Source organism: Juglans regia, chromosome 7 (genome assembly GCF_001411555.2).
Source record: "Juglans regia cultivar Chandler chromosome 7, Walnut 2.0, whole genome shotgun sequence".
Taxonomy (NCBI): Eukaryota; Viridiplantae; Streptophyta; class Magnoliopsida; order Fagales; family Juglandaceae; genus Juglans; species Juglans regia.
In genome coordinates, this window is record NC_049907.1 from 25,336,190 (window position 1) to 25,408,278 (window position 72,089).

At 39.8% G+C, this 72,089-nt stretch overlaps 1 protein-coding gene and 1 non-coding gene across 2 annotated transcripts; one reads left to right on the forward strand and one right to left on the reverse strand.

Moving 5' to 3' along the window:
• The first annotated feature begins 18,946 nt into the window (after nt 1-18,946).
• LOC108999088 (30S ribosomal protein S1 homolog B) lies at nt 18,947-29,754 on the forward strand. The gene is made up of 10 exons (XM_018975890.2): nt 18,947-19,334; nt 19,469-19,628; nt 22,662-22,723; nt 24,011-24,170; nt 24,258-24,378; nt 25,430-25,511; nt 25,603-25,706; nt 29,105-29,183; nt 29,275-29,325; nt 29,409-29,754. Exons 1-10 carry the CDS (start codon nt 19,065-19,067, stop codon nt 29,490-29,492), a joined length of 1,173 nt encoding a protein of 390 aa, XP_018831435.1. The 5' UTR covers nt 18,947-19,064; the 3' UTR covers nt 29,493-29,754.
• A 37,828-nt stretch (nt 29,755-67,582) lies between these two features.
• Nucleotides 67,583-67,690, reverse strand: LOC118349161. Its single transcript, XR_004802151.1, has one exon. It is a non-coding gene; the product is annotated as a small nucleolar RNA R71 (small nucleolar RNA).
• Between the last annotated feature and the right edge of the window lie 4,399 nt (nt 67,691-72,089).

Genomic DNA, 72,089 nt, shown 5'->3' on the forward strand with positions numbered 1-72,089 from the left:
TGTTTACCTTAGAACCAACGGGTGCAAGAAGGAAAAAAAAATTTATTGGCTTACTTAGGAAGTTTACGAGACCAAGGAAAAGAAAGAAAAAAAATTAGTGGCTTGTCTTAGAAGCCTACGGGTGAAAAGGGATGGGAGGAACTTTTGCCCTAGTCAAAGCTTATCACATAAGCTTTGGAGATGAATGGTGGAGATCTATCCACCTCAAGGTTACTTTTCACCTACCAATCCAATGGTAGAGAATAATTGGGTCATTTCCTAAATAAATAAAATTAAAGGGCTTGAGGGAAAATATTTCAAAGTCTTAAAAATAATACTCTTGATTTATTTTAATAAATCATATTTTTAAAAGTAAAGCATACTGATCTTAAAATAACATAATTGAAAGTAATAAAAATCTTTTATCTCAAAATATTTAACTTAAAGAATAAATAAAATGATGTAAGGACTTACGTAGTAGGACTCGGCTATTACACTGAGGAATGGCAGATACCATGTCTACAAAAGATCAAGTGTTGCCTAGCTACAGGACCGGCAAAGGACCACCATGGGCTCCCACTGCTGCCATGCAGAAACACGAAAACCCCAGAACCAAAAACGCCTTGTGCAACTCGTAAATCGCCTCTCTGTAAAACTCGCAACTCTATTTCTTAATATAAACTGAATATGTTATACCTTATAAAATTATTATGTTATACCTTACATAGAAAATGAATGAATATGTTATGAACTTTAAATAATATTACTATCTCATAATCTTAATATAATCAAAGATTTACTAGATTATTTCTATTAGGGCTGCACATTGGCCCGTCCAAACACTTTTTTGGCCCGATCCGACTTGGCCCGCAAATATGGACAGGGAAAAATAACCCGACCCAACCTCAACCATTCGGATCGGGTAAAAATTATTGGTTTCTTTTTTTCTTTTATTTTTCACTACTTGAAAGTCCTTCTCTCTCTACCTCTGCATTAGAGACGCAGACCATGGCCAATAACTATAAAACTCGTTCAAAGAACAAAAACGATGTTAAAGACTTCGATCGTCTGGGACCCAAGAAAACCAAAATCTCTAATTTTCCTTGCTGTCTAATGAAGACGGAAACCGGATAAAAAAGTTCAATGCTTTAGGAGAAGAAAAATCAATGAAACCCATTATCAATTTAAGAGCTCAAAAGAACTCCAAATAAGAACATAGTGAGAAAGAACAAAAAAATTGAAGAAAGAAGAAGAATATATTTCTAGGTTTGTTTTTTATTCCCACATGGTTTTCCAAAGAAGATGCATACTTGTATAGATATAGATATTTTGTACCTTGAAAATCCGAAACATTATATTCTTAGAAACAAGACACAGATTGAAAGGAGACGAGACACAAATTGAAAGAAGAAGACGAGAGGTTCCAGAGGAGGAGCAATAGAAAAAACCCGCCAATTGAGAGGCTTTTTCTTTCGTTTTGTCCGAATGGGATTTCGAGGCTCGACCTCGTCTTAGTCCAGATCCGGTGATGGAGAACGGCGACATAGAACAAAGAGGGTGGCTACACTAGCTAGGGTTCGAGTGAAGTGCAACTGCGATGAAGGGAATTGTCCCGAATGGGCAATCTTAGAGTTGCAAGGTGCAATAGAAGCTCAACCTTCCTTCTAAGACGAGGCCAAAGGAACTCTACCTTTTCGGGTCATCGGTTTCGACGGAAATTGGGTGTTTAAACCCGATAGGAGATTTAGATCCGATGAACCCGTCTTTGATCGGGTGGGCTATATCGGGTATCTTGGACAAAGCGAGTCCCAGCACTTTATGCACAGGCCTAATTTCTATAGTATGATTTTAATTAATTAGAATGCCACAAATCGCTTTCTTAGAAAGTTAGAAACTGTGTTTAATGTTTCGTATAAATTTAGAAACACTTTCTTATTTCCATGGTATGGATTTAGTGTTTCGTATAAATAATAAACTGTGAAATGAAATTTTAGAAGTAAAGCTACGAGGTAAGTAATTTGCTTATCCACCAAACTTGTATGGACTTATCACTTCTCTTAATTTTTTATTAGGTTTATTTTAATTTGTATAAATCTATGACGTGTTTCAACTTTGTATAGATTTCAATTCTCATTTTGTTGTTCATTGAGGAGTGACAGATAGCCACTTTATCCACTTTGATTAAGGATAACTCAACTCATCTCAAACTAATCATTGATGAAACTTAGGTCTTGTTTGGACAATAAGTTGATCTCATTTCATTACATCTAATCATTACAATTTTTTCAAACTTTCAAATAAAATATAATAAAATATGCATTTTTTATTTTTTAACCAGGTGCTATGTGCAAAGGGCATACATGCCTTGTACATAGCTCCTCACTAGATATATATATATATATATATATTTATATAGTATGATTTTTAAATATGTCCATTAAATGTGTCCATTTATATATATATATATATATTTTTATCAATTAAAAAAATCAATATTAATGAATTTATATATATATATTTAATAATTAAAAAATGTTTAAAAATATTTTAAAAAAACACAAAAATTCTTTTTTTTTTTTATAGAAAGTTTGAACTTCATTGCAAAGAGGTACTAAAGACCTCAATTCTGAGTACAAGATAACTGATCAACATAAATAACATATTCAATAAAAGCAAGAATAGAGTGCCACCACAGCTGCATTTGTGAATTAGTCCATGCATGTCTAGCCAGATGATGAGCAGCAACATTAGAAAGTCCACCACCATGCTATATCTTGCAATTCCTAAAGCCCTGTATTAATCGTTTGATTTCAGCAATAACAGTCCTCATAACTATAAAAGAATCTGCTTCACAATTAACTTCCTCAACCAAATGCTTGCAATCACTTTCAGTCATAAGGTTTTGGATGCCAATGTTTAGACAAAATTGCAGTCCCCTCAAAACAGTAGTAGCTTCCACAATTTATGGTTCAAGAAACTCTTCTTCCCCTCTACTTAGAGCCATGATAACAGAACCATAAGAATCTTTAAGAATTGCATCAATACCAGTTTTAGTGTGGTCAAAGAATAAGGCTCTATCACAATTGAGTTTAAACCAATCAGTTGGAGGAGGAGACCATTTATAATTCATTTTTTTGGAATTAACAGGTTGCTGCAACCCAGAAACCTGCATAACCTTCTTTGAAAAAGCAAACTCTATTACTTGTAGAGGTGGTAAATTGATTTGCTCATGGATCATCTTGTTTCTTCTATGCCAGAAACCCCAATCATCAGAACAAAGTCAAATAAGTCATCTGATGATCCTTCTGAAAATACATGCATTGCAGTGGCCATGAAAGAAGTAAACTGATTCATATGTTGCAAGGTAGGAAACTTTCTCGACCAGTATTCATGCATGGAAGGATAGAAAAATAATGCATGAGCTAAGTTTTCCATACTATGGTCACAAAAATAGCAGGCCCCATCCACATCTACCCTTTTACTGATAAGATTAGCCTTAGTGGGAAGTATCTCTTTGCATGCTCTCCAAGCAAAAATTTTAGCTTTATGAGGGATTTTTAACTTGCATAAACCTTTCCTATGTGGGGGGCCCCCTATGAGAGAAGGGCACATGCCCAAAGAGACCAAACTACGTAGACCCCAGGCCCCTCAAGCGAAAATGCTAAGCAGGCTTGTGGCCCAAACAGGGAGGCCACATACCGAGCCCACGACCATAAGCCTATCTGAAGAGGCCATGGCAACAAGCTTAGTAACGTCAAGCTTGCTGTCTTGGGACTTGGTGACCTGTCGAGCCTTGCCATAAAGCACTGTACAGACTGCTGGACATAGGCGGCGAGGCACGTCCGATCATGGGCACGTAGACTTGAGCCACGTCGCATTCAATGCATGTCAGGGAACCTAGCAAGCAACGACATGCTACCAGAGGTGCGCGAGATGGCTAGACCATGACCTGACGCCCTAGCGCGACAGGATGGTGGCAGCAGGTCTGACCGAGCACGACCTAACAACCCAAAATCTCCCTCAGTAGTCTAAGCCACGGCCTGACACACTGTTACGGCAGGGGGGAGTGCTAGCAAGTCTAAGCAAGGTACGATTTGACATGCCACGATCTCGCTTGGTAGGTGAGACCAAACCAGGTATAAAAAATGGCCATCCCCCCACGGGAGGTCTCTCTAAACTTTCTACCAATTTTCTCCTAATTCTCGAAGCCTTCCCCATTTTCCAGAGTGTTCTTCACTAACTTTGGCATTGGAGCTACCTTGAAAGTCATTGGAGCCCATTCTTCTTCCTTGATTGCAAGTGGCGTAAGTTTGGCTATTGTGGCACTGCTCAGGCTACAAAACACGACCTCAATAGTGGCATTGTCTATGGGATACTTTCCATAAACATGTACTTCGCATGCCGGCAGCAACACGGTCCCAAACTACTTAGGGGGAAGAGGACCAGAACGAAAGCATGGAGGCAAGACTCGCAAGCCTGTAGGAGACGATAAGGAAGCTGATAGAGGAAACAGGGAGGAGGATTTGGTGGGAGGAGGAGAACCTAGCGGGACTGAGCATGTGGATTCACAGCGGGTCCCTGTGAACTCTACAGTGGAGGAGGAAAGATGCAAGATGCACCTCATCAGCACCGACTTACCATACAGCGTGGGAGTCATGGAAGTGCCTCTTCCACCCAAATTTTAAATTCCTCATATGGAGGTGTAGGACGGGACCGAAGACCTGTTGGAACACCTGGAGATGTTCAAGGCCCACATGACATTGCACAGTTTCCCGGGTGAAATCGCCTGTCGGGCCTTTCCTTTGATGTTGAAAGGGCCCGCTCGGGCCTGGTTCGGATCTCTGCCACCCAAGACTGTAGATAGTTTCAATGAGCTGGCTCGCCTCTTCATGACACAATTCATGGCGAGTCGGAATAGGAGACTCTCGGCTGCTTACCTCCTCAGGATTAAGCAGTGGGATGGAGAGAGCCTGAAGTTGTATCTCTCTCGGTTCAATCAAGAGCACATGACAACGGACGACCAAGATGAGAAAATTTCCTTGGCAGCTCTCCTGGGCGGGATCTGGCCTAGGAACCTGTTTATGGCTAAAATAGCACGGAGGACTCCGACCACGCTGAGGGAGTTCATGGACAGGGCAGACAGGTTCATCAATGCCGAAGACACCCTCGAAGCCTTGATGGCTCCATGAGGGACTGAGATGGAGCAGGCGGATCGGAAGGCGGCTGGGCAAAGGGGAAGTCGTGGCTACAAAGGAGCAAAAAGAGAAGCACCAGACACAGGGAGAAGGGGAGAAGCCTCGACCAGGCCGCGTGCTCACGTGAGTTTAGTGGTGGAAAGGGATCGCGAGCAAAGTTCGCGGAGAGAGCCGCCAATATTGCGAGTATCACATGACTGACCGGCACAACACTAGGGATTATTAGGCCTTAAAAATGAGAAAGGACGAAGATCAACAAAACAGGAGGTGAAAGTTAGAGGATCTGGAAGATCAGCTTAGGGGGGGCCGCCAGGGTCCTCGACGGGGTGCAAGCTCAGAACAGCAAGTTGCGAGGAACGAGGATCGGAGGAACCCCTAGGTAGAGGACTGGCCGATCGGAGAAATCTGCACAATCACCGGAGGATATGCAGGTGGGGGGGTCACGTAGTCAGCCCGGAGAGTGATTCTCACGCCCGGAAGGCCCGCTACAGAGAAGTGTTTACAACCGCGAGGATGCCCGTCAGGACACCATGGCATCCTGGGAACGCCATAATAACCTTTGGCAAGAAGGACGAAGAAGGCATCCTTACACAGCATGACAATGAGTTGGTGGTAACAATACAAGTTGCAAACTTTATGACCCGGAGGATCCTTATTGACAATGGCAGTTCGGCAGACATCCTGTTTTGGACGGCCTTTGTCAGGATGAGAATCAACCCAGACCAACTGCACCCCACCCCGATGCTGCTCAAAGGCTTCACAGGCAACATTGTCCAACCAATGGAGGCCATCACCCTATCCATCTTGGCAGGAAAGGCCCCCAGGAACGTTGCGACCATGGTTGACTTCTTGGTGGTCAAAGCCCCAACCGTGTACAATGTGATACTGGGACATCCCACTATGAACAACTTAAGGGTGGTGACGTCCACCTACCACCTCAAGATGAAGTTCCCCACCAACTTGGGAGTGAGCAAAGTTCGCGACTAGCAAGCATTAGCTTGGGAGTGTTATGCTCGAGAGCTGAGGCATGAGATCAAAGTCGTCACGACCATCAAAGAAGCTAGGGAGGTGCCAGGGCCAGACTCACCGTCTCCCCTGGCGGAATGGGATGAAGAAGTTCTCGACGAGCAAGCCCTTCGACAGGCAGAGCCCAACAAGCCCTTGGAACTGGTTTCGATAGACCAGCAGAGACTGGAGCACACGGTCCACATCGGGACTAAGTTGGATCCGGAGTTAAAGGAGGCATTAAAGTGCCTCCTCATCGAGCACAGATGTGTTTGCCTGGAGCACTGGCTCAGTGTCAACCCTAGATCCCAAAAAGTCAAGTAGAAGCGGCAGAGCTTTAGCGCCGAGAAGTATGCAGTGATAGATGAGGAAGTGGACCGTCTCTTGGCAACGAGGTTCATCTGTGAAGTTCACTACCCAGAATGGCTTTTGAACGTGGTCTTGGTGAAGAAGGCTAATGAAAAATAGCGGATGTGCATCGACTTCACTGACCTGAATAAAGCTTGCTAGAATGGGCTTTCCATTATCGCACATAGACCTATTTGTGGATTCAACAGTAGGACATCCCCTCCTCAGCTTCATGGATGCCTACTCGGGATATAATCAAGTCAAGATGAATCTGGAAGACAAAGAGAAGACCGCATTTGTCACAGATCGGGGGCTTTACTGCTACAGAGCAATGCCGTTTGCCCTTAAGAATGCCGGGGCCACCTACCAATGTCTTTTCACCCGTATGTTCAAGCAGCAGATCGGCCAGAATATGGAAGTGTAACATCCCGCTCCTTCTTTCTAACGTAAGCAAATTCGACTGTGAGTCTCGTTATGCATACCAAATCTCGATAGTGTATTTTTAAAGATATTAAGTTATTTCTAAAGTAAGCCTAGTGTTTTAAAGCCCTCGAATATTTTAAATACCCTCTAAATATTTATATGAGATATTTCCAATGTTATTAAACCAAGTTTGATTTTAAATAAGACAATTATAATATTTTTGAAGAGCTCCAAAAATATTATAATTATAAGAAATCATTTTATTAAAATAATTTCAGTTATTTAAAATATTATGAGATTTAAATTATGTTAAAAACTCTAATTAATTAGATGGTTTTATTCTCTTAAAGATATTAAACAAGACTTCATCATTTTATTAATGATGAAGAAATATTATTTTATAAACTAAAGTTTAGTTTAAATAATATTCTATCTTAATTTCTCTCAGTGCTTTTAAGTTAAATCGATGTTTAATCTCTTATCGTTAGATCGTCCTAAAGATCCCAAGATGAAGGGCCTGGATTAAATACCCAAGCCCTTTCTCTTTCTCCCTCACTTTCCCTTTTCCCTCTCTCTCTCTTCTCTCTCCCTCACGCGTATGCCGCCCCCTCCCCTGGCCGAATCTCTTTCAGCCCAGCCCGATGCCGTCGTGCGCTGCCCAACCTCACCGCCACCACCTGCGACTCCCTCTCACGCTGGCGAGCTCCCACCATCGAACCCAACTTCCATCTCGCAGCCACCCTCTCCCAAGCACGCACACAGCTCCTCACGCACGGCTTCACCGTGCACAGCTCCTAGCGCTACCGTCGTCAGCCAAGGCCGCCACCGAGCACCACCACGAGTCTTCCCTAGCCACCCTCTACCAAACCTAGCCACCGTAGCTCCTCCCTAGGCGACACGCACGAGTTCTCTATACCCATGGCCAAGCTCTGCCTCCCATGGCCACCACACCACCACCAGAAGCCTCCTCCCTCACTGGTGAGTAGTTGATGGGCGTAGAGCGTGATGAGTAGTGTCGGGAACTGTGGAACAGTGTCCCAAGGTAGTTAAGATGTGGCCAGTAGTCTGAGGTGACAAGTGTCACCGTGTAGCTGGCTTATGGCTAGGAGTATGTGTGAAGTGACATAACAAGTGTAAGAGTGGCATAGCGGAAGCATGACGAGGTAATGTCACGAAGTGACATGGTTAAACAAGAAGTCGTGCTTGTGATGGGTGAGGAGTTAGTGTAAGAATGATGCAGCGAAAACGTGACGAGATGTCACGATGTGACAGGAGTACGTGAGGGACCGTACTCATGATGAGTTAGGAGTTGGGGTAGAAATGACATAATCGGATGTCAGGTGACGTAAGGTGTAGTTATGAATGGAGTCTTGTCGTGTTAAGTGTTGGGATGAATTGTCAAAAGGGACAGATAGTATGAAGAGTCATGCTAGCCGGGGTAAGAGAAGGTTGGTATTGGAGTATGGGCTTGTTTACACAAGCAGGTGATCAATGTGTTATATGTTGGTCTTAGATGATAAAAGGGTAAGGTACATGTGTAATCTGGTTAGACACATGTGCCGGACAGATTTACCATGTGTAATGGGTAATCTGTCCTAAGTATAGTTACACGGTGCTTATGCCTCAGAGTTGGCTTAAAGCGGTGTGGCGTGTATGGATGGGAATGAGGATTTAGTGTGAGCTAAGATGCATGAAGGCAGTGACGGGTGTATTGTCTAAGATTGAGATGCGTGATTCTTTCGGTCAGAATCATGCATCGAAATGTGATCAATAAGAAGAATAAGATGAAGATCTTAGTGTCTTAATCTTAAGGTGAATCATGGGTTTACTTTAGTGGATAAGCACTCGAGGTAAGACCTTGAGTTTGGAAGAGGTAGTGACCGTAAGTAGATCCTGAAGGTTTTAGCATAGTAAGGGATACATAAGAGCATGGGATAGAAGGAGAGTGTTTCCAAGCGAAATGTAGTTCTATTTCTACTTTAAGTTGCTTATGCACTAGATAGAAAATGACGTCAAAGTTATGTGTATGTATGTAGGTTGCCATCTGACACGCACATGATTAGACTGCATGATATGGAAGTAGCATGGAGTCCAGGTAAGTATTATGTTCATACTCTTCTAGAGTTTCTAAACGACATGAAAATGAAGAAAAATAAATGTTTCTCTTTATGATGCTTTATTAAACGAAAGGAAACGATGTTTTACGAAAAGCATGCTAAGTATAAGTGTTCAAAGGTATACGTATGTGCGGCCCCTTCTTGGCAGCCCCTTTTTATGCAACCAAAGTATTAATTGTATACATGTGAATGGATAACTATACGCAATATCTATTGTATGTATTTTCACGAAATGAGATGTGAGGCTTACGCCTCGTGCTTTAAGCAATACTTTAAACGATGTGAAGAAAGTGTTTTAAAATGTCCCTATAAACTGATGCCTTATGGATGCCATGAAAGATGATGTTTAAGCCCATACTTTTAAATGACGTTTTTTTCATGAATGAACTATTAAATGAAAAGGACTGAAAAGGAAAGGACTGAAAAGAAATGAACGTTTCAATGCATGAAAATACGTAACGGCCATGACTGAATGAATGATGGTACCAAAGGGCTGGGCAAATTGCAATGCCGGGTAAGTAGTACTGGTAGTGCACCCAGTGCTACCCCTGACTGAAAAGGGATTCCCAACTCATGGCCACAGGCGGAATCCAAGTCTAAAGGAATATCGCTAAGCCCAGCACACGAGGAGTAATAGTGTGCAATGACCAATGGAAAGTGATAAGAAAGAATGTATCAATGCATGAACTCTTTAAGAAATGAAGGCACTGACGGGAGAAACGCTTTACGAAAAGAAAACTCATTTTTAAAGAAAAACCCCATCCAGTGATGTTTTCGAAAGGAATGCATGTCTCATGTATGTATAGTATGTATGGAGTGATGAATGCATGAATGAAAACTTATGTTAATATATTTTAACTGTATGAAGTTATGCTTTCAAGTCATCGACTCATTTTAGTTTTTATGTATGCCCCTCCCCCCACAGGAACTAATTGAAGACCATGCGTCAGGATGGACACGACCTAAGGGAAAGAGCACGGAAGTCTAGGCATGAGAGTTTTAATTGTATGAGAGGTCTTTTTATTTTAAGATTGATGTTTTTCACTGTAAACCTCTTTTATTCACAAAGCACATTTTATTTTACAACGTAGAGTCTTGCACCCTGAATATGGAAGTAAAAGTTTTAATTCGAACGGTAATTTCCATCGTCTTTTATAAAATCCTTTTATAAAAAGTCTTCACCGCAAGGACGAGCGTTACAGGAAGTGTAAGTGGACGACTTGGTAGTAAAGAGCAATAAGCCCGAGCTACATCTAGTAGACCTTTGAGAGGCCTTCTCCATCCTCCGCCAATACCAGATGAAGCTCAACCCGTTGAAGTTCGCATTCGGGATGGAGTCGGGAAAGTTCCTGGGGTTCATGGTCTCCGAAAGGGGGATCGAGGCAAACTTAGAAAAGGAGAAAGCAATGATGGGGATGCCCTCCCCCCACAACCTTCATGAGGTCCAAAGGCTGGCCGACTGGGTGGCAGCCTTGAACCGTTTCATCACCTGATCAACCAACCAGTGTCTCCCCTTCTTCCAAGTCCTGAGAAAGGCCCAAGGTTGGGATACAACCCGTGATGAAGCCTTCACTGGCCTCAAGAAGTACCTAAGTCGCCCCCCCCCCTCTACTGAGCCAAAAGAAACCAGGAGAGGATTTGATCGTGTACCTAGCCATGTCCCCGCACGAGGTGTCAGCAGTACTGGTACGGGAAATGGAGGAAGGACAACAGCCCGTCTACTCCACAAATCGATCCTTCTGCGAAGCCGAATCTAGGTATCCACGGACCGAGATGTTGGTGTTCACCCTAGTTGATGCCTCGAGGAGATTGAGGCCATCTTCCAAGCCCACTCGGTGAAGGTGCTCACCGACCTTCCCCCCAAGAAATTCTTGCAGAAGCTAGATACCTCGGGACGCCTTGCCGAGTGGGCAATCGTGCTCAGCGAGTTCGATATGGAGTACCTGCCCTGTGCCGCGATCGAAGGACAAGTGTTGGCAGACTTCGTCGTAGAGTTCACCAACTTCTTGGAGGAAGCCCCGATCGCATCCCAAAGAAAGCCCTGGTAGGTCTATGTAGACGACTCATCCTACCAGGCTAGCGAGGGTGTAGGGGTGCACATAGTGACCAAACGAGGGGAGGAGCACAATTATGTAGTCAAACTCACCTTCAAGGTAACCAACAATGAGGTTGAGTATGAAGCACTCTTGACCGGGATGTTGGTTGCTCAGCTGTTAGGAGCAAAAGTGATAGAAGTAAGAGCCGACTCCCAAGTGGTCGTCAACCAGGTACTAGGTCAGTTTGCCACGAAAGGAGAAAAGCTGAATAAGTACCTCCAAATCATTTGCAATAAGCGTGACCACTTCCGCTACTTTCGCCTCCAGCAAGTCTCAAAAGGAGAGAATCAAAAGGTAGACCGGCTGGCTAAGCTCGCGTCCAGGCAGAAAGAACTTCCCCTCCCAGAACACACCGTGGTCAGAATGGTTGATGCCCCGTCCATTGGAGGAGAAGTGTTTGTCACCACCCTGGCATCCCCCAAATGGGCAACGGATATCAGAGATTTCCTACAGGAGGGTAAACTACCAGACAACCCAGAAGAAATGCAGAAGATCAGGAACAGGGCGGCTCGGTTCACCCTGTTGGAAGGGATCCTGTACAAATGGGAAATACATACTGGTTGAAATCCACTGAGGAATTTACGGGAGCCACCTGGGAGGAAGAGCACTGGCTGCAAGGGTAACCTGACCAGGGTAGTACTGGCCCCGGTCCCTCAAAGATGTGGAGGATTTCGCAAAAAAATGTCAAAAGTGTCAAGAACCACACTACCCACCAGAGGAACTAACGTCGATCACGGCCCCTGGCCTTTAGCTCAGTGGGCCCTAGACCTCATCGGCCCATTCCCAGCTGCCTGGGGAGGGGCCAAGTTCATAGTTGTAGCAATTGATTACTTCACCAAGTGGATTGAAGCGGTGGCCCTGGCAAGCATTACCTCCCAAACTATCACAAAGTTCCTATGGAAGTCGGCAGTCTTCTGATTCAACATACCTCAGAGCTTCATATCGGACAACGGGAGACAATTTGACTGCGCGCATTACCGAGAGTGGTGCGCAGAGCTTGGAATCAAGGCAAAATACTCCTTGCCAGGACACTCGCAAGCCAATGGCCAAGCCGAGGCAACCAACAAGGCCTTCCTCTCCACCCTGAAGAAGAAACTTGGGACGCACAAAGAAGCGTGGGCAGAAGAACTCCCGAGCGTATTGTGGGCCTACCGAACAACTATTTGAACCCCCAGCAGAGAGACACCCTTCACCCTCACATAAGAGAGCAAGGTAGTGATCCCTGTAGAGGTCGGAATGCCCACCTTCCGTGTTCAGCACTTCAACCTGGACACTAATAACGAGAGGATAGCTGAGTAGTTGGACATGTTGGGAGAAAAAAGGGAAGAGGTGGCCATGCGAACGGCAAGTAACAAGCGAAAGGCGAAGCAATATTTCAACAAACGAGTCAAGCCACACTCCTTCAAAGTGGGCAACTTGGTGTTGCGACAAACCGGAGTAACCACCCAAGAAGAAGGAAAACTAGGACCACAATGGGAAGGCCCGTATGTGGTAATCGCAAGCAATCGACCCGACTCCTACCGCCTCAAGGACAGTGCTGGAAATGAGGTCCCCCACCCTTGGAACGCTGAACACCTAAAGAAGTACTACGTATAGGGGTGTACGGCAATACCTTGTATGAGCATTGTAAACTTGTTCAATGAATGAGAATGCTCAGATGTTTATCTCAAATTCCTTTTCATCTTAAGCTTGGAACCAATAAAACTGAGTCCCTAGACTCGCCTCGAAGTTGAGTCCCTAGACTCGCTACGGGGTAAGGCCAAATCTCTAGACTTGCCGACCCCCCATCCAGCAAAGCTGAGTCCTTAGACTCGTCGCGAGGTCCAGGCCGAGTGCCGTATCCCGAGCCCATAACAAGGCCTAACTCGCGACCAAATAAGTCAAGTCTCTAGACTCGTTGTAGGGTAAGGCCAAGTATCTTGACTTGCCGACCCCTCGTCCAACAAAGTCGAGTCCCTAGACACGCCTCGAAGTCGGGTCCCTAGACTCGCTGCGGGGTAAGGCCAAGTCTTTTGACTCGCGACCCCCCATCCAACAAAGCTGAGTCCCTAGACTCGCCGCTAGGTCTAGGCCTAGCGCTGTATCTCGAGCCCATAACAAGGCTAACTCACAACCAAAGAAGTCAGGTTCTTAGACTCGCTGCGGGGTAAGGCCAAGTCTCTTGACTCGCCGACCCCCCGTCCAACAAAGCCGAGTCCTTAAACTTGCCGCGAGGTCCAGATTGGGGACCGTATCTCGAGCTCTCGACAAGGCCTGACTTGCGACCAAAGAAGTCAGGTCCCTAGACTCGCTACGGGGTAAGACCAAGTCTCTAGACTTGCCGACCCCTTTTCCAACAAAGCCGAGTCCCTAGACTCACCTCGAAGTTGGATCCCTAGACTACTGCGGGGTAAGGCCAAGTCCCTTGACTCGTCGACCCCCCATCCAATGAAGCAAAGTCCTTAGACTCACCGCGAGGTTCATGCTGGGCTCTAGTTCCCGAGCCCTCATCAAGGCATTGTCGGGTCAACCCGCGAGATTCGTTGTAAAGTCAAAAGTAAAAAATGCATAAATAGGGCACAAATGGTCTCCATTTCATTTCATCAAAAGAATACAACTTTTGCATAAGAGGAAACAAAAGGGTGCTATACAGAGGTCCTACAAAGTAGAGAGAGAGAGAGAGAGATTACAAGGAGTAGAGCCCAAGCCCATCACTAGGGAGGAGGAGGCGGAGGAGAACCTTTGGGTTAGAGAGGATACCCTGGCTTCCCGATATTCTTAACGTAAGCTTGTGCTTCGGCGTTCGGGGGAAGGGAGGCCAAGTCCAAAGTGCGTAGGTCCAACCCAGGGTTCTGGAGTAGGTCTTCATGCATCCGTTCAAGACCTTTCCGGTAGCAGTAAGACCAAGTCGCATCCCGGACGGCGTTGGCGTTCGCTATCTTGGACCTGATCTCCCCACAATGCTGCGCGACTCCATCCAACTGAGACTTTAAGCCAGAAATCTCGATGTCACTGGCAAGGAGAACGAAGTTCCTCTGGATCCCCGTGTGAGAGAGCTCACCAATGCATTCATTTGCCCACCACAGTTGCTCCCTTAGAGGCTGGGCCTCCTAGGTAAGTTTGAAGTGCCCGGACAACAACTTCAAGCGTTGTCCAGCAATCGAGGCCCGACCCCACTCGGACTCCTTCAATTTCTCCCTGGCCGACTCCAGCTCTGCTTCTCAGGCAACTATATATTCTGCTCGGGCGTGACACAAGCCTCTTCAGTGCGTTGGTTTGTGGACTACCACCGGCGGATGTTCTCCTCGGCATCGCGCAATAGGTCTTTAAGGATCTTCTTCCTCTGGTTACGCTTCTTAGCAACCGTCTCTAAGAGTTGGTTTTGCTTCTTCATGAACACCACTACATTGATCAGCTCTTTACGCTTGGTCTTAAGGTCCTTGATCTTCTGGGCCGCCTACTTCATCTTGCAGTACTCAAAGCTACCCAACGTCCTGAGCTCTCGGTCGGCCTCCTCCAGCTCCCCTAGCTCCTCCCCAATCTTCGCGGCTAGCTGATCCATGACCTACGATAAATGGAACATTAAGAAACATCAAGGCAAAGGACCAAGAAAGATTCGACGAAGTAAACAGAGGGAAGGAAATCCTACTTGGGCAAAAAGGGGATGCAACATCTGCATTGTCCGCTTAGTGGCCGCAGCCTTGGCTTTATCCAGGCTCAAAGATGGTGCCCAGCTCCCATCTACCCCACCAGAAGAGGAGGGGCCGGCGACTGCCAGCTACCAGGAAAAGTTTGGGAGCAACCCCCAACACTCGGTGCATGGACCAGGGGCGACTGGGGATGAAGGCTCTGAATCGTCATCGTCACTTAACTCCATGACGAAGGGAGGATCCAGGGGACTCTTCGCATGATCGGCCCCGCTCAGTCCCTCGAAAGAAGGGGGAGCGACCCCGACGTGGGGAGAGGTGGACCCGGCGATCCCCTCTGGGTTCTCGACCTCAACAGAGGAGACGTCTCCATGCTCCCCCTGCTTCTCTTTCCCCTTCACCTTCTTGGCCTCCTTCTTCCTCTTCGACGTCTACTTGGAAGTAGAAGTTAGGATGCCCTCCTTATTCTCCTTCTCCTCCTCTTTCTTCCTGCTTGCTCGCGGCCCCGGAGGAACCCTTCTCTTCTTCCCAGTGCCCAGCTTTGGGACTCTGCTCCCCTTCCATGCGACTAGCTTCTGGGATTGGCTGGAGAACACCACAGGTTGCCACCTCCCACAAAGTATCTTCAAAAGTCACAAACGGCTCGAATGTGTATCTGGAGAACATCACGGCGAGCGAGGGGGGGGGCACAAAAGAGTTGAAGAAATGCGTCTAGAGCTTACACTCGTCTAGTTCTTCATCCGAGGGCAACAATGGGTCAGGGAAGGATCCAGCAGAAGCAAGTCGGGGGCACGTCTAAGAAGAAGAAGGCCCGACAGAGGAATGCGAACCACTTGGAAACATCGTGGTTCCCCAAAGGGATTGGAATGTCCGGGCGCACAGATTGCTACCGCCCCTGTCTGTGGGTGTCCTGGCCCTGGGGTGCATCGGCACGAGTTCCCGATTCCTAGGTACGACCACAGGAAGAAGAGGAACCCCGAGCCTTACCACTTGGCTTCTTCCGAGGCGAATTGTGATGCACCTTCGGTCGTTTCGCCCTGCCACCAGAGGAGCTCGAGGCATGCTTCAAGCCCCAGGGAGAGGGGATATCACCCAAGAAGTTTCTGCTGATCACATACGAGCGATCGAGCATGGACAAGAAATCACAGGTGTTCTCATCGAAGAGGGCTTGCTCTATCTGCGACTCATCAGAGTGGGCCCTCACCCAAGCTATCACCTTCTCTAGATGAGCCTCCTCCCTCCAGTTCAGTGTAAGTTCTAGACTCTCTGAGGAGGGGAGGAACCCCCAAAACGCCTGAAAGGGATACTCCTTGTGGGCAGCCTCCCCCTCAAGATACTCCTAGCCCAACCTCAACACAAAGAAAAATTTCTGAGACCACTCCTTAATGCTTGAGCGGCGCTACTCCCCGGCTGGCAATTGATGTGATACATCGAAAAGAACTCTCAAGCCGTCAAGTCGGGGTACTCATCAGCAGTCCCACTAACTGCCATTCGAAATATGACGCAACTGGATATTAGGAGCCACCATGCATTGGGATGGAGCTGCACTGGGGCCAGCTCGAGGTAATTAAGAACCTCACGGATAGGAAGGCAAAATGGGAGGCAAAGGCCATTGGCAAACATCAGTGAGAAGAAGGCAACCCGCGACGTCGTGCCATCGGGAATCTCAAGACAACGGAGGGGGGAATGTTTTACTTGGCACAAAACACCCTGAGGTCTGCACCAGAGATTGAGGAAACCCAGTGATTCCCCCCCGAAGTATGGAGCAACTGTGTCAGCCTTGGGTGCCATAGCGGTGGTAAGATGCGATAGGAAAGCAAGCAGCAGAGGAAGGAAGTAGTGCGTGGAGGGAAGAAGGAGATGGAGAGGAAGAGCAAAAGGCCTAGGGAAGGAAGATAAGGGGTGACGGCAAAAGGAGAAGTGGGGGGAAACGAAGCGATGACACTAGCGGACACCACGCGGAACCAACATCGGAGGCGACGACACGGATGGCAGTCGACGTTTTGGGCACGTGGGGGGCAAGGACCAATGTGCTCTAGGGACTTGGAGAGGAAGGTAGCTGGCACATCCAATCAACTGTGAAAAACGAGGAGACGCATTTATTGAACGGACTGGAAATGAGTGGGTGACCTCAAAGACTCAACTGACGGACAGCTCATTAAAGACAAAAGACAGAAGGGTACGGGGGCCAATGAGACACACTCATCAAGTGGGCGAGCGGTCTCAGAAACTCGAATCAACAAGAGCCGAACGGATGGCAGCATTACTAAGAAGTGCTTTGAATTCCCACCACATTTTTGTGATAGGAATTCGCAGGATACTGTGAGGGAGAGAAGGCCCAAGCCCAAAGAGACAGAACTACGTAGACCCCAGTCCTTTCAAGCGAAAATGCTAAGCAAGCTCGTGGCCTAGACGGGGAGTCCACAACCGTAAGCCTATCCAAAGAGGTCATGGCAACAAGTTCGGTAACGCCGAGCTTGCCATCTCGAGACTCGGTGACCTGTCAACCTTGACATAAAAGCACTATACAGACTGCTGGATACAAGCGGCAGGGCACGTCCGATTCTTGGGCACGCCAGACCCGAGACGGCTGCCAAAGGTGCGCGAGACGGCTGGACCATGACCTGACTCCCTAGTGCGACAAGATGGTGGAGCAGGTCTGACCGAGCAAGACCTGACACCCCACGATCTCCCTCAGTAGTCTGAGTCGCAACCTGACACATTGTTATGGCCGGGGGGAGTGCCAGCAGGTCTGACCAAGGTACGATCTGACATGCCACGATCTCCCTTGGTAGTCGAGACCAAGCCAGGTATAAATAACGGTCATCCCCCCACAGGAGGTCTCTCTGAACTTTCTACCAATTTTCTCCTAATTCTCTAAGCCTTCCCCATTTTCCAGGGTGTTCACTAACTTTGGCATCAGAGTTACCCCGGAAGTCACCGGAGCCCATTCTTCTTCCTTTATTACAGGTGGCATAAGTTTGGCTACTGTGGCACCGCTAGGGCTGCGAAACACGACCTCAACAATTCCAAAAACTCATTTATATTTATGTGCATGCTGCATATTTGAGAAGCACGTTTGGTGTATACCAAGCATTGTCCCATTAAAACCCAAATCAAATCAAATCAAATTCAGCAACCACAAACCGCCATGAATCCACCATTATTAATCAATGAATTGAGAGATTTCACCTCTACTTAGCTCTCAAGATCTAATTCATCCTTCCTTTCTGAAACCCTAACTAAGATAAATAGATAAAACAAAGCTATTAGGCTTAGCCATTTCCTCTGCTACTTCCAATTCCATTTCCTTTCTCTCCGCTTTCGCCTAATTTTTTACCCTTAATTGTGTTTCTGTGTACGGTTATGCTGAATACTTTCATTTCTCTCTCACTCTGTACATAAACATACCGTGACTGACAAGGTCTAGTCTGGATCTCTAAATACCTAAATCTAAGAGATAACACAACTCTGTCCACAACAGAATTAACATTAACCGGGTGAAAAAACCCCATACCCCAACGAAGCGGAGTAGGGTGCACCAACTCCACCATAAGCACCGCCTAAGCAGAGGGGGGACCACTCCATTCGAACTAAGGTCTGAAGGCACTATTTTTTGAATTTTTATTTTTCTAAAAAGTAAATACAGGACACGAAATAAAATATAATGGAAAATCACACCAACTCTAAATAAGTTTAAGGTTTTTTGCATATTTTCTCACTATAGGTTTTATCGTTTAAGGCTGTAAAGAAGTTGATTTTTTAAGGATATAAAGGTCCTTTACTTCAATGATATGTAATTACATAATCAATTTCTTTATAGGGGTCGGGTTCTTGAGGAATCGATACGAATTTCGGTATTCAATTTACGTTGTCGGGGTTATCTATATTTCTAATTTCTGTTTGATTTGGGTATGTGTACTTTTACCGATCAAAAAGAAAATTGTGTTCGATTTGGATATGTGCGGACCCCTTTCGCTGTTTGCCGTTAACAACAATATTTTAGGAAAATAGTGTTACCCACGGTTAGTTTTCCGCGCAATCTAGTATTGCAGTAGAAAACTGATTAGTAAATCAATAATACCGTGAATTTCGACCAGATTTATATAAGGTATTTTGTGGGTGGAGACATGACACTTGGAAAATTCAGACTCGTGAAATATCGCCTAATCCATTATCCCAACCCAATCCAATCCAGATGCAGCGTGCAGCTACTCAACCCCTCCAGAACCCCACCTCTGTTCCATTCTCTTTCTGCGGCTCGTCGCCAAAAGCATGTCAATATTCAGCGCTGCAACGCTAGGATCAGTCCCCTCCGGCCTTTACTTTCTCTCCAACATCTTCACCAGCGACGCCTCTTGTACTCTTTCTTCTCCCTTTCCTTCTCTCGCAAACCATTCCAATTTCTATAAACATTGCCACAAGTCTCCTTCCAGCAGAAGCTCCTTCCACGCCGCCAAAATCTTCGTCTCCGCCAATGCCAATGCCAATACCCAAGTTCTCGACGGCGAGTCCGCCTCACCCGATGCCGTTCGACAAGCTCGGGTGTGTCTATTCGCCTATAGCGCATTACTGCACGAGCTTTAAGCTTTGTCTTGTTTGATTGGTTTTATGTTCCATCGCAGTTGACTTCTTTTATTATTCATTCGATCTAATACTTAGTTTCTGCGAAGAAGTAGGTATCTGCTGATTGGAAGGAAGCAAGGTCTTACCATGAGAGTGGGTTCATCTACGAGGGTCGGATTGAAGGTTATAATGGCGGAGGTTTGCTGGTCCGTTTTTCTTCTCTTGTGGGGTTTCTGCCACTCTCACAATTGAGTCCATCTCACTCTTGTAAAGGTACAAACCTTCATTGTTTCAGGTCATACTTCCGTCTTGGGTGTTTTTTTCCTCTTCTTTTTGTTTGTCTTCCTTTTTTCTTCCCTTTATCCCTCTTACTCTTTTTTTCCTAGAATTTGATCTGAGGTGGGGATAGATTTGAGTGTGTTTCCATCTCCCTTATTATTAATATCTTAAGGTAAGAGAAAACTTTAGAATGCATGTACTTCAAATATTACTTGTACTGTGTACATGATTGAATCTTCCTCGATACTATTTTTTGGAACTCTCGCCTGTCTAATGGTCAGTAGTTACTTGGACCGGCTGGAACGACGACCCAACGTTAATTATGGCATTGATAAACTTTGACCAACACAGGATCAACAAATTTTAGTAAAATTTGAGTGGTGCTTGCGGAGGAGATGGAGAGGAAATGTGAAGATCTTATTCATATAGTGCTTTACATAATTTATAAAAGGCATATGAAACAGCTATGATCGTTCATTTCACTTCAACCATTTTCTTCTGATTTCTTGTTATTTATACTTTGTATCTTCTCGATCATTTTTAATGGTTTAGAGCATTGGCATTGGCTTCATCAAAAGCCAATGCATCTTCAAAATTTGAAGAAATGTAGATAAAATCATCTACATTGGCTTCATCAAAATGCAAAAGTTTGAACTTTGAGCTACAGTGATTTTAAGTACATCTTCAAATTTGAAGATGTATTATTCATCATCAAAAGTAATATTTTATTATAAAAACTAAAACCAACTTCTTTCCTGCATAAACGGTGTACAATAATATAATAGTTTGTTCTTTAAATAATAACCCAATTAAATTCGTATAAATACTATAGGGTTATAGCTACAGTAATTTTTATTTATAATATAATATTATTAGCTAAACAATCCAATGCTCCCATCTAATTCCAGGCCAGCAAAAAAGTTGCCGATGCTATCTCGGATGCCTTCCGTTTAATCTTTGATATTAATCATTGGGCTTTCTTTGGATAGTGTAATTGCAAACTATGAAAAAAAAAATTAAAAATATTATTATTAAAAAAATTATATTATATTATTATTTTGATGAATCTAATAGCTAATCCAATGTGGGATTTTGGATATGGAGGTTTTGGAATTATGGAAAACATGTATTTTTCATCAAATTTTGAAGATGGCTTTGAAGAAACCAATGCCAATGCTTAGCAGTAAAATACTTGTTTTCAGGCTTCTGGCATTGGTTTTTAATTTGAAATTATTTATGCCAAAGTTGAGCAGAGGACTTTCATCAACTCCTTACAGAAGTTTTAACCCAAACTTTGTCTGCACAAGTCTCTCTCGTCGAAAGCGTAACTGATGCCAGCTGCACAGGGTCTGGGTTTCATGGATAAACACTAAAACTACTTTGTCTGCCTCCACTTGATAATAATGCACAAAAAGTGTGTTTTGCTTGCATTTGTAGAAATCCAAACATCCTTTTATGTAAGCTGGGTTACTTGTTGGTCTAGCTGTACCAGTCTACTTAGAGATGGATGAAATTTCATGCTCGCTAACATCTGGACAATTAACTCAAATGTTTAATATTGGATTTTGCTTAGGCGTCGGTGTGCTGTCCTTTGACAACATTCTGCTTAAAATGTTTAAGGTTAACAGAAAGTATAGAGCAAAATTTAATTTCAAGTAAAACCTCCAAAAGATTTGTCTGTATGGCCTAGCATGTTGTGAAAAATGACATAATTATCTCAGGAGACATTCTTGTATTTGATTTTTCATGATGGAAATAATTTATATCATAGCAGATAAAAAATTAAAAAAAAAATAATGATGATGACTCGGGTTTTCATGGTTGAAATTTGAAAATGCAGCGATCTTTCTCTCTCTCTCTCTTTCCCTTTCCCTTTTCTTTTATTTTTTATTTTTTATGTAATCCACTCATCTTTGCATGTACTCTGTCATCGATTACATTCTGATCAGCTATTTAGCAAATAATTAGTAATCTTAAGAAGAGAAAAAAAAAGTTTGAAATTTGAACTCTGGAATGATAAATGCATTATAGTTGTGAATCTTCTCGTATATACTTGCTTCATCACTTTTTTTATTAGTAAGGAAGTTGTATTCAAAGCACAAAGGGGCACAACCGAAGTACACACTTGTATGTTTTTTGCATTTAACCTTTTCTTGTTCATGCTTTAGAACAACCCTCGTCGAAAATTAAATAAACTTTAACCAAGAAGCTACATATTATGAATCAGATGTAAAACAGGCAGCATTATCTGCAAACAATATCTATTAACTCAGGTTGAGACCCAGTCTACTAGTTAATTAATACATCTGAAACAAGGGACTACGAGTTAATAACTTGAAAAGAATAATCCCTCTAATTCACCGGGGAGCCCCTAAAGAGGGGCCTAGATGCCAAGGAGCTGCAAACATTCCCTCAATATGAACTTGAGCCATAGCTTAATCCCAACCCTACCAAGGGAAAAGTGGTACTAAGCTGGAGGGCCGGAATAATGGGAATGGGTTTCATTTCTTTAACATTTTGGCCACTCAAACTCTTGACCTCCCATCTACCAGACCACATATGAGTAAGCTTCTTACCACTCAAACTCCTTTATAACAACTACTTCAAAGAAGGCCAACAAAAAAAGGCCCCTTCCTAAGACACTTCAAAGGATGTTCACAGAACTTGTAAATTGTAAGTAGTCAACAATTCAGGCTTAGAGTTTTAAGCAGTCAAATCGTTCCAACCACTGCATGATATCTTAGCAAACCAGCTACCTTCTACAAGTCAAAAAATAAGAGAAGGAAATCCAACTTCGTCTTAACCTTAGGAGTCCCACCCCCCAAAAGAAAAATCCTATCTCCACCACTACTTATGCTTTAGTTTTCTTGTATATTCGTAAAGCTTCTCTCTTCCACATCTTCGCCCCCGTGGGGGCTATATAATTACTGTTGATTAGAGTAATTTTGTATTGCCAACTTACTTTTATGGAAAGTGAACTTCATATTGCTAGGATACTGAAAAAAGGATTGATGCCATTTTATGCAGAACCACACAAAAGTATCCATGAGATTGCTAAAGGTTTAAATGGTTCAGTCATTTCCACAAAGGTAATTACCTATAGTACTTGAACTGTGCTACACTTCAACATCTACCTCCTACATCAGTAAAATCCTATCTCTAAGTTTGTGTCAACTCCTTGAATAATATATAATGTCGTAGCATGTACTTCTGCTTCCTTAGGTTCCTATTGTGAGAACTGAGAAATCGATTTTGAGGATGAACATCATTTAACGGAAGCCAAAACTGACATTTCTGCCATAGAACTTTGTTGCAGCTGAAAATTCAAGTATATGAGCATTGAGGGATGTTTTAAGCTTTCCAGAATATTACCTCTGTAAACAGTGCTGCCTCCATGAACATTTGGGCGGTACAAGTTTCATGGGTTGAACCTCATTACTTGCTGCTCGAAATCCATTACCCAGCATTGATACTTTGTAACAGAGCAAGAATTTACACAATCACCACAGCACAGAAATCTGAGTGACAATAGCTTAAGATTTGAATGGGAGAGCTGAGTAATAGCCCTCTCGACCTGTAAATCCAACCTATCCACCTAAACCTCACATTTAGCATGCGCTGGAAACTGAATAGACTGAATCAGAAAAGCTGGGTCACTTTCATTGATCGGTGCCTTAGGTCAGACTCCACACAATTCCAACACATATCAATCAATCCATGGGTAGACTTGGCTTTCTACAGTAGGAGTATTCTTAAGTTTGAAGCCACAAAGCATGCCAAAGACTACATTGGCTGTCTCAAAAATATTAGGCATCTCTTTGTTGATCAAGATGTTCTGCTACCAGGTTGAGTTTCGAGGTTCAGTTGATTTCTGAATTTCAGAGGGTGTGTTCAAGAAGTAGAAGAGAGCACAGATTGTTTTCCATTTTCCATACTTTTTCCTTTACAAAATTTCCCTGATTGAATCTCTGCACTCTTAAGTTTCAGAATTCTTGTACTAATAAAAAAAAAAAAAAAAGTTTCAGAATTCTTTCGGGACCTTCCAAAATTTTCTTTCAATAAATTGTAGTGGAGCAACCGGATATACTCATCTTCTGCCCTCTCTGAGATATATATTGGCCAAGTCTTGGTAGAAAAGTTGCTTCTGTTGAATACTCTTCAAATATTTTCTACTAAAATAGAATCTAGAAATAGGGATATTACTCATGTCATATATGTTCTTGGGCTACTTATAATCTGGAAATGTGAGTTCCTTAAGACATTCTGTTTCCAACATTTTTTAATGATTGAAGAATAAATCTTTCTTCCTTCTTACATTACTGTAGTTCAAGAGTTGTTCTGAATATGCATACTACCTTAGTTTCTTGTTGTATTAGGTAATCCAAGCAGATGAGGAGAACAAGAAGTTGATAGTCTCTGAAAAGGAAGCTACCTGGTCAAAGTTTTCTGAACAAGTTAAAGCAGGGGATATTTTTGAAGCAAGAGTGGGTTCTGTCGAGCACTATGGTGCTTTTATCCATTTACGCTTCCCTGATGGTATGTTCTATTTTGATTCATGTGTTTTTTAGTTATCTATTATATTTTTATGGAAGTTTTAAATGGAATCTTAAAATTGTGATGCAGGTTTTTATCATCTCACAGGACTGGTGCATGTCTCAGAAGTTTCATGGGATTTGGTTCAGGATGTAAGAGACATCCTAACTGAAGGCGATGAAGTAAGGGTAAAAGTTACAAGTGTTGATAGGTTAGTTCATGGTACTTACTAGCTGATTTCCATTTTTTTAATGTTATCCGCCTGAAGGTGAAGTAGGAATGAAAGTTATAGCTGTTTTTTTTAAGCTTCTAATAATTTTAGGTCTGTTTGGTTGTGTTTTGTTTTTTGAAGGAATGTCAATGATATTCCTCTGTGAAACCTTTTTCTTTGGATGACTAGATTTGATAATTTTGTTGGAGCAATTATTTTCTAACGTTTTCTCATTTTCTTGCCTCAAAAATGGAAAGCTTCCTGCAGTTGAGCAGTTGCTAGCTATTTATCAGTTTGTTCTGGCATGACCCACAGTATTTGTTTGGCTCATTGTATTTACTGTGATGATTTGTTTTTGGTTTGCAGTATGATAATCAATTATACTTCTCTGGAAAAAATGTATTCCCACTTGGTCATACACAAATTGTATCAAGATCCCAAAATTCAATAGTATCCAATTATACCCCGGACACAAAAAATAACTTATTCCCTGGGCAGAGTTGTTAAGCATGAAGTGGGGGAGATTTTCAAGATCCTGAGCCAACGATTAATATCATCATTGAACATACTGGCTGTTTCTGGGAACTTTTTGGAAAATATTAAAATAAGAACCAAATCATACTCAATTTGATCAAATTTTGACTTGACAGTGGAAATTTAATGCATGTTTTTTGTTTTCTATGGAAAGAACTTCCTCTGTACGCATTGCAAAATTGGCTTGTCTGCACGGGTCCTTGCTAACAGAGTAGACATTCTTGTGCATTTTCTGGCTTGTGTCATGACTGATGAGCAGTCGTGTTTAGGAGGATAAATTGTTGGGCATTCTCTATTGAGGTTTTCTTGCCCTGATTCCTTAAGCAACTAAATTAATGAACTTGGAGAACCAATAAATCTCTTTTCATTTGATATCGGAATTGCAAGGCAGTGTTTACAACAAAAAGGGAAATGAGTTTTTACTTGTCATAAGCTTGCCTTCTTTCCCATACCATCATCTGCGTGAATATAAGTTTTAGCTGCAACCGTGCGGGATTTTCACAAATAATCTATTCAGGGAAAAGTCAAGGATTACTCTGTCAATCAAACAGTTGGAGGAAGATCCACTTCTAGAAACTTTGGACAAGGTTATACCTCAGGTTTGTTATGCCCTTTGATCATGTTTTTGATTGGACCCATATTCACTGAACAAAGCACATCTCCGTTGTTAACGAATGGTACATTTCACAGGATGCCTCTGCTGCCCCTGATTTGTTGAGCAATGGCAATATCAGTAATATTGAACCTCTTCCGGGGCTTGAAACAATATTTGAAGAGCTATTACGGGAAGACGGGTATGAATTCATCATCGCTTGACTAATGAGCTTTAAACACTGAAGGTTGTGTTGAATAGATGAATGAAAAATATAATTACCATGCGAGAGTGAGGCATGCTGTGAAGTGTGAAAATTCAGTTTTCCAAAGCTTTCATAGTTAGAGCTAAGGTCCAATATATGGAAGAAAGAGGTGTTTCCACGGTTACCAACATGAGGGTTTTGTTCATATGTTAATCTACACCTTGTCCTGTAAAACTGTTTATTTAGAGCACATATCTAAATTTCAGTAAAAGGAGAAGGAAATACTAATATTCTTTTTTTTATATATATAAGTAACAGATTATATTAATAAAAATAGGCATAGCCCAAGTACACATAGGGTATACAAGAGTTTACACCTAGTTAAGAGGAAGAAATAGAAAGATGAAAATCATGAAAATTTAGGCCATTGCAATCTACAACATTTGCCCACATGAACAAAGTTTTGACAAAGAACATTCGCCCATATCAATTCGGACACAGCTTCGAAGCAAAGCAAGAATTCCCTTAAAAAAACGAATATGATTTTGGTCTGCCCTAAAAAATATCGAAGTGTCATTTGCAAACAAACAAGTGAGAAATGTTAAGAGTGTCCCAATTGGTGTCACCAATCGAAATCCAGCCATAAAGCCATTGTAAACCATAGTAGACATCATTCTACTAAGCGCCTCCAAAACAATGACAAAGAGAAATGGGGACAATGGATCACCCTGTCTTAGACTGCGTGAACTAGTAAAGAAACCAGCTGGACTGCCATTCACCAAAACCGAGAACCTCACAGTCAAGATGCAATGCCTAATCCATGAGCACTATCTCTCCCCAAATCCACACCTTGCAAGTATAATAGGAAGTCCCAACATGATCATGAACCTTCTCCATATCCAGCTTGCATAAAACAACCAATTCTCCATATTTTAGAAAGGTGTTTTGGCGTCTCGAAATAATCCTCCCCAAGACATCCCCCAAGCGGTTTGCTAAAACCTTGGAGATAATCTCATACACCCCCATTCACAAGACTAATAGGCTGAAAATCTTTAACATTCAAAGCCCCAATCTTCTTGGGAATAAGCACAATAAAAGTGACATTGAGACTTTTCTCAAACTTACCAAATGAGAAAAATTCCTGGAAAACCTTCATCAAATCATCCTTCACCACCTCCCAGCAGGATTGGAAGAATCCCATAGAGAAATTTCCTAGACCAGGTGCTTTGTCTTTGACCATCTTTCTCACCACTTCATAAACCTCTGTCTCAGCAAAAGGCCTCTCCAGCTAGGCAACACTTCGCTACTCAATGGTCTCAAATTCTAGTCCATTGAGTTTTGGCCATCACACTACCTTCTTGGTAAGCGATTGTTCAAAAAAACCAGCAACATGCTTCTAAATCACTGGAAGCTCCATTGAAACAGCACCATCAATGTTTAACATCTCAATGGTGTTAGTCCTCCTATGTGAATTGGCCACTATGATAAAACAAAGGAAATACTAATATTCGAGGTGGATAAGATGCTTTATATTAAAGAGGATGCACTCTTGAGCACCATTATTTCGAAAAACCCAGAAAGCAGAGCTCAGCTCACTTTTTCACTTGTTGAGTCAAGAAAGATTTGGCGAAATATACTAGATTGTTTGTGACAAGAATATGTTGGCTGTAACTTGCTTAACCTTGTTGTCGAAGTGTATTTGTAAATGTAGTGACCTTCATGGAGGCTCAAGAAAAAATGAGCTCAAAAGACAAAAGGAACCTCTAAATATGGTTACATTCAATGCTTGGCTGAATTTGGCACCTTGGACTCTATTTGATACTTGATTAAGAGTCTTACCTTAGGATCTCTTTATTCTTTTTTGATAATTAATAAGAAATTTTATTACCAAGAATAGGCACAGCCCAAGTACACATAATTATTACAAAGGAAATACCAACTACACTCTAGGAAGCAGGAAAAAAAGACAAACAGATTCAGTACATTATCATCATTCCTTGCAAAGATCTTAGCCCACAACACAAAGTAGAAAAGAAAAAATTCTGAAGATCTTTAAAAGAATGCTCTGTCTTCAAAACATCTCTCATTCTTTTCCATCCAAAGACACCACATTAAACACAAAGGAATCATTCTCCATTTGGCAGCTACACATTTCCTTCCCTCAAAACTATGCCAACAAGCAAGAAGATCCACAACTTCCTTAGGCATCACCAAATATAAACCTGTCCGACCAAAAACATCATTCCACAAAGACTCTGCCACCTCACTATGTAGAAAGAGATGATTTACAAATTCACCATCATTCTTGCACATGACACACAAATCAGCTATACACAAACCATGTTTTCTAAGGTTATAGTGGTCAATACTTTTCTCAGAGCAACCACCCAACTGAAAAATGCCACCTTAGTAGGTACCTTCACTCTCCAAATGCTTTTCCAAGGGAATACACAACCAGAATGACAAGTAAGCACCTTATAAAAAGAACTAACTGAAAACCTGAAATTTCCAGCATGGTCCGACAGTAGACTGTCCTCTCTTCCCTGCATCACTTTTGACTTCCCAAAAAATCTGAAACAACATTCACTTCTCAATCATTTGCATCTCTAATAAAATCAACATTCCACAGAATATTATTATCCATACTTTGGATATAATATGCCACAGCAGCATTTTGATTCCTTGCAATCCTATAAAGAGAGGGAAAATCAGATTTGAGAGCTGATTCCCCCACCCCCCAGGGGCCGCCTTTCCTAATGAACTTCCATAAACTCACCCCATGTGCTCCTCTAACTTCTTTAGAACACCAATTCCCCCACTCACTCCCATATTTAACAACAACAACATTCTTCCATAAAGCATCTCTCTCTACATGATATCTCTTTATTCAAACTAGTCTACTATATATACTTTTTTAAGAGCTTTCGATAATTTTTGTTTTTTATGACTTGTTTTCATTTTAATATTCTTTTAAGTCAAGGGTATTTTGGTAATTGCGCTTATCTGGACATAGGCTGTAGCGGTGATCCCTTGGGATTGGTCTAAATGTGGTATTTGACCCGTGTGGCCTCTGTGTCTTAATACTGGCTTTAATAGTCATTGTTCGTAACTCATTTTCCCCATTGTCCAACTCCTACTTTATAGGAATAATAGATTATAGTATTTTGAGATGTGATACTCAGTAATTTATTCTTATTATTTAATTTCAGTATGAATTTAAATTTAAACAAGCAGACCTGGTTTAAACAATCTTAGACCTGGAGCCTATCATTTCAAATTCCAATTCTCTCTCTCTCTCTCTAGATCAAAACTTGCAAGCCTATTTAGAAGTTAAAAAACATGGGAATTTTTTGCTTTAGCAACTGATAAGTGTACTTGTTCTGCATGTAATTCAGTATAGATGACGTAAAAATCAGTAGGCAGGGGTTTGAAAAACGGGTGGTTTCACAAGATCTGCAGCTTTGGCTTTCAAATGTGAGTTCATTTTATTTGAATGAAATCAGCTAGTTTGTATACGTCTTCATTTTTATCTATGTATTCACTTTATCATACTTCATTGCCACAGGCACCACCTACCAACCAGAAGTTCACTCTCCTTGCTCGTGCTGGAAGGCAGGCAAGTTTTTTGTAGCCTCTCTCACTATCTCTCTCTCTCTCTCTCTCTCTCTCTCTAAATGCTGTTATCTTCTGTGGGTTCAGGTGCAAGAAATACATCTAACGACAGCCCTTGATCAAGAAGGTATAAAAAAGGCATTGCAGCGAGCATTAGAACGTGTGCCATGATCTTAGTCCATTTTTCCATATGAGAATATCCAATGATTGTGGCTCCTGTACAGAACGTTACAGTCAATTTAGAATCTGGCCATTGTAAGCTAACTGTATATTTCATATCTACAGGTCCACTTCCGTTACTTTTCAGTTAGATTTTATTATTTTGATTCCATGGTGCGAATGCAATATTGGTATTTCAATTTTTTCTCTTTTGGTGCTATTGCCACGTACTGCAATAAGCTTAATTCAACATCTCAGCTTATTAATCTTTTAATACATGTCTGTGATATACATTGTCGATGCCCGGACTTAATTCAGGCTATAGTTCATGTGTGGCTTTGAATATTATTGCCTGTACTTTCAATGCTTGATGTGTTAATTAAAGACATTATCTTTTTCCCCCTGTTATGATATCTTTTTCAATATAGGTGTCTTATTTATCAAAGTTTGCAAATAAAGTCATATGATATAATAAAAATTATTTGTTTTGTCAAAATAAAATGAGTTGCTTATTAATATAATTCAGTGATTAGTTTGAGTTCGATTCGTGTTGAGTGTTTGACCATCTATTCTACTATTCGTTTGTACGTGTTTAGACTCGTACATTTTGTGTTTCGTGCAACTATTTAACGTAGAGATCTTTTTCTTTTTTGTTTTCCCCTTATTCTGATTCCTAAAAGACGTTTTTGCGAAAAGAAGAAAAGAGCCAAAGAAATAAATATTGCATGAGAGCATGTCTTGGGAACTACGGGCAAAGACAGGTTTTTTTTTTTTTTTAAGAATTAATTATCCGAATTAAATTGTTGGAAATTTCAAAGATTGAACACAACATAGACAAATTAATGTACCTTAAGCAGCATTGGATCGATTTCATGTAGTATGTCACGTAGTAAAAATAAGGACAACTGCCAACAGTGTGGCAGAAATAGCATAATCACTCTAACGTCTCATTTAAATGTTGAGATGAGTTGAGTTCTTTATTAATAATAATGATTTAAGATGATGAAGTAAGTTTTGTAGAGTTCATCTAAGAGGAGTTTAGATGTATTTATGGAAAATTGAAAAAGGTCGTGGGTTCTGCGTGTAAAGAGATGTTGAGTTGAAAAAAGTTATGGATCTCACGTGTCAAGAGCTTTTGAGTTGATGAATTTAGTAATTTGAGAGTTGAGTGCTTAAATGTTAAACTCAATTTAAAATTAGACTGAACTATCTCAGTTCAATTTAAATTTCAAACAGGCCTAAATACCCGTAAGAACTATAATGAACCAAAATGAGAGATTTTCTTTTGACATTCTAATGCCTCGAGTACCTTTTGGGGGAGAGGATATATATATATATATATATATATATATATATATATATATGTGTGTGTGGGTGTGTAAGAAATGATAATTACAGTAAAAAAAAGTGAATAAATACGATACTCACATGAAAAAAAAATTAATTTTTTAATAGTAAATTTTATTATTTTTAAAACGATTGTATAATATTTATACAATTTACGACTGTATGTAATATTATTCTATATATATTCACGTATATACATATATGTGAATGTATAAAGCGCTCCCATTATCAAAAAATGAGCCTAATGAGGTAAGGCCAGCCGTTATTAAATTAATTTTCTAATTCCGTCCCCCGTGCATGGGTTGTGAGGTTTTTTAGGGTGGTGGCGCTGTTCCCTAGGCTGAAATATTGGGTATGTCCTGCAGTCCTGGTGCTCAACCGCTTGAGGTGAGGGCCATACTTGGGTTAGCATGCGTTGAACTAATTATGGCTTTTGTGCGCGCTCGATACAGCGCTACGTGATCCATGTTAAATATTTTAACAGGAAATAAAAAAAAATATATTAAGATCTTATCCAATATGAGTTAGAAAATATACCTCTCGATGGAGAATCTAACTTGATTATGCGGAAATAATCATCTCAACAATTTCACTTCTGAGTGTCTTTCAATAACTAGAAATACAATTATGTTATAGGTGAGAATTTTAAACCCTCTTAATATTTAAATAGACTTCTGACCATCATAAAATCTAGAGATAATTGTATCACACTATAACTCATTCATTAAGTGATATGATTTGAAATAATATAAACACATATAGATATAGGTGTGTGGGATATTAAGTTTTAATAAAACTCTTACCATCTCACACTTGGCCCCTATGCCCATTAATTATACTGTGTACGCTCATTTCATAAAACATTCATATCTCAAAATATATTATGAGTTATATAATATCAATGTCAAATCAACTACTAGCCCGAGTCATGGCGGTCCTATGTTGTATAACCAACAAAATTCCTTCCATGTACTACAATATTTGTAACTTATTTTAACAAGATCTTTAATTTGGCCAATTAAGACTGTCTAATACTTTAATACCTTAAGTTCCAATTCATGTCTATTTTAGACATTATCTTATTATCATTCATCCATATCATTCAATGTATATATAAAGTGAAAATACAAGACAACATAAACAACCATAATAGATATCTCTCAATGTCCAGTAAAAAAATACTCAACATATCAATGATCACTTTAACAAGTTCAAATCATAAGTATAGGCATAAGACAAACATGTTCTTTAAATTTTAGTATTTATATATTATATGAACATTATTTGTTTCTATATCTTCTCTTTGACACTTAGGTATTTAAAATTTTATTAAATACACATTATTTGGAGAAAATGCTATGAGAAATTCTTGCAATACATTCTTAACGCTTGGCTATAAAGTCAACAATTCTAATTCCTAAGATAAATTTCAACAATCATATACCATATATTGTGGACTCAAAGCAAGCCACAAATTTAGCCACTATTGCACATGAAGCAGTAAGAGATCCGCTTCATTCTTTTCTATAAAATAGTTTTACTAGATAACAAAATACACAACCATTACTGTATTTTCTATCATTAAAGCAATCACACAAAATCGAGTCTGAATATCCAATTGCCTTAAGATTATCAATTCTTCTAAGTGCAATAATATGGTCTTTAATTTTTTGAAAATAATATTACACTATTTTCACAACTTTTAAGTCAAACATCATTGGAATACTTTGGCAACAACCAAAAATGCCAACTGTAAAATTGATTTTCGGCTCTATACAAGTATGCAACATCAAATTCCTTATAACCATTATATACAAAATCTCTTTAATAACATAATCAATTCTAAGACATTGTAAGATATTGAGCATGTCACATTTTGTTTTCAAGATATCTATTGAGCAATCAATTATTCATGTAAAGTCTCTCAAAACCCTCTATGCAACTTTACTGAGATAATCCTAACAGTTTCGTCTATCTATTAAAATTCAATCTCAATCACAAAGGATGTTTCATTCATAAATTTCATTTTTAAAGTTCTTTCATAATATAACTTTAATGTCATACTACAAACCATAATTTATAATGGCCAAAATATCATATACATACCTGATCATTAATACAAATGTACTCCCACTAACCTTCGAGTACATATATCTACAATACATATTTTTCTTTAATCCAGAAGTATTGATGTTATTATCAATTTTCAAATATAATTTTCAAAAAATCTTTTTACTTTTTCTATGTAGCTCTTTTGTTTGTTTCTTGTAGACTTTAAATTTTCACTCTATAATTATTTTCACAACAATTTGATGTAATTCTAAATCGTAATGAGCTACTAATTTCATAATAATCCTAAACAAGCCATTTCAGGTTTATTAGAAAATATTTCTTTCTAATCGATGCTCATTTTTAAGTGAAATCATTGATTACAAGTCTGACTTTATATTGTTCAATATTGCTTTTAAAGTTAGGGTTTTGTCTCCAAGACCCATTTACATTTGATTTTATACATTTTTTAGATAATTAGATGAAATTACAGACTTTATGTTGATTCATAGATTTCAATCACTCTTTCAAGTTTCTTGCTTCCGTCTTTAATGGAATCACTTGTTTCTATAACTTGTGAAAACATATGTGAACCTTTATTTGTTTCTATGTCAAATCCAAATTTTAAAAATACACCACATAGCATAACTAAATAGCAAATCAAGAAGAATGCATGAGGTTACCTGTTCTGATGTCTCCATTATCTCCATGGCCAATTCTTCAGTGTGTTTCACTAATGAGGGTGGATGATCATTTTCTTGTTGTTTCGTGTTGTCATTGAAATGAACAGAAAAATGAACTACAAATCTTATTTTTAATACAAGAATGCACTTCCTCAACAATCACATATCTAATTTCTATGCTCCCATTGATCTTGTAAATTTTAAGGAATTTGACATTTCAATTATCTTAATATTGAGACTATGAATAAAAACAATACCATCCTATATCATTTGGATCTCCCCGAGTAATTAATAATGTGGTCATTAATTATTATATGATACAGTTTCCTTTCATTTAGATTGTAAATTCTTACTTTAAATTGATTATCCATACATGTATATGCCCTAAATCAAGTATCCTATTAGTTCACAACTCAAAACGAATCTTTGATACTACTTACTAGGAACATGGTCTAAATTATACACCATTATCATTAAGAGTTTTACTACACATTGTTTCAAGAAGTTAAGGAAATAGGCCAAGGTTATAGCCCAACTTTTAATATTTTCATGACACTACTGTAATCTAATTTGATAATTTTCACCTTTGTACTTAGCTACATTTCCTCCCCCATAAGAAGTACTTTAAGAATTACTAATGACTTGAGACTTCTCATGTAACAGATAAATATATGAGAATTACCCCAACACACATATGTTCCCTCCAATTTAAAATTATATTGATGAACTAGTTGTGTCATCAAAATTCTCCTTTCAGATTAAACTCTGACATATAAATTATTCCCTCCAACATTTATTTCAGTTCATAAACTAGGAGCATCATCAAAGTTCCGAATTTTGGAGTGAACTCTGATTCACAAATTGTTCCCTCTAGATCACTAATTATATCACGAATCATATTAACCAAAAACAAATAAGATTTATATATTTAGGCCAGAATCACATTCTCGGATTTTTGTACAAATCATTTTCCATGACATTAAAGAGTTAATTATTTTTCCTCCAAAATCAAGATTGATTTTGTACCTTCGGGCAACCAACCCCTCCCTTAATTTTATTATAAATTATTCACTTTATTTAAAATTAAAAATTATATATATGGCCAACCATAGAATAAAATTTATAAAAAAAAATTAAGCATTTTGTAACTAATAGCCATGCATAATTCAACTCCAAATATTCATATATTTATATGGTTTACCAATCAGTAAAATTCATAAAAAAAAATAATTAAGAATTTTATATCTAATAACCATAAGTCAAGTCCAAATAATTTATTTATATGGCTTACCATACAACAAAATTCATAAGAAACAATAATTAAGAATTTTATAACTAATATCCATGCATAATTCAAGTCTAAATAATTTTCAAATTTATTAAAAAATAAAGGAAATGCATTGAGAGAGAGAGAGAAATAATTAAATTTTTTTTTCGTGTTTTTTAAATAATATTATAAAATAATCTGATTGGATCTGGATCTGAACCGGATCCGTCAACCGGATCCGATCGGTCAACATAGTGCACAGCCCGATTCAGTAACCGAGTCAGCCTACGGTTCGGGTCACAATTCTGGTAGTTTTTTTTCTTGTTCGGGCTAGGACTAGCCCACTGTGTTGGCCCGCAACCTGCATCTCTTTTTTTCTTTTCTTTTTTCTATTCAGGTTGAGCTGGGCCTACTGTTCTGGCCCGCAGCCCGCACCATTTCCTTTTCTTCTAAATTAACCGTTGGGCGAGGCCGAAATTCAAGCTCACTATGCTCGGCCCGCGATCTTCTCTCCTTCCCTTTTGTTTCACTGTTTGTCTGGGTAAGCTTACGACCCATTGTTATTGGCCCAAAACATTAACTTTGTTTAAAAGCCTATCTGACTGGATGACCCGCTACTCGCCATATTTTCTCCTCAACTATTTCACGTTGACGCCGCTGTTGGATTTCCAGCATCTATACCGGCATAGTTGTGGTCATTGTCAGCGAGAAGATGCCGACAAGGCATCCGTTCACCTTATGTTCATTTTCTCTCTCTCTCTCTCTCTTTTTTATCATTTTCCCACACTGTCGTGGCTGGTGAACTTCTCTGTCCTTCGCATCACAAATTGCAGAGACACCAGTGAGGAGGTTTTCGGCCTCCACTTGATGCTAAAACCATCATCCCTCCCTTTTTTTTTTTAAAAAAAAAAATTAACAGAAATGACACTCCGTTGTTCTGGGCTTTTACAGCCCTGCTATGACGGCGCCGACACCTCCAAGAGCGCTTTGACGACAGCTTCCTTACACCACCTTCTGTAACAAGGCAAAGAAAGAAAAGAAAACAAAAGAGAAGAGAAAAAATTCACGCCATTGATGTGCAGAGAATACTCTGTGAAAAGTTGTACTATTGAATCATCAAGAAGAGCTCATATATACAGCATGTCGTGCATAGCCTAGCTGACACTTACTAAAAACTAACCAAATGCTAAGAAGATTCTAGTATCAACGACTTGTAGCTACATCAGCTTGAGAGCAACTTGTAGCTGACTCTTTAGAGACCATACGACCTGCAGCTTTAGTAGGCTGCAATACCCCCCCGCAAGGTGGAGAATGGAGGTTGACAATTCCCAGCTTGAGTAAATGAGATTGAAGAAGAGATGATGGTAGAGCCTTTGTCAGAAGATCAGCTCGTTGAAGATGAGTGGACACATAATCAGTAGCAATGGAGCCTTCAAGAATCTTGTCCCTAATGAGGTGGCAGTCTAACTCGATGTGCTTAGTTCTTTCATGGAACACGGGATTGGCTGCAATGTGGAGGGCACCCTGGTTGTCACAGTGTAATACAGCTGCTTGAGGATGAATCACATGGAGGTCAACAAGAAGAAACCGAATCCAAGTGAGTTCACAAGAGGTAGTAGCCATTGCTCTATACTCAGCTTCAGCTGAGGATCGAGATACAACATTTTGTTTCTTGGATTTCCAAGAAATCAAAGAGTGGCCTAAGAGCACACAATATCCAGTGACTGATCTACGGGTGTCTGGGCATGATGCCCAATCGGAATCGCAATAAGCTATTAACTGCAAATCAGAAGAAGCTGAGAGCAGCAGACCTTGGCCAGGTGCAGTTTTAATATACTTCAAAACCTTGTGTGCAGCAGCTAGATGACTTGTGGTTGGTTTTTCCATAAATTGACTTAGGGTCTGCACAGGATAGCTAAGGTCTGGACGAGTGATGGTTAAGTAAAGTAACCTGCCAATTAATCTTCGATACACAGAAGGATCAGCAAGTGGCAAACCATCATCTTTGCTAAATTTCAGATTTTGTTCCATAGGAACTTTGACAGGTTTTGAGCCTAAAACTCCTGAATCAGCAAGTATATCAAGTGCATATTTGCGCTGACAAATATGTATTCCTTTAGGGGATCTGGCTACTTCGATGCCTAAGAAGTATCTCAATATCCCGAGATCCTTAATCTGAAATTTGGCATGCAAACAGTCTTTGACAACAGTGATAGAATCCATGGAATCACTAGCCACTAAGATATCATCCACATACACTAATAAGGCTGTGAAACAAGTGCCATTTTTCATTATAAAAAGACTATAATCAGCCTTTGATTGAATGAAGCCAAAATCCAACAAACATGAAGTAAGTTTGGCATACCATTGCCGAGAGGCTTGTTTTAAGCCATATAAACTTTTCAAAAGTTTGCAAACTTGTTGAGGTCCTCCCTTTGTATAACCTGGTGGTTTGTTCATGTAAATATCCTCTTCTAAGTCCCCATGGAGGAAGGCATTATTTACATCAAATTGATGTAAATGCCAACCCCTAACAGCTGCAATAGAAAGGAGACATCTCACAGTAACCATTTTAGCAACTGGTGAGAATGTCTCATGATAATCGATCCCTTCTTGCTGAGTATACCCCTTTGCAACAAGCCTAGCTTTCAATCTTTCTATGCTACCATCTGAATTTTTCTTGATTTTGTAAACATATTTGCAATCTACTGCTTCTTTATCAAAAGGTAAGTCAACGAGAGTCCAAGTATTATTTTGTTCCAAGGCTGACAACTCAGTTTCCATTGCCTTACACCAACCAGGATCTTTAACAGTTTGGGAGTATGAGCTTGGTTCAAAATCAGTGGAAAGACTAGAGGAAAAAGCTTGTAAAGTGGGTAAAAAAGAGTGATAAGAGAGATAATTATGCAAGGGAAAAGAACAACTAGTGATAGAGGGAGATACCTGGACCATTGCTTGAGATTTTGGAGTGAATGCAACCTGTTGACAATGGAAATCTTGTAGATAATTAGGTGCTGTTCTAGTCCTACATGACCTGCGAAGAGGTGGTGACGATGGAATTGGATATGAAGAATTACTGTCATTAGATGAGCCATGAAGATCAAGGGATGGATCAGGTTCTGGTTCAATGCCAGAAGGTTGAAGGTCAGCAGGAATGAGTTCAGTATGTGATGGACAATTGGTATTGGTGGACTCTGGAAGAGAATATGACACTGGTTCAGAGGATGATACTGGTTCTGGAAAAGGTGAAATAAGATTGAAGTTAGGCTGAGATTGATTGACAGATTCGACAATAGTAAAGGAGCGGAAAGGAAAAATAGTTTCATGGAAAATGACATCCCTAGAGAGAAAAATAGTGAGTTTCAAGGTCTAACAACTTATAACCCTTTACCCCAAAGGCAAATGATATGAACCCGCAGGAACGAATCCCTTAAACCCACAATCAATTTGAAAACACTCCAAGAAAGCCAAAATCAAGTCAATGATGGAGAACCTAGACCCGATGAGAACTCGTTTCAAGAACCTAGATTATATTAAAATCTAGACCCATTGAAAAACCCGTCCCAAGAACCCAGATTACAACGGAGGAACGCCACAAAGGTTATGATTGACCTTTGATAAGTTCAACAGTTCAATTAAGAACAAAATGAGTAAAACTCAACTCACAATGAATAAATTCATCAAATTTCATAAACTTCATAATCTAATTAGAATGAGGCTACATAGAGTATTTAAAGCAAAACCTATTGAAACCCTAGCCAAAATAAACCCCCATCTTCCAAAAGTGCCCCTGGATGAATAGTGCCGCGGCTACAGTGCCGCGCTACAGTGACTTGGCTACAGTAACACTAACCCTAGTTCATTAAAATAATAACTTTCCCAACATGCCCTTACATAGGTATAAATCCAATTATTCTAAGCAAATAAAATAGGTCCTTGAAATTAATTAAATAAGTTGAAAGCCTTCAAGTGTCCAAAGCCTATAAGTTATGTTGTTGCCCTTTCCATAGCTTATGAAATGAATTAAAGCATAATCTTCTTCGTTTAAGCCCTTGAACTTGTATTTGGCCCATCTGGAACTTGCAACATATCTTTAAGACTAGACCCACCTTGGTTCCCATCATTCCCCCTGTCCTCAAAAGGATTCGACCTCGAATCTCCACCTGGATCAAAGGGAAAATGATCAGTAACATTGAAAATAGTAAAAACAAGATAGTTACCTGAAAGATCCATTAGACATGCATTTTCATTAATTTGTTCAAGAGTTTGGAAAAGACCATCCAAGCTACTCCTGTCATCAACAGGTAAAGGTGTTAAATCTAAATGAGTAAATGGATCAAGTCTATAAACAATTTCAAATGGTGAAAATTTAGTAGTAGCATGAACACTCCAATTATATGTAAACTCAATGAATGGTAAACAATACTCCCACAAATGTTCATGAAGCACATCTAAAGTCTTCCTCGAACCAAAATGACCACTCTAATATGCAAACTCAATGAATGGCAAATGATACTCCCGGAAACGTCCATGTAACAATTCAATGAATGGCAAATGATACTCTCACAAACGTTCAAGAAACAAACCTAAATCTTTCCTTACACCAAGGTCACCCAACAAAGCACCATGTCCATCACACACAAGCAACTTACGCATAAAACTAGTAGGCACATAAAATCTATTATCTCTAAACAAGTACCAATCTAGTTTATAGAACTTACCAAATGATGCTTTCTCACATGTTCCATACACACTAGCAAAGTCATCATCATTAGCATGCAATTCCTTCTCATATTCAAGTCTCAACAATTTTGCATCTAAAATGAAGATAAGAACATACCTTCTTGCTAAAGCCTCAACCACAAAATTTTCCATACCTTGTGTGTATTTGAATACATGAGGAAAAGTCTCAATACAATCCTCCCACTTAGCATGCATTCTAGTCAACAACTTACCTTGTCCCTTTAAGTGTGTCAAGGACTCATGTTCTTCCAAGAAAGGTCGGGTAGGGATACTCGCACCTAACACAAAATAAATGTAGTGCTCTATCTCCCTAATAGGTGGCAATCCACTAAACACACCGCTAGAAATCACGACCTTATATCCCTGCAACAAAGAAACAACAACACTAGGCAAAGAGTCGTTAAATTCATTAGTATAAAAGTTTGCCTTAGCATAAAAACTCACTTTTGCCTTTTTGTCTCTCTCTGCAATCTCTTTTTCTTTTTCCTCTTGTGCAACTCTTTTTTCTTGACTCTCAGCCACCTCTCTATTTTCTTTTTCACTCTTTCTTTCTCTTGATGTTTCGGCCTCATTCTTTTTTTTTTCCTCTCACTCTCTTTTTCTATTTCACGCTCTCTTTTTCTTCACTCTCCTCTTTTTTTGAGCTCTCGGCCTCACAATATTTTTGCAACTCATTCTCTTTTTTTCTTGAGGTTTCAGTCTCACCCAAATCATTTCCCTTAGGTGGTTCGTCGGTCTTCCCCCTTGTTACAACTTGATCATTTTTGTCCAACTTTGGTTTCCAAGGAGTACTAGAAACCGAAGTATACCTTGATGTACCCTTTCCTTTTAGCTGCCTCTCCACCTTCATAGCCATGTGCACCATATCCTCTACCTCCACATAATGTTGCAACTCAACTACATTGGCTATCTCCGTATTCAACCCACTCAAAAATCTTGGCATCGTGGCCTCCTGATCCTCCACTACATTAGCCCGAATCATAGCCACCTCCATCTCCTTATGGTAATCCTCTACACTCCTAGACCCTTGTGTAAGATTTTGTAGTTTTTGGTAGAGGTCTCTATAGTAGTGGCTAGGTACAAATCTCCGCCTCATGATAGCTTTCAACTCTCTCCATGTTTTTACAGGCCTCTCAAGATTCTTTCTCTTATTGGTCACTAATTGATCCCACCAAATAGTCGCATAATCAGTGAACTCAATTACAGCCAACTTCACCTTCTTCTCCTCAGAGTAATTATCACAATCAAACACCAGCTCTATTCTTTTCTCCCACTCTAAATAAACTTCAGGGTTGGTTCTACCTTGGAATGATGGTATTTTCATTTTGATGCTCCCAATGTTCTTATCTACTCTATCTCGACCCCCTGAGTTTGCCCTAAGGCCTCTTCCATGCCTAACTCCTCTATGTCCACCCAATCCAACTTCAAATGTTAAGCCTTCATCATCCTCACCAAACTCTCAATTCTTATACCCATTCTCAATTCAAGGCTCACGTCGCCTCCTATCTCTCTCACCTTGCAGATTTCTAATCACTGCTTCTTGATTATCCATACTATCCCTCACTTCACCCAACATCAAGTTCAACTGCTCAAACTGTTGTTGCATGGCTTGCAACACAATGGATGAGTTATATTCTCTCCCCCTTAGTGATGAGCTACTCCGATGAGACATTGTAATGTGCTGCACAAAAAGAAAGTTAGTGGAAAACCTCACACACTCCCTTACGTGTTTGCACTTGAATAATGGCACTCCATTCGTATTTCACTCTTAGTTGGCTTTTTCCCAATAATAGTCTCACACTCTCTTGCCTTTTACCTCGAGAGCTTTCCCACTTAAGTTCTTTCAGAACTAAATGAACTCAATCAAGACAAGGCAACCTTGTTTTATCCCAACTAGTAATTAGATCCAGGAAACAAAAACAAGAGAAACATGAAGGAATAAAAATGACACGAGAATCAATGAAGTTATACGAATGAAAGAGTAACAATAAGACAAGATACCAACTTGAGTGATGTATGCAGCAGCCCCTTTGATCATAAGGCTTAATCAACAAATTTCTTTCTTTTCTTTGTTGTAACTATGTTGCAACTTTGAATACACTACCTTCTCTTTTCTTCATCTTCTTCTTTTCGTTTTTTTTTTTTTTTTCGAATTTTCTTTTCTTTTCTTTTCTTTTCTCTAATTCATCCACAAACAGCAATATTCAGTTATGAAAACCAACCAATTGAATTCAAACACACAAGCATGGACAATGAAGTAGAAGAGAATCAATGGAACAACACTCCAAGCAATTGACAAACTTAGAGTGTAGGAAACCCTAGAATTTTGAAACCCTGGGTGATGCAAATTTCAGCCAAACCCAAAACCCTAAGAATTTGGCAGCCTACTTTTTGTTTCTATGTTTTTTTTTTTTACAACCCTAGAACAATGAAGCCCCAGAATTAAATTTAAGGATGCTAGAATTAAAAGATAGAATCAGACCTGATTGGAAACCTTGCTCTGAATACCAAATGATATGAACCCACGGGAACGAATCCCTTGAACCCACAATCAATTTGAAAACACTCCAAGAAAGCCAAAATCAAGTCAATGATGGAGAACCTAGACCCGATGAGAACTCGTTTCAAGAACCTAGATTATATTAAAATCTAGACCCATTGAAGAACCCGTCCCAAGAACCCAGATTACAACGGAGGAATGCCACAAAGGTTGTGATTGACCTTTGTTAAGTTTAACAGTTCAATTAAGAACAAGAGGAGTAAAACTCAACTCATAATAAATAAATTCATCAAATTTCATAAACTTCATAATCTAATTAGAATGAGGCTACATAGAGTATTTAAAGCAAAACCTATTGAAACCCTAGCCAAAATAAACCCCCATCTTCCAAAAGTGCCCCTGGATGAATAGTGCCGCGCTACAGTGCCGCGCTACAGTGACTTGGTTATAGTAACACTAACCCTAGTTCATTAAAATAATAACTTTCCCAACATGCCCTTACATAGGTATAAACCCAATTATTCTAAGCAAATAAAATAGGTCCTTGAAATTAATTAAATAAGTTGAAAACCTTCAAGTGTCCAAAGCCTATAAGTTATGTTGTTGCCCTTTCCATAGCTTATGAAATGAATCAAAGCATAATCTTCATCGTTTAAGCCCTTGAACTTGTATTTGGCCCATCTGGAACTTGCAACATATCTTTAAGACTAGGCCCACCTTGGTTCCCATCAGGTAACCCAGGAAAATACATTTCTTCCCTCTTGGATCAAACTTTTTTCGACCATGTGAAAGGGTTGATGCAAAACAGAGACATCCGAATACCTTAAGGTGGGAGTAGCTTGGTTTGACACAAAAAAGAGTTTCATGAGGAGTCTTATTTTTCAGCAAGGGAGTTGGTGTTCTATTTATGAGGTGCACTGCAGTCAAAATGCAGTCATTCCAATAACGCAAAGGGAGACCAGATTGGAAGAACAAAGCACGAGCTACATTCAAAAGGTGTTGATGTTTTCTCTCCACTATGCCATTTTGTTGAGGGGTCTCAACACAAGATCTTTGGTGAATAATTCCTTTTTTGTCGAAGAAATCAGTCATTTTAAATTCAAGACCATTATCACTTCGAAGTATTTTGACTTTGGTGTTAAATTGAGTCTCAATCATGTTGCAAAAGGATTCTATGCAATTTCTTGTTTCTGATTTTGCTTGAAGCAGGTAAATCCAAGTGGTTCTAGAGAAATCATCAACAATGGTCAAAAAATATTTTGATCCATCATAAGCCAAAGTGGAACAAGGGCCCCAAATATCACAATGGACCAATTCAAACAAAGTAGAGGATTTATGGGAACTGATAGGAAAAGGAAGCTTGTGTTGTTTTGGAAGAGGACAAATGCAGCAGGGAGAATTTTTATTCAAAATGATGTGATTCTTTACAATGGGGTCTTTGATCAAATTAAGCCTAGAATCTGAAATATGACCTAGGCGACAATGCCAAAGATCATTAAAATCATCACTGCTTTTGACAGACACAGAAACTGAGGGAAAAGAAGGTGACAGATGAGATATAGCATCAGAAAGTGCAGCAGGTGGAACAACAACAGGTAGGAGCTCATAGAGGTTGCATTTCACTTCAACCATCCCAATCGTGGTCCAAGTGGGAAGGTCCTGTATAAAACATGTGTTAGACAGAAAAAACAAGTAAGTGGTCAGATTCTCTGTGAGTCTTTTAACAGAAATGAGGTTAAATGAAAAAGAAGGTATGCACAGAACATTACTAAGAATAATGTTGTTTGTGAGCCTAACAGTACCTAAATGTGTGACAGGCATGCAAGTGCCATTGGGCAACTTGACATTGTATGATACTTTTGTGGCTTTATATGTGAAAATGAGGGGCTACAGATCATATGATCTGTAGCTCCTGAATCAATAATCCAAGGAATGTTGCTTGGATTAGAAGAATTAGAAAGAAAAGAAGTGCAGCAAAAAGACTCGATACCAGACACTTTGGAAGCTTTAGGTGCTGTTGAAGTGACTTTAAACACAGTTTGTGCCTAGTTTACTGAAGGAAGGGAGCTGGGATCCTTGTGTTGGAGCAAGGTAATAAGTTGCTGATATTGCTCCTTAGTAAAATTAAACTTGTCCTCGTGTACTTCCTCCTCGATGCATAAGCTGCTCTGATTTGCATAAGTGTTTGATCCCTTGCCTTTGAACAGTTTGTGACTAGGGGGATATCTGTGGAGTTTGTAGCATTTTTCAACATGTCCTGCCATATTACAGTGGGTGCATACGGGGGCTGGTGCATTTCCAGCTTTGAAGCAATTCTCCAAGGTATGCCCCTGAGCTCGACAATGAGTGCAGTAGGGCCTATCCTATCTTTGAGTCATGAGGTTCTTTGTGTTGTTTTTAAAGGAAGTTTTAGTAGCCAATGCTATAGAGTCAGGAGTTGGAGAAAAATTTGTGAGTTGGTGATGTTGTTCTTGTTGCTGAATTAGGGAGAAAACTTTGTTAACAGTGGGTAGTGGTTCAATGAGCATTATCTGATCCCTGGCATTAGCATATTGTCATTAAGGCCCATAAGAAATTGTATGACACGGTCTCTCTGGTGTCTATCATTCAGTATACTCAACTGACCACAAGTGCAAGCAGGAATAGGGTCATAAATGGCTATTTCATCCCAAAGAGTTTTGAGGTTACCGAAATAAGCACTCACTGAGTCTCTGTCTTGTCGAAGGCTGGCCAAGTTCCTCTTGAGCTGAAAGATGCGAGGACCATTCTATTGTGTAAATCGGTCCTTCAATTCTGTCCACACAGCTTGTGCATCATCAACGAATGCTATGCTGGATCTGATATCCATACTTATGGAGTTTTGAATCCAGGAAACCACCATGTCATTACATCTCTCCCATAGATCAAATAAAGGGTCATTTTCATCAGTAGGTTTAGAAATGTTCCCACTAATGAAGCCCAGTTTATTTTTTGCTCTAAGTGCTCGACGCATTGCTCGGGACCAAGTAGCGTAATTATCAGTGGTGATGAGGTCTGTAACAAGAACAAATGCTGTGCTATCTGCATTTTCGACTCGGTAAGGGTTATTTGGATCTGTGAGAATGAGGTAAGGGGAAATCTGTTGTTGGTTATTTTGAGGTTTTTCCTTTCGAGGTTCTTCTGCCATATTTGAGAAAATGAAAGAAGGATAAGAAGGTTATCAGATTCAACGAACCTGGTTCTCTGGTACCATGTAACAAGGCAAAGAAAGAAAACAAAACAAAAGAGAAGAGAAAAAATTCAATCCATTAATGTGCAGAGAATACTCTGTGAAAAATTGTACTATTGAATCATCAAGAAGAGCTCATATATACAGCATGTCGTGCATAGCCTAGCTGACACTTACTAAAAACTAACCAACTATACAGCTCACTAATAAAACAAAATAGCAAAACAGAATGCTAAGAAGATTCTAGTATCAATGACTTGTAGCTACATCAGCTTGAGAGCAACTTGTAGCTGACTCTTTAGAGACCATACGACCTACAGCTTTAGTAGGCTGCAATACCTTCCGCCTATCATCTTGGCAACGTTTCTCTCCCCCAAAATTTATCAACCCGAAACACAATCATATTGCCATGAACTCTCTTAGACTAGAAACAATAAATAAGAGTACAACCCTAAATATGGATGCAATTCATAGACTGGACTCATGCATACACCCAATTGAAAAAATCATTTGATGATTGATAGTGAAAAAGGAAAAAACAAATCATAATCCACGCTGCCTGAACAAACTAGCAAGAAATTTGGAAGTATATATACTGCATATGATGCATGAGAAATATAGCATATGTAATCAATGGGCCTTTTGGATAATCTAATAATCGGAGATATATACAATCCAAAAAAAAATTACGTTTGAACGAGGTACAAATTAGATGAATGTCATGAACATTGATTATCTATAACATGATATTTTTTTTTTTTGGTTTTTTTTAAAGTAGAACAAACTCCATTCATTCGTAATGAAACATTACAACTTTGACCTGAAACATACAGAATGTAAGCCAACTAATGCTTTTAAGGCTCCCCAATATACAAATTTTGTTGTGATTGACATGATCTAGTTTATTGTTGTAACTCTCTACATATAAATTATCTGAAAGACAACACTCTATCCTAAGATAGATTTAACAAACCCCACATACTCTACAGACAACATCCAAGAGACTATCATGTGTTTTTTTTTTAACCTAAAACAAATGAAATAACAGAAAACGGAAAAGATACATGGGAAAATAGAGAAATACAGCTTGAAAAGCTGTAAATCTGTACTTTCAATCTTAGAGAAAATAAAAAATGTAAACACCGAGGCTGTGGGGGTGCATGAGGGACACACGCCACTCTAGAAGTACGACAAAATGTTAGGTCTGAAGACACCAATGGTCCTGGTCCCAAAAAAGTCGCATGTGGTGGCGATAGAGCTCTCATTGCAATGGCGCGTGGATGTCATGCATGCACTTCGGGCCGCACCTGTGGCTCACTCGCCATTCCGTTCGTTGAGATTCTTCGTCCATCTAAAGGATAGACATATTGGGAATCTTTCAGTGGAGCGCGTGGTGGTCGTTGGCTCAGGAGAACAATAGATCTACATTTCGCCCGACTGTGAATGAAAAAATAAACAAAAGAAAAAAAAATTAAAAGAAAAACTAGAGAGAAGAGGGAGGAGCCAAAGCTCCAACCCCCCTCCTCTGGTCTGAGGTTTTTGATTGTGAAGACCGTAGAGAGAAAAGGGAGAGAGCTTTAGGATTTTTTTTCTCCCTATAACCTGATACTATGATATCACACGTTAATTAAATATTTTAACATAAAAGAATAAATATTAGGATATTTGATTTTTTATGATCTACGACATTAAATAATAACAGTTAGAAAATATCTTTCTTGTTAAAATTAGATAGAGAATCTTATCTGACTATGAGAGAATAATCACCCTACCAACTTCACCTCATTTGTAGTTTGGTTGAGCTGTCGTGAGGTAGTAGTACTGCAACAATCTTAAGTGAGGAGATTTACTGCCACGAATTAATGAATGTTTTTTGTCACAAAATCTTTCCCTTGTTAAATATTTCATTGACAATGACTTCCACAAAATGCTTTTAGTCTAGCTTGGAGCCATAAACTTCAATCCTATGTACGTACTTGGTTCCTTATAATCCAGGCAATCAAGTTGGCTTCATGAAATTTGGAACCAAGTTAATGCATGTATTGAATAATTGCATGGGCTTAATTAAAGTGTGGCATCAGTTATTTTGCTGCAATATTAAATTATAATTTGTAGTTGGTACGTAGTTGATCCAGCTTCCAGCTGGCTGGGATCTTCACGAGCTTCTTTTCTGATCTAATGGCATTAACTTACCAAAGAAAATACAGTAATTTTTAGGATGTTGCTGAGAGAACAAATTAGGGATCGAAGAAGAGCATGAAGATGAGTTTAAGATTTTGGACCGAGTCCAAGGAAGAGAGATGAAAAAAGGGAAAAAAAGAAATCGACGATCATATATCATAGAATTACCAACTCATGTGACACTTGAGAGGGCAAACTTCAAGAGTCTAGAAAAAAGTAGGACAAAATCAACGTACTGTTGTTCTGAATACCGTTCAACATGCATGAACGATATATTCATTTTGGATAATGATAAGCTTATTATCCTTCTACCATACTTTTAATACTCTATAGTGTTTTTAAATGTTTTATTTTTTTTATTATTTTTTTGAAGTATTTTTGAAACATCCTTTTGATAACGGATCAAACTTCATTGATAATAAAGATTACAGACATTTATCAAACTATATGGTTTGTGAAAGAAAGTCTGGAATACAATCCTCCCAAATCTCACAATCTTTAACATTCCATGCATTCCTAGCAAGTTTGTGAGCTGCCATATTACCCACCCTATATACATGAGTAAAAGGACAAGAAATAAAACAACTTCTAAGTCTTTTAACTTCTGCAAATAATGCACCCAGAGTTGAATCAAACATATTGTCTTTCTGTAAAGACTCAACAACTAATAGAGAATCAGATTCAACTATCAAGTTGGAGATACCCCTACTAGCACAGAATGAATGCCTTGGAACACAACCAATAACTCAATAGCTTCAGAATTTTTAACATTATACTCTACCTTACTAGCTACCATGATCAACTCTCATTTATCATCTCTAAAAAGAAACCCAACACCTGCTCTCTTTAGATAAGCAAACATGGCCCCATCAGTGTTTAGCTTAAGAACATCCATAGGTGGAAGCTTCCATTTGAGATGTTGCTTCAAATGAATTGGACATTGCCCTCTAATCTCTTTATATAATTCTTCATAGTATTCAGAACAAAACCAGCAACCTATTTCTGAACTTACCACAACCTTATCAAATTCCATCTTGTTCCTCCTATACCATAATCCCCAAGCTAGTGAAACAAAGAGAGACAACATGTCTTTATCCTTCTCCTGACTAATCTGCATTACAAGATCAAACACCTTACCATCTGCATATCTTTAATCATTAAGAAAAAATTAAAAATATATATAATTTTATTAATAGTCACTTTTATAATTATTAAGTAAACAAATTTAAAAAATAATAAATAAATGAAAAAAAATGTTGATTACTATCCCACCAAAATCATCGGTTAACAGAACTTTTTCATTTCCAGTGAGGAAGACGAATGAAGGTGAAAGACGGAGCTTTCGGCTTCAAAGGGACTACGTCGTCGGTTTCGTGGGTCGATTTCGATGGTGAAAGATGGAATGGGTGAATCAAATTAGGTTTGGAAATGGGGGGAAATGGGGGAATGAAGGGGAATTGGGGAGGGGGGGGGGGGGGCGAAGGAATCGAAGGAGGAAACAAGAATGGGAATGGGGGAAAGGGGGAAACCAAGGGGAATGGAAATCGAAGGAAATGACATTGTTTGCTTTTTGCCACGTGGGACGCGATGTCGTGATGGGGACGCAGGCCGATTGTCTATAGAGTTTTTTTATGTATATATACATTGAGGATCCTGGGCATCCAGCTTCCCTTCCCATTCCTGAATTTATAACTTTTTCAACATAAACATTATTGTGATTAAATAGTGATTAACAACAGTAAAAATCATTCTAACAACATTCCCAATCACTTTTTAATTTATGTATTTTAACTAATTAATGATTTTTGCAATATACTATGTGAGAGTTTATGATCTATTATTTTTATATATGATTTAAATATTCTTATTTTATATTCTTATTTATTTATTACAATAAGGTCTGGTTTGTTTTTACAAACCATCTCATCTAATCATTACAACTGTTAAAGATAATCCCTTTGTTATGGAAACTTCTGTTATGGAAACCTGCAGCAAATCATGCACATTATCCTCAAGTCAATGCAGCAAGAATACTCAAGAAGGAAACAAATAAATATCTTTGTATATCCCCTTTTGATTGCTTTAGAATATTCTATCATTACGTCTCTTGATTGTAATTCTTCCAATTCATAATATAAATAAAGTCTTCATCCTATAGAAAACGTATGCTGAGGAGGTCTCACTTGTGTGTTTTACTTCTGCACAAATCAAGGTGTCCAAACCTTGTCATGGCATCAAAGAATACCTAGGATTTGCATCCATCTCTCTTTTTTTTTTTCCTATGGAGTCTCAATCACCCTCCCCTTCTCCCCTGCCATTTACCACGAAGGTTCATATGTTAACTATCAAACTTAGCTCCACCAATTATTTGCTTTGGAAAAGCCAATTTTTACTTCTTCTTACCAGTCAAAATTTACTCAAGTATGTTGATGATTCTAATCCTTCCCCACCACCTACTATTTTAGATGACAATAATAAATCCATCCCAAACCCTTAGTATTCTACTTGGTAACAAACTAATCAACTCATTCTTAGCCTAACTTTTTCTTCACTTACAGAAGAAGCCATGACTGAAGTCCTAGGCTAAACATCTGCCTTTGAAACTTGGCAGACACTTGAAGCCTCTTTCTCTCATAAGTCCAAAACTCGAGAGATGCAATTAAAGGATGAATTCCAACTGATGAAGAAAGGCACTCGCAATGTTGGTGATTATTCCCACGCCTTCAAAAATCTGTGAGATCGACTTCATGCTATGGGTCGTCCTGTTGATGAAACTGATAAGGTGCACTAGTTTCTACGTGACTTAGGGGCTGAATTCTCTTCATTTTTCACCACTATGATGTCTCAAACACCACTGTCCCTATTGAACGATCTTGTGCCAAAAGCTCAGAGTCATGATTTATTTGTTAAATCTCTTGATTCCCAAGCAGGACACCTCACTGCATTCACTGCTAATCTTGGAGCTATGCAGTCCTCTCGTGGTGCTCGCCGTGGTCGTGGTGAGGGTCACTCTAGACGTTGTGAAGCCCACAAATTCCGCTTGGGATCGGACGGATATCTGAAGCGTTGGGACATGCAACACAAGTTTACATGCCCTCGTTCATGACATATAAGATGCAATGTTCTTAACATGCATCTAGCATTATGCAATATTCGCAGCGGATAATTTTTTTTTTTTTTTTTAGCAATACTATGCACCAAACTTATAATATCTCAAATACTTACAACATACTTCATACATAAAGACATACTAAACAACTGAGATCACAACACTAGTCCAAAATGGTTGTGAACAAAAGAGTGCTGGAGATTGAACTCCACAAAATACAAGTGGTAACCTAAGGCAACTACATCTAAGTCGCACAGTCGCTTAGTCGACCGTTTCCGGTTGGTCAATTTTCGGTTCTCCTTCAGATCCTGCAACAAGATCTACCATTCGGGGGGAATGGTAGTTGAGACTACCAAAGTGAGATTTGATTACAAATCTCAGCAAGTTAACAAGAAACTTCCACACAGGTTAATGATGCATGCATGGCAGTAAAAGCATGAATGCATATTCAAAGTCATAAGTAAGCATAACATAACTTGACTTATAGCATGACATAAATGACATAATTTGAACTGAAACTAAAACTTAGCTTAACGTGACATGGCATGTATGTGAACTTAAAACATAACATGGACAAGCAACATAGCATGATAGTGAACTTGAAACATAACATGGACTTGAAACATCTCAGCTTGAACGTGAACATACATAATTTGAACATGAACTTGAACATAACATGAACTTGAGCATGACATAACATAAATGTGAACTTGAAATATAACGTTAACGTGAACATGACATAACATGAACATGAACTTGAACATAACATGATATAGACATGAACTTGAAACATATTTTTGTCTCATGGGGTCACCATGATTGAGTAATCTTATCTCATGGGGTTACCATGATTGACATGACCTTGAAACTTGACATGAACGTAAACTTGAACATAACATAACGTGAAACATGACTTGAACATGAAATACATGAACTTGGAATATTTTTCAATAGACTTAATCATAAAGTGACCATATGGGTGCTACATGGGTCCCCTTGAGCCGTGTGTCCCTGTCGATTACCGCATTAAAACACAGGTGTCTATACCAGCTGTGAGTACGTTAATACGTACTACACAGTTGTTGTGGCCCCACATATTCTACATGTCACAATTGTTGTGTCTCACGTAGTGTATGCTCCACAATTGTTGTGGCTCCATACTTCATGCTCCATAGTTGTTGTGGTCCCATGAATCGTTCGTGCCACACTTGCTGTGGACACACGTAACATAATGTGTGGCTCCATCGGCATTAGTGTCTGGCACGCTCCGGCGACTAGCTAGTTAGGCCCCAATCGCAACCTGTTGACAGTACTTCGTCAATCACGAGAATTTCACATATATTTAGACACTCTAGCGTGAACAAATGAGTTCAACTAGGATGGGTCGTGATTGACATGAATAACTTAACTAGCATACATGACATTTTGTAACGTGACGTGACATGAATGTCACATAAAAGACAGAAGTCCTGACGTAGCGTAACGTGACATGAACGTAAGATGACAAACATGACATACTTTGAGACATTAATATAACAGAAAATATTTCATAACATGGTGTACATGTAACAGACAATATTTCGTGACATGGCATAACATGTAACAGACAATATTTCGTAACATAGCATAACATGTGACTGTGAGTATTATGTGACATGATATACATGTAACAAATGGTATACGTAATGCGACATACTTGCAACAAACAGTAACATGTGATAGAATATATTTTCTAACAGATAAGATTTTCATGACAGAATAATTCATATAATAAATAAACATGTGATGACATGGCATGGCATTGCATATATAGCAACATACGAACATAAACTGTAGTTCCCTTACCCATCACACATACACAGTAAACTGATAGTAAGTTAAGAGCTAACTTACCTCGATCGTCGCATTCTACGAGAATAAGCGTGAAACACGAAGAACTGTAAGAGGATATTCTAAAAGTTAGATATTTAATTACTAACAATTAGAAATGTGAAAAGAGACAATTTAGAGTAAAATTACCATTTTGCCCTCTATATGTGGAAAAATAACTATTTTATCCATAACTTAAAGATTTCACATCCTAACTCCAAAAATTACCAAAATTTACATTCCTCATGTAAATTTTGTTCTAGACTCACATAACAACTCAGAAAAATTTAAAACCAATCACAGTTATGGAAAACTCACAATGGCCGAAACATTCATAGACCATTTCTCTTGATTTTGATTGCAATTTCTTCCATCTTCAAAACCCATGATTAAGCCAAAATTTTGTAGCAAGGATCTTCCTATCCTATGTTTAAAAATACACTAAAAATATCCATTAAGAAAAACTAATCATCAACACCAAAATGTTTGTAAAAAGACCAAAACTTTTAAACAAAAAGTAAATCCTTAAATCACAAGTTTTGACCTTAATAAAAACATCTCCAAGAATTCAAAAAAAATCAAATATTACTTCTAACATATTCATAACATCATCCTAAGATCAACCATGCTTTAAATCTTCAAACAAAAACCACCAAAAATCATAAAACAACACTTGGAGTTTTTGGTTTTAAACTTAGTCCAAAACAGAAACTTCTCTCTCCACTAAATTTGATCAATCTCTTGATCCATAGCTTAAACACATGTGACCTTCAAACTAAAACATATCATGGTTTACAAATGTGTCCTAAAGAAGATCCAACCATCAAACATAAAATCACATGGCTAAAACTCAATAAAACATGGATCTAACCCAAAAACATCAATCTTAGGCCTAACCGAAATCCTCTTGGATAGAAAAATCATACCTTTAAAAATAATACTAAATATCTTCAAAATAACATCCTAACATGTATATAAGAGGCTTAGGATCATCATATAAAAATATCAAAGCCTTTGGAATAAGATCAAACTACGAAATATTCCAACTTTCACAAAACAAAAACTGTTTATCAACTTCCAGTTTTCAAGTTTCTAAATCTAAGGAAATCTATCAACAAAAGCTTTATTCATGTGACAAAACCTCAATGAAAATTCATAAACACATGCTAAAAACACTCCATAAAAGTTTCGGACCAAGATATGTCCATTAGCTTGGTCAAAAATTCCAAAACATATCGTACTCTCCAGTTTCATGCCTAAAATGACCTTTCTATGGTTAAAACTAATTTTGACCTATCAAATGAGCATGAAATGAGACTAATAAGGTATCCACGGAAACTAAACTCAAATAAGAACCACTTTTGTGAAGGAATCATTGTGCAAAAATACTTACAAAGGGTCTAAAATGGCCATGTAAAAAGACCCAAAAATCTGCCTGAGAGAACTCTTTTGGATTTTCTCTCTAAGAACGGGGTGAAGAAGTGATAAAATGGAATAAAATGTGCCTTGCACAACTTTAGACTCTTGGAGGGGGAAGTTTTGGGCTTGAATGACCCTTGATTGGAGTTGCCTATGTGACATAAAGTGGAAAATAGTGAGAGGAATGGACTGCCTGCAGTAGCTGTGAGAGATGGAGTGGATTTCTCCTTCACATCAAGGCACTATTGGGTGCAGCCAATCTCAGTAGATGGTCTTCCATGTGGGGGAGGAAACTTCTCCAAGAAGCTTTGCCAAGATGGCCAATTTCGTGGGCCTTGGTGGGCCCCAACAAAGTGGGCCTCAATTTGGGGTTTAAAGGGGGTTTGGTTAGGGTTTGAGATGCTATCAAGCCCAAAACCAATTTTTATTGGCCCAATCAAATTTCCAAGATTTAAAAGGTTGAATAATTATGTCATAACAAGGATTTGATTAATTAATAGCATGTGGAAGTGATTTAATCAAGTGATTAAACACAATGTTAAAAATCGGGTTAGAAAGGGTTTGAAGGCCAACTTTAGGGTTTGGGGAAACCGTTTAGGGTTTCGGTTTCAATCAAGATTTTGGGGTTTCAATTAGATTTCCACCATTTAGGGTTTCACTAGAATTGAAACGTTCTTTGGTCTGGCACAATTTGGTTGATCAGATGAAACAAAGCTTTGCTTAGGTGGCATGATCTCACACCTTGACTTCCTTCACAATCTATCTAATGGTTCCCCATGGTGCCAAGTATCTAATACTATTCACTATGTATGGCTAAGATCTTGCCAAGTGTCCAAATAAAACTCCTCCAACCTAATTTGGACATTTCACACTGTGATTTTGAAAACACTATACTGAGTGTGCTTATTGAGATTACTATTCACTCCAAACAAATACATAATAAACTTAGTACTAAAAAATTCTAAATATTCATATTAAGCTATAGTAAAAATCGTTTACCGAAATTCAACCCCGAAGTGCTCCTAAAAATAATTTCACAATTTCCAACAGACGTTTCGCCCGGAATTATGAAAATAGGCTATTGTGCCATAAAATTCTAAATAATCTACTGAGTCTAATAGCGTAGACCATAACGCATTCTGACACTTCTAACTACCTCAAATAATTAAACTCATAAATCTAGCACCATAGTGAGTGATAACACTTATTATGATGACAGACTAAAACCTAAGCGATTGGTCAATTCGTAAAAACTTATGGGGTTTTCACGAGATTTCTAAAGTCAATAGAAATTCCACCAATAAATTCCTAGCGGACTATTACAGACGTGGTCGTGGATTTCAGTCCACCAACTCCCACAGCAACTCGGCCTTAACACTCTACATCTCGTCCATTCATAGACTACTAATGTAGTTGAAGCCTTATCCTCTTGTTCACTGCAAGATTCTCCAAATTCTTATTGGTATACTGACCGTGGTGCTTCTTCTTATATGACCAATGATGCAAATCAGTTATCCAGTGTTTCTCCTTACTCATGCTCAAATTAAGTGGTAGTTGGCAATGGTGCTTCTCTTCCTATAACACATACGGGTTCCCTCTCTCATAACTCTCCCACTGGCTCTCTTATTTTCAAAGATGTTCTTGTTGTTCCCTCTCTCACCAAAAACTTAATTTCCATTAGCAAGTTAACTTCTGATAATCACTGCTCAATTACATTTTCTAGTTCTAGCTTTACTATACAGGACCTTCAAACGAGAGTGGTGTTGGGAAGCGGTAGTCTGAAACATGGTCTCTATGTTCTTCATCATGCTCATCGTGCCTTTCTTACCTCCTTTTGTGCCACCAATCTTCATGCTTCCTTTGATATTTGGCATGCTCATTTGGGTCATACAGCTACTCGCACTATTGAAACTCTCAACAAAGATGGTGTCATTTCTATTTCTTCCTCTATATAATCTACCAATTTATGTAATAGTAGCCAAATGTGTAAAAGTCACCATTTGCCTTTTTCAATTAATGAAAAGCATAGTTCTCTTCCTTTTGAATTACTTCATTGTGATCTACGAGGTCCCTCTCCCACTACTTCTTCTTTTGGTTTTTGTTATTATGTTATTTTTGTGGATGATCATTCTCACTTTACATAGTTCTATGCACTTCGGCAAAAATCTAATTTCTTTCCCATCTTTGTTAAATTTCTTAACTTTATTCAAAATCAATTTTCTCACAAACTCAAAACCTTCCAAAGTGATGGTAGTACAAAATTTACTAATCATAAGTTTCGGCAATACTTGTCCTCTTTTGGCATTGAGCATCGCCTCAGTTGTCCCTATACACCTACTCAAAATGGCCATGCTGAATGCAAACATCACCACGTAATTGAGACAGGTCTCACTCTTCTTTTTCATGCTCATGCTCATGTGCCTACGTCCCTTTGGGTTGAAGCCTTTTGTACCTGTGTATACCATCAATCGACTTCCAACACCAACTCTCCAAGGTCAATCACCCTTTGCTGTGTTATATGGTATGTCACCCTCCCACACTCACTTTCGCACATTTGGTTGCTTCTGTTATCCTTATCTTTGTCATTATGCTCCACACAAGCTTGCTCCTAAGTCCACTAATTGTGTCTCTGTTGGGTACAGTTTCATGCTAAAGGTTTTGGTTGTTTGGATCATCAAAGTCAATGTGTTTTTGTCTCTCGTGATGTTGTATTTGATGAAACTCACTTCCCTTTTGCAGGAACTTCATTCTCTCCCATTTCCTAAAGTGATTTTTTAATTTTTCCTAATACTCCTCACTTTCTGCCATCATATTCTTTTGGTAGTCCTTCTTTTTCTTCTGCAGGTTCACAATCATCCCCTACTACTACTCCTTGCGCCCCATGTGCTGCTGATTATCCACTTGTCCTACCTTCTACATCAGTTTCTTCACCACAGAATGCTCCCATAAGTTCTACACCTGCTACCAGTTCTACACATGCTGCAATTTAAGCTCCACCGCCACCCTCTCATGCAACTGATCTCTCTGGCAATACTCATTCCATGACCACTTGGTCAAAGTCTAGAATTTCAAAGCCCAAAGCATATCATAGTGTCACCAGTTTGCCGTAGACATCCTTCTTTCAATCATTAATTGTATTGAACGAATCTCGTGGCTTCAAATCTGCCTCTAAACATTCTGAGTGGTTTCGGCTTTGGATAAAGAAATTAAAGCCTTGCACTCTAATAATACTTGGTCTTTGGTTCCTCGCCCACAACCAAAATGTTGTTGGTTGCCGTTGGGTCTTTCGTACCAAGCTTCTTCTAGATGGCTCTGTTGACGCTATAAAGCGCGCCTTGTTGCTAAAGACTACACTCAACTTCCTGATTTTGATTATGATCAAACCTTTAGCCCTATTGTGAAAGCTGCCACCGTGCATTTAATTCTTCCCCTTGCCATCTCTGCAGGTTGGCCATTGCGTCAACTAGATGTCAAGAACGTTTTTCTTCATGGCACTCTCAATGAAGAAGTTTATATGGATCAACCTCCTGGATATATTGATCCATGCTTTCCTCATCATGTTTGTCATCTTCAATGTGCTCTCTATGGTCTTAAACAAGCACCCTGTGCTTGGTTCCAGCAGTTTAGTACTTTTTTTTTTAGTAAATTTGGTTTTGTTCCTAGCCAAGCTGACTCATCATTATTTGTGTATCACACATCTGCTGGCACCATTTATCTTCTCCTTTATGTTGTGATGACATAGCTGTTGCCGAAAGCAACTCTCAACTTCTTACCAATTTTCTTGCTCGACTTAGTAATGAATTTGCTATGAAGGATCTAGGGGTTCTTCATTATTTCTTGGGCATTGAGGTTCAATCTACTTCCTCTGGTTTATTTCTTAGTTAAACAAAATATGCAATTGACATCCTTCACCGAGCAGCCATGATAGATTGCAAGCCCGTTGCTACTCCTATGGTAGTCGGTTAAAAGCTTACCCAATCTGGCTCTCTCTTCTCTAATCCAACCCTTTATCTGGGGCTCTACAATATTTGGTCTTCACATGTCCTGAGCTTGCTTATAGTGTTAACACAGTTAGTCAACATATGGATGCCTCTACAGATGAACACTTCCTTGTAGTTAAGCATATTCTACGCTATGTAAAGGGCACTCTTCATTTTGGTTTGAATCTCTACTCTCATCCCTCTTGGCAACTTCTAGCCTATTAGGATGCCGATTGGGCCGGCTGCCCTAACACTTGCCGCTCTACATTTGGTTATGTCATATATCTGGGTCGAAGTTTAGTCTCTTGGAGTGCTAAGAAACAATCCATTGTTTCCTGCGGTAGTGTAGAATCTGAGTATCGCTCACTTGCTTTAGCCATAGCCGAAGTCACCTGGCTCACTCATTTGCTTCTTGATCTCCATATTTCTCTCTCAGTTACTCCTACTATTTTTTGTGATAATCAAAGTGCCATTTCTATGTCGGCAAACCCAATCTCTCATACTCGCTCCAAGCATATTGATCTCGATTATCACTTTGTGCGTGAGAAAGTAACCTCTGGGCTGCTTTGTGTTAACTTTGTTCCCTCTAATCTTTAGATTGCAGATCTATTCACTAAGAGTGTCTCTCGGTCTCAATTTCATTTCTTCCGATCCAAGTTTTTTGTCTCATCTTCCCCCCAGTCAGCTTCCGAGGGGGGGGGGGTGTTAAGGATATTCCCTCTATTATGGAAACTTTGTTATGGAAACCTGCAGCAAATCATGCACATCATCCTTAAGTCAATGCAGCAAGAATACTCAAGAAGGAAACAAATAAATATCTTTGTATATCCCATTTTGATTGCTTTATAATATTATGTTATTAAGTCTCTTGATTATAATTTTTTCAATTCATAATATAAATAAAATCTTCATCCTACAGCAAACGTATGCTGAGGAGTTCTCACTTGTGTGTTTTACTTCTGCACAAACCAAGGTCTCCAAACCTTGTCAACAACTCTCTTAAACTCCCAAACAAAATACAAAAAAAATTCAACTTTCTCAAATCTCAAAACAAAAATAATATTAAAAATTTATATTTCAACAATATTTTATCCAACTTTTATGTCATTTCATCTCATTTGTGAAACAAAACTTGGCCTTAGAAAGAAAAAGAGATTAGCATGATCAGAGGGGAGAGAAACAAAGAGTAAGACCTCATTTGGTTTCACAAACCATCTCATATCATCTCGTAATTTAGACACAAACATTTTTCAATTTCAAATTTTAATTTTTTCATATAATCATTACAACTTTTCCAAACTTCCAATCAAAACATATAAAAAAAATCAACTTTTTCAAATCTCAAAAAGAAAAATAATATTAAAAACTTATATTATAAAAATATTTTTTAACTTAATTGTATTTTTATTCAACTTTTTCTCTCATTTTCCAAATTTTCATAAAACACCTTAACTCAAACAATTTCATTACTATTCACAGATTTATCATCTCATCTGTGTAACCAAAGCATGCCTAAAATTTTTATACATAGTCCTCTCTAAATGTGGAGAAAGATCAGAATTTTGTAGAAATACTATAGCAAGTTTGTGTTATAACTAGCAAGTGGTTAGCAGCTAAACCTACAATCACGACTATACATGTTGTAAAAGTTTGTGTTTGTCGATTTTCTTATCATTTTCTTCTTTAATTTTAGAAGATTTTTTCTTGCCATGCATCTTCTTTCATGCTCAAACTACTATATGATATGAGGACGTGATGAAAAACGAGATATTAGCTAGTATCTAGTAAATACCATGGAAAATAGCACTATTGATGCCGTGTTTCGCTGCCCGAGCAGTTCCACAGCAACCAAACCCACTGGACCTATAGCTAAGAGGAAGAAGAGGCTATGGTGATGTCTAGGGTCACTCTGATGCCAAAGTCAGTGGAGAAAAGTTCGATGATGAGGAAAGCTAAGTGAGTAGAAAAATAGAAGAGTTCAGAGAGTCTTCCCGAGGGGGGATGGCTGTTATTTATAGCTAGCTTAGACGCAACTGCTAAGGAAGATAGTGGGGTGTCAGGCCGTGCTCGGGTCAGGTTTGCTACCACCCTCCAACCATGGCAGTGTGTCAGGTTGTGGTTGAGTCGTCCTATGGTATCTCTGGCAGCATGCTATTGCGTGCTAGGTTCCCTAACACACATTGTAGGAGGCGTGTCTCTGGCCTACAGTGCCCATGATCAGACACGCCCACCTGCCTACGCCCTGCGGTAGTTCTCCACTCCGTACCCTCTTGCAGGGCTTGGTAGCCCACCGAGGCCCCGGGTGATCACTACCTTATGGTGGGCTCCTTGGACGGGCCAAGCTCGGTGCCAAAACCTTTCCTGATGGGTATGTGGTCATGGGCTTAGTGCATGACTTCCCGATTTGGGCTCCTGGCCATCTTTGGGTCTCCATCGAAGGGGCCTGGGTCTCTTCGGCTTGGTCTCTTTGGGCTTGGGTCACTCTCTCAGATGGCACCCCCCACATTACCCAGCGAATTCCTATCACAGTAATGTGATGGAATTCAATGTACCTCCTAGTAAAGGCATTGTTCATCATTGAGTTCTTGAGGTCACTTGTTTGGCTCCCGTCATTTGAGTTCATGAGGCCACCTATCTGTAAGTTCATCAATTCGGTTCTCGTGGCCCTTTCGTCTTCCAACAGCTGATTGGACATGTCGCTGCTCCTTTCCCCACGTCTCGGGGACCCCATTTGTCCGTGTCTCCCACACGCCTGACACGACAGCTTCGACCAGTGCAGACTGTACCGTTGGGATCCGTGTGGCATTTCTCTGGCATCATCACTATCAGTGTCGCTTTGTTTCCCACTCACCTTCCAGCCTTCCTCGGGTATATAAGGTCCTCCTCGGCTATATAAGGTCCTCTTCTCCTTCCTCTTCCTCCATTTCTGTCCTTTTCTCTCTCTAAGCATTCCCTTCCTTAGCCGAACTCCACCTCCCGACTATTTCGCTCGACTCCTTCTCTTGTCATCGTGCCATCCTCCCATTCCCCAGCATTCTACTCCTCCTTTATCTTCCCCAGATTCACCTGTGCCGCCACCTTTCTCTCCACTTCACGCACTGTGCTAGTTACTATGGCCCCCAAAGCTCATTCTGACACCGTTGCTCCATATTTTGCAGGCAAGCGTTGGGTTTCATCAGTCACCGGTGCGGACCTTAGGGCCTTCCAAGCCAAGTACAACATTCCCACCTCAAGGCGGTCCTAGAGATTTCCAAAAGGAGCGAACATGCGGTGAACCCTGACAGTACAGCATCTTGGGTTACCCTCTTCCCATTGATGTTCGCAAAATGCGCCTCCTGTTCTATCACCCTGTTCGTGAGGTCCTCAACTACCTCGAGCTAGCCCCGACGGAGCTTCACCCTAATGCGTGGCGACTCTTGGTGTCAAGCTACGTCATCTTCTGGATGTCCCTTAGTGGAACTGCTGAGGAGTATCACGACTTAACGGCTCGAGAGTTCCTATCGGTGTATCATATCATCTGCCAGCCAAGGAGCATATGTAGTTTCTAGGCTCGGACTTCTGGCAGGAAGATCGCTACGCTTGAATAGCGCCATTCGAGCATTAAGGAGTGGTCTCATAAGTATTTCTTTGTGGCCGGCTTAGGTTGGGAATACCCCGAGGGGGAGGCAGCCCACAAGGTATATCCTGTCCAGGTGGTCTGGGGGTTTCTCCCTTCCTCACAGAGTCTGGGCCTTATGGTGAACCGGAAGGAGGAAGCCCGGCTAGAAGTAGTGATGGCTTGGGTGAGGGCCCATCCTGAAGAGTCTCACGCTGACCTAGCCCTCTACGATGAGAATATTCGGGACTACTTGTCCATGCCCGATCATTCATATGTGGTCGGTAGGAACTTCTTGGGTGAGATTCCCTCACCCTGGGGGCGAAAGCGCGCTCCAAGCTCCTTTGGTTGCCAAGAGAAGCAGTCAAATGTGCATCACGATCACCCTCGGGGGAATTTAGATAGCGAGGGGGGTTCATTAGGTGTTCCTCCTCATCTTGAGGTCACGCTGGGGAGTCAGAGAGCCGTGCTGAGGTGCCCCGGGGCCAAGAAGCTCGCAGACAAGGACAATAGGAGTCCTTGCACCTGGAGATCCCGATACCTTCGACTTGGGGTAGCACAATGTCATTCCCGAGTGGTGAGCGCTATGCCTTCGGCCTTCTTCTTCGGCAGGCCCTTGACCCGCTCTTGCTGGTTCTTTCATTGACCCATTGTTCTCTTCCGAGGAAAGGGAGACGAGTGTGACCTTTAGGGGTCTTTCTTCAGTTCCTTCGTGTATCCTCCCCCTTCGTGGGCCTAGTACGTTTGAGCTGTTCGTGTCTTTTGAAGACACTCTAAGAGAGGAGACCGCCCGCAAGGCTCTACAGACGACCTCGTAGACCAGGAGGCCGGGAAGAAGTCTCTCCCCTATGGGTTCCCCCAATAGCCTCCGGGACCGCAAGCCAAGAAATAGAAAGGGGAGGAGAAGAAGAAGGAGGAGAAGGGCATCCCCACTGCTTCTTCCAAGAAGAAGAAGAAGAAGGAGGGGAAGAAAAAGGAAGGGAAGAAGGGGATAGACAGGGAAGCCAGGAGCACACTCCCCCTGAGGCCCTTCCGTCGTGACTGGGAATTGAAAGGAGGTCACTAGGTCCGCCTCTCCCAACATTAGGACTGTTCCCCCCCTCGTCCTCCTTTGTCAAGGCGAGTGGGGCTGGCCACAAGGAAGGTTCCCAGGATTCCCCCTCCGCGACATCGAGGACTCTTAGGTTCCATCATCGGTTGGTCCTAGTCCGGTCGGTGAGATACCTTCCGAACATGGGAAGGAGACTAAAGGAGGGTTACCAAACTTCTCTTGGCAGATGGAGGCCGTCGACCCTTCCTCTTCCATTGGGGTTGGGGGGAGCCAGGCCCCAGCCTTGAACCTAGACAAGGCCTGGGCCTCGGCCACCGAGCGGGTGACTCGGATGCTGTGACCCTCTTCACCTAGGTAAGTTTTCCTCAACACTCTACTTATTTCATTGGGTCTTTTCCACCCCTTGCCTCAGTATTTCTAATCGTTGTTTTTATTGCAGGCCGCAGATCAATTGGCTACAAAGATCGGCGAGGAGTAGGGGGAGCTGAAGGAGGCCAACCGAAAGCTCAGGATGCTGAATCGCTTTGGGTACTATAAGCTAAAGCAGGCAGCCGCCCAAAAGATCAAGCACCTCAAGACTGAGCACAGAGGGCTGGTCAATGAGGTGGAGTATATGAAGGAATAAAACCAACACTTGGAGACGGTTGTCGCGAGGTGTAAGCAAAAGAAGAAGGTTTTGAAAAAGCTGCTGCGACTGGCTAAGGAAAACATCAGTAGGTGGGTGTCTATGGTGGAACGCCTCGATGAGGCTCGTGCCCCAACCACGCTGCACCTGGTTACCCAAAAAGCGAAGCTAGCGTCTTCTCGGAGGGAGCTGTAGGAGTCTTGGCGGGATCAGGCTTTGATCGTCTGGCAGCGTTCGAGGCTGCTGTCTAAGCACTTCTAACCTACCAAGCTGGCCCAACACTAGAGAGAACAGATGTGGCAGGCTAAGGAACACGTTGAAGAGCTCTTATAGAAGGTGACCAAGAAGAATATTGAGCTCATAGACCGCGACATTGAAATCGTTGTTTTGAAGTCTCGCTTGGACAATGTTGCCCAGCATCCTGTGGAGGTCAGATCCCCAGTCTCCAAGGCTAATGCTATCTGAGATGCAGCCTGGTCGTACTGCTATCGAGAGGGCCTTGGACGGATGCACAAACACCTGCTGCAACTCCCCAAGTTGGATCTGCAAACTCTGTCCTTGACTTCTCTCCCCACGATGTCCCAGGCGCAGGCTTTGATCAAGAACTTTGGGAAGCCTAGATATTCCCCGTACCCCCGAGGTGCTCCTCCACCTCCTCCTCCCCAGTGACGGGCTAGGGCCTTTTTGTCTTCGTAGGGTGGTTTTGTAAAAAAAAATTTATTTATGTATTTGTAAAGATTGTACGTTGTTTATAAATGAAATGAAAGTGTGTTTCTTATGACTGCTCATGTTTTACTTATTGCTCTTTGCCTTTTCGTTAAATTTTGAGGCTTGATCCTGGGAGCCTTGGGACTCGAATTCATTTTCAAACGAGGGTCAGCAAGCCGAAGGACTTGGCCTGACCTTGTTGAGAGTCTAGGGACTCGACTTTGTTGAACAGGGGGTCGACGAGTCCAAAGACTCAACCTTACCCCACAACGGGTCTAGGGACTCAACTTCGTGGCGAGTCTAGGGACTCGGCTTTTTTGAATAAAGGGTCAAAAAGTCTAGAAACTTGGCCTTACCCCGCATCGAGTCTAAGGACTCAACTTCATAGCAAGTCTAAGGACTCGACTTTGTTGAACGGGGGGGTCAACGAGTCTAGAGACTTGGCTTTACCCCGCAATGAGTCTAGGGACTCGAATTTGTGGCAAGTCTAGGGACTCGACTTTGTGGCAAGTCTAATGACTCGACTTTGTTGAACGGGGGGTCGGCCAGTATAGAGACTTGGCCTTACCCCGTAACGAGTCTAAGGACTCGACTTCCTAGCAAGTCTAGGGACTCGGCTTTGTTGAATGGGGGGACAGCAAGTCTAGAGACTGGGCCATACCTCACAACGAATCTAGGGACTCAGCTTTGTGGGGAGTCTAGGGCCTCGGTTTTGTTGAACGGGGGCTCGGCAAGTCTAGAGACTTGGCCTTACCCTGTAGTGAGTTTAAGGACTCGTCTTCGTGGTGAGTCTAGGGACTCAACATTGTTGAGCGGGGGGTCGACGATTCTAGAGACTTGGCATTACCCCGCAGGAAGTCTAGGGACTCGACTTCATGGAGAGTTTAGGCACTGCTTTATCTCGAGTCTAGGGGCTCAACTTTGTTGAACGGGGGGTCGACGAGTCTAGAGACTTGGCCTTACCCCGCAGCGAGTCTAGGGACTTGGCTTCGTGGCGAGTTTGGGGACTCGATTTCGTGGCGAGTGAACAGGGGGTCAACAAGTCTAAAGACTTGGCCTTACCCCACAGCGAGTCTAAGGACTCGACTTCGTGGCGAGTCTAAGGACTTGGCTTTGTTAGTTCAAAGCTTTATACAACAAGGAATTTGAGGCAAACATTCGGGCATTCTCATTCATCAAATAAGTTTACAACTTTCATACAATGCATTTTTCCATGTCCCTATATGTAGTATTTCTTCAAATGCTCGACATTCCAAGAGTGGGGGAGCTCGAGTCCTTGCCTGTTCTTAACGCGACAGGAGCCGGATCGGTTGTTTGTAGTCACTACATACAGGACTTGTCATCACGATCCCAGCTTCCCTTCTTCCTGGGTGGTTATTCCGGTTTGTCTCAGCACCAAGTCACCTACTTTGTAGGAGCACGGTTTGACCCGCTTGTTGAAGTATTGTTCCACCTTTCGCTTGTTGTTTGCCATTCGAATTGCCACCTCTTCCCTTCTCTCTTCCAGATGATCCAACCCCTCGGCTAACCTCTCGTTGTTGGTGTCAGGATCAAAATGTTGAATGCGGAACGTGGGCGTTCCAACTTCCACAGGGATTACTACTTCGCTTCCATAAGTGAGGGCGAAGGGTGTCTCCCCAGTGGTGTTCCGGACAGTCGTTCGGTAAGCCTAGAGCACACTCGGGAGTTATTCGGCCAATCATTCTTTGTGTGCCCCGAGCTTCTTCTTGAGGGTGGAGATGAGGGTTTTATTGGTTGCCTCGGTGATAACTGTACGAAGGGCACTCTAAATACCCTATTATTGGACTAAAATACTAAAATGTAAATAGAAATCATAAGAATTAACGTGTATTCTTGAATTGACTTTCTATTTACTTTGGTATACTCCTAAACAGATTTTTATATTTAATTTCAGGGTTTATAAAAGAGCAAGTCAAACTCCAATCAATTCCAAAGGACTTTCAAGTGGGCAAGACATTAGAATAACTTAAGAACTTTATACGAGTGCAGGACTCTTCAAATAAAGAGAATTATGGGGTTTGAGAGTAATTTGGATCAAAAGAAAAAGAAACAAATCACAATAGAAACTGCAAGAAGTTAGAGTCCAAAACGCGCTAGGAGACAGCCTGGACTTACCTTAGTGTTTTGATCATAAAGTTCCACTCACACATTCGATTGAAGCGATTCTTGATGCTTTGGAAAGCTATCTTAAAGGGTTACAAATTAATCTCGAATAAGGATTTCTAGATTCAAAATCCTAAAGCACATACATGATTGCCAAGCTGAGTCCTAAAATTTAGGCGATTTTTTACACGGGAATCATGAAGACATTAGAGTTTCTTTCCTACCATATATAAGCATATCATTAACACGAAATTGAAAAGTTTTTGAAGGGAGGAGGAAAAGTTCTAGAGAAAAGAAAAATACCAATTTTATTTTTTATTTCTTCCATAAAAAACTAAATCTTAGGTAAAGCCTAGAGTGGAAATTGATTGGTGAAAATATTTTGACTATATTTCAATTCATAGATTAACCTTTATCGTTTAAGATTCTAGGATTGAATTCTCTATTTGTTTTGGATATTATAAGTTTGAGACAATTATATTAAATCTTACTATGGTTTAATTTTGTTGAGCTATATGATTATAAATATACGACTAAATTAAATAGGCTTTTCATGCCATTATGTGACATTTTGCTACATTATTGTTTGTGAACATAGTGTCGTCTTTAGATATGATATTCATTTTTATATATGAAAATTGTGGTTTGTAAAGGAAGAATAGATTCTAGACTTAAATTTGAGAAAGTAGATGAATATAATGTTATATCTTCTAATTAGGAATTTAGTGCTATAGTTCTTAATTGTGTATATAATTTGAATTGAAAAAGTCAGAATATTGGATCCGGTTGATGCCCAAAGCTTTACTTGCCTTCTTATTCGAGCCCTAAACTCATTTTAAATATGTGTTTTAGGTAGAATTTTCATATTCTGTCATATTATAATTTGATCTTTTCTTTTAAACTTGCGCGTCTTGTTGTGTTTCTTCCGACTCCCTGTAGATCGACACCCTGAACTATACTATAACATTGCGTACTAGTTTGGGTATAATCAAATTTTGGTGTCATTGCCGAGGAGTATGGTTCAAGAATTGTTACAAGGCATAACTTACTTCAGCAGTATGTAAAAGCAGTAACTTCGTTCCCTCTTGTAGTTTGCTACATTTTTTTCATTTTTTTCGTAGTATATGTAGTTTTTTTTTTTATTATTTTTTACCTTGCATTCATAGATATAGAGACACCTTGGGTAGATTTGTTTGTAGGCCTGTGCTAGAGTCAGAATCAAATTTTTTAAACATTTATTTAACAATCCATCTAGTCCCGAAAAAATGAGTAAACATGAAAATCAACCTACTAAAACTCTTCAGGATTACCTCAACCTACACGAACAGTCACAGCATCATGCATCATGTTTTCAACCAACACTCGTTAACTTGATTTTAAAACTGTTATGATACAGTTACTTTCCATCTTTCATGATTTAAAGAATGAAAATTCCTGTTTGCATATTAAGAAGTTTGAGGAAGTAGTTGTGACTTTCCATAATCATAATGCTACAGATGATGTTGCGAGACTTAAGTTCTTTCCTTTTTCTTTGAAGGATAGAACAAACAGTTAGTTGTACTCATTAAGACCATGATCAATAAAATCATGGAATGAGATGACACATGTCTTCTTCTACAAATATTTTTTCCAACATAAGACCAATGCTTTGAAGAGGCAGATCTCCACCTTTGCACAAAATGATAGTGAGACTCTGTATCAAGCTTGGGAGAGGTTTAAAGAGTTGTTGAGTATGTGTCCTCACCATAGGTATGAGAACTAGCGCTTAGTTATTTTTATAAGGGACTTACACCTAGTGAGTTCCAATTTATAGATATGATTTGTAATAGTGAATTTTTGCAGAAAAATCTAGATGAGGCTATAGAATATCTCAATGAACTTGTTGAAAAAACTCACACTTAGACCAGACCTAGTGCTATTGAGAGTGCAAACATATCATAGCCTACTGGAAATCCAAATAGTGGTGGAATTTACCATCTGAGGGAAGAGGATAACCTAAAAGCTAAAATTGAGTTGCTTACTAGGGAGTTAGAGGTGTTAAAAACTAAGGATTTAAAACCAACACACATGGCTAATCGTGTAGAATCTTTTGAACCGTATTTTGTGTGTGGTGGGATAGATCATCTAGCTCAAGAGTGCCCCACATTTGCTGAAATGAAGGAAGTGTATGAGGAACAATGTAATGCTTTAGGTATGTACAAGAAGTCTTTCACACCTTTCTTCAATACCTAAAATCCAGGCTGGCGTAATCACCCCAATTTTAGCTAGAAATCTGAAACTCAGCAACCTGCACAGCCACCTAGAGCTTACCCTGCACCGTATCATGCATCTTCTTCTTCTAGGAACTCCTTAGAATATACTTTACATGATTTTATTGAGACACAGGATAAAACTAATCAAAAATTTTAGTCTTTGATTACGCAGGTTGTTGAAGAAAACAAGGAGATAAAGACCCATGTATCCAAGTTGATGAGTTCCTTGAGTGTGAATGAGCATGGCAAGTTCCCTTCTCAAGCTCAATCCACACCCCAAGGTCAACATATGGCTTAAGGAAATTTGAAGGAGGTCAATGCCATTGTGACAGGAAGTGGTAAGTCTTTACACATCCCAACAACTGATAAGCCAGAGGATATAGAATAGGAACAAAATAATGATAGTGCCGACTTGCCCAAGGAAGCCGAGGTAATCAAGAGCCCAGTTAAGATACCATTTCCTCAAGTTTTAAAATCTGGTATGCAAATTTTGGATTCTAGCAATGAAATCTTGGAGAACCTCAGGCAGGTAAAGATCAATCTCCATCTGTTGCATGTTATTAAACAAGTTCCAACTTATGCAAAAGTTCTCAAAGATTTGTGTACAATTAAGAGGAAACACCATGTTAAGAAGACAACATTCCTAACAGAGCAAGTTAGTGTTGTAATTGAGCAGCGAATTCCTCCTAAGTATAAGGATCCTAGTTGTCCAACCATCGCATGTAATATTGGGAATCATGAGTTTGGGCAAGCCTGGCTAGATTTAAGAGCTAGTGTAAATTTGATGCCTTATTCCATTTATTTGTAGCTTGGTTTGGGTGAAATTAAGCTCACTTCTATTGTACTCCAATTGGCTGACCGTTCAATTAAGAAACTGAGAGGGATAGTTGAAAATGCTTTGATCCAAGTTGATAAGTTTTATTATCCTGTTGATTTCTTAATCCTTGATATTAGTCTTGTTGTTGACTCTAATTCTAAAATCTTCTTAATTTTAGATAAACATTTCCTTCCTACTGCTAATACTCTTATTGATTGCATGAATGGTCTAATGAAGCTCTCTTTTGGGAATATAACTCTCAAGGTGAATATTTTTTCATAATGGAAAACATTCAATAGAGGATGACGAGTGCTACCAAACAAACATAACTGACGCACTCATAGACAATGGAGTTCACACAACTAATGATTCTGATCCCCTTGGATATTTTCTTGTTAATTATGAGTTTGGTACTATTAGTGATTCATCTGATGTTGTTGATATTTGTGTCATTTTTTATAAAACTCATGATTATGGAACACAAGTTTGGCAACTGAAATTTGAGAAGTTGCCTAATAAAAGTGAAAAAAAAAATTCCTTCAAGCATGGAGAGTCCCAAATTGGAATTGAAGCCACTGCCCTTAGGTTTAAAGCATGTATTTCTCTGCCTAGGTGACACTTCTCTTGTTAGTATTTCTTCGAAATTGAATGCATGTAACCTTAGAAAGTTTTAGTTAATCGAGTTAGAGGAGTTGAGAAGTTTATGAGAACTCTAAAATCTATAAGGCTAAAATGAAAGCGTTTCATGATAAAATATTATTAGGAAGATGTTTAAGTCTAATAACCGACTATACTTAAATGATTCTAGACTTCACAAACACCTAGGAAAACTTCGATCTAGGTGGACCGGCTCCTTTTTAGTGAAGCATGTTTTTAAATACGGGATGGAAGAAATAGAGGACCTTAGGGATGGTCAGGTCTTTAAAGTAAATGGTCAATACCTTAAAATCCTTATTGGAAGACAAGTGTCTGAAGTGGAAGACATTCCACTTGCAGGCCCAACCTATCAACTATGACCACACCATGCAGATATGTTTTTTTTTATTCGTTTTCTTTTCTTTTCTTTTGTTTTCTTTTCATTTCATTCATTTTTTTTTTTTTTTTTTTTTTTTTGTTATTGTTTTCTTTGTTTTCTGTTTGCAGGATAGTATCATTTTCTCATTTCAGTTTGCCATCTATTATGTTTATCGGGCTACCCACATCACACATCAAGTGTATTCTACCCTCTTCAATTACTATTCATTTAGTTGTGATTCTTAAATATTGAGGACAATGTTTCTTTTAAGCTAGGGGTGGTGCAAATTATGCATTCACAAATGCTTGTTGGAACTCTGTGACACATTTACATGTGTTAGAGTTTTTTTAATTAGCATCACACATATATCCTTTCACATGTGTACTCATTCTCATACATAGTTATCTTAGTGAATTCAACAAACCTCATCTTGATCATTATACTGAGGTATTCATAGAATTTCTAATGCACTCATCCCAAGCTTTGTGGTAAGATGGTGGTTTGACACATGTATTTAGAGAACTCTTTTGCTTAAGTCTTTATGTGTGAGTTTTGAAGAGGATTGAGAGCTAACAAATGCTGAAAATTGGAAACTTCTTCTAAGAACATCATTGTATGGTCTGTGGTATGATGGTGGATATACTTGGGATATGATGAAGGTCAATTTAAGATTAACATTTGAGTCGTTCAAGCCAACCCTTTGAATTATAGACATCTAGTAGCCAACTTTAAGCCAAGAAACACATATATCCCTTTTTTTTTTTTCTTTATATACCTACATTATCCATACCTACCTCTCCACATTGTAGTATAACCTATGCACTGATTTTTTTTTTCTACCCTTTTTACTTCTAATTGTCTACTAGATATGGAATTCTTTTTTTTTTTTTTTTTGCAAGGAATAAAAAATGCAAAAAAAACAAAAAACAGAGAGAGAAAAGGGAAGAACACGAGTTACAAGGTGTTCAAGTGAATGAGCTTCAAAAGTAGAAATATCAAGACTGGATAGAAATAGCAAAATACTAGAGTGACATATAATTGTTCACCAAATTATAAAAAAAAAAAGAAAAAAAAAGCATTATTCAATGATTTAAAAGGCTGAAGAGTACATCAAGTGAGGAATGTGGTTTATTGAGATGTTTAATAAGATTTCTTAGTTATGTGCTTAGAAGTTTTTGAATCATTTTCTTTCATTCCTCACATTACAACATTTTGTTTTAACCGTTCTAATCCCAAGTAAGCATGTTGAAAGAATGATTAAATATTCTCATTTGTTAGTGTTCCTATCATAATATCAATGTTTGCTTGTTGCTTGTTCGTAATTATCTAAATCTCCATGTGATTGTGTGTACACCACTTCTCAACTCCATAGAGAGAGCCCAAAGACAAAACACTATTATACCCGTAAGTTATGGAGTTGAGCCTTTTGCTTGAGATGTTCTTGATGTTGCATGTGTCAAGGTTAGTGGTACGACGGTTATAGCTCGAAGAACACATACACACTCTGTAAACTACTATAGGTGGATTGATCTTGATGGAGTTATTGAATTCTTTAGATTGTTTTTATATGTGAATCTGAAAAATGTGAATTAATGGGTTATTTTAGTGATTTTCTTTAATCTCTTTCATCTTTTTTGCATAAAAATTGCTAGGGATTAATAATAAGAAAGTTAAGGGGTGTGATAAATGTACAAAGGGCACTCTAAATACTCAATTATTGGACTAAAATGCTAAAATGTGAATAGAAATCATAAGAATTGTTCTGTATTCTTAAAATCTGTTTCTGTTTACTTTCTAAAACTCTTAAACAGATTTTTATGTTTTATTTTAGGGTTTATAAAAGAGCAAGTCAAAACCTATTCAAATTCAAAGGACTTTCAAGGAGGCAAGACGATAGAACAACCTAAGAACTTTCAAAGAGTGTAGGACTCTTCAAATAAGGATAATGATGGGGTTTGAGAGTAATTCGGATCAAGAGAAAAAGAAACAAATCACAGAAGGAAACTGGAAGAAGTCAGAGTCCAAAACACACTAGGAGACAGCCTGGACATACCTTAGTGTTTTTAT

What these genes read in the sequence shown, in the direction of transcription:
- LOC108999088 (XM_018975890.2), top strand. Translation starts at nt 19,065, where the DNA reads ATGTCAATATTCAGCGCTGCAACGCTAGGATCAGTCCCCTCCGGCCTT. An exon ending in TGGACAAGGTTATACCTCAG is followed by an intron (nt 25,512 to 25,602) that starts GTTTGTTATGCC and finishes TACATTTCACAG; the next exon opens with GATGCCTCTGCTGCCCCTGA. An exon ending in TGCAGCTTTGGCTTTCAAAT is followed by an intron (nt 29,184 to 29,274) that starts GTGAGTTCATTT and finishes TCATTGCCACAG; the next exon opens with GCACCACCTACCAACCAGAA.